The 63,817-nt window shown below is 41.8% G+C and overlaps 1 protein-coding gene across 1 annotated transcript; it reads right to left on the bottom strand.

Annotated features, from left to right (window-relative positions):
• Positions 1 to 17,758: 17,758 nt before the first annotated feature.
• Positions 17,759 to 57,554, bottom strand: LOC120062916 (dual specificity testis-specific protein kinase 1-like). Its single transcript, XM_039012976.1, has 10 exons — positions 57,501 to 57,554; positions 48,508 to 48,535; positions 48,190 to 48,398; positions 45,936 to 46,057; positions 40,801 to 40,849; positions 39,752 to 39,901; positions 23,809 to 23,982; positions 23,427 to 23,510; positions 23,128 to 23,214; positions 17,759 to 18,430 (listed from the first exon to the last, which is right to left on the bottom strand). Exons 1-10 carry the CDS (start codon positions 57,552 to 57,554, stop codon positions 18,314 to 18,316), a joined length of 1,074 nt encoding a protein of 357 aa, XP_038868904.1. The 3' UTR covers positions 17,759 to 18,313.
• Positions 57,555 to 63,817: the final 6,263 nt, after the last annotated feature.

Below are 63,817 nucleotides of genomic sequence, written 5' to 3'. Positions count from 1 at the left end.
ATGCAACATAAATAGAACTGTTTGGCCATAATGACCATCGTTATGTTTGGAGGAAAAAGGGGATGCAAGCCGAAGAACAGCATCCCAACCGTGAAGCACGGGGGTGGCAGCACATGTTGTGGGGGTGCTTTGCTGCAAGAGGGACTGGTGCACTTCACAAAATAGATGGCATCATGAGGGAGGAAAAGTATGTGGATATATTGAAGCAACATCTCAAGACATCAGTCAGGAAGTTAAAGCTTGGTCGCAAATGGGTCTTTCAAATGGACAATGACCCCAAGCATACTTCCAAAGATGTGGCAAAATGGCTTAAGGACAACAAAGTCAAGGTATTGGAGTGGCCATCACAAAGCCCTGACCTCAATCCTATAGAACATTTGTGGGCAGAACTGAAAAAGCGTGCGCGAGCAAGGAGGCCTACAAACCTGACTCAGTTACATCAGCTCTGTCAGGAGGAATGGGCCAAAATTCACCCAACTTATTGTGGGAAGCTTGTGGAAGGCTACCCGGAACGTTTGACCCAAGTTAAACAATTTAAAGGCAATGCTACCAAATACAAATTGAGTGTATGTAAACTTCTGACCCACTGGGAATGTGATGAAAGAAATAAAAGCTGAAATAAATCATTCTCTCATTCGCTATTATTCTGACATTTCACATTCTTAAAATAAAGTGGTGATCCTAATTGACCTAAGACAGGGAATTTTTACTAGGATTAAATGTCAGGAATTATGAAAAACTGAGTTAAATTGAATTTGGATAATGTGTATGCAATCTTCCAACTTCAACTGTACATAGTGCTTTAATTTCTAAACGGTAACACAGATATGTATGAAAATACACTAAAGTAAAAGCTGACATGCTGTACTGCCTGTCACCGAAAATGAAACATTCTATCGCAAATCTAAAATTTTGGGGTATAGAGACAAATCAAAAAATGTAAGCTTCACTGTCCAAGTACATATGGAGGGAGTGTATATGGGATAAGTGTATACATCTGCAAGATATAGGCTGGAAGGAGGACTTTTGCATTACCGAAGCAGTTCCTCCACATTACAGGAAGTGCTGCCTTAGGAGTCAATCCAAGTGTGATATGATTAACTTTTCCATTAAAGAACCACAGAGCTCCTTCTCTCTCAATCTGTTCCAATAAAAAAACAAGGACACGTAAAACACGCTCACTGATGTGTTATTTTTTACTCTGTCTTTCTTTACAATACACAAACACAATAATAGCTTTCTGTCTGACCTACCTACCAACACACAACCTTTCCTACTATTCATTTCAGTCCCTTTCCATCAGCACCACCTATACTATGTCACTCCCCCAGCAGAGTAGAAAACATATGGCCCCTTAGACAATATTGTTCTCGTTCCCTCCTTCCGTCACTCCCACTTCCATTCTTCTTTTCTCTCATTTCACTTCCATCTCCCCAGTTTCGTTTCACTCTTTTTTCCCTCCTGACTGAATGTTCAATGCCATCATCGAAACACCGGTCAGAGTTTTAGAACTAGGCCAATGGTTAGGGTCAGGGTCAGGGTTAGGGCTAGGGTCCAGCCTGTGAGTAGTGATAAACACCCCATCTTAACCCTAACCCTTCAATGGGAGCAGTTCGGTAATTACAGTTAATGGGAGAAGTTTGGTCATTGCGGTAAACAAAAGCAGTTCTGTAATTCCTCCCTCCATTCCCTCCTCCCTCCTCCTTCCAAGTGCATCCCAAATGGCACTCAGTGGCTTGCAAAAGTATTCACACCCCTTGGCATTTTTACAACCTGGAATTAAAATAAATGTTTTGGGGGTTTGTGTCATTAGATTTAACTTCTACTTCCACACAATCCCGGATCCGGGAGCACCCCCATCAGTAAAAAAGCTGACTAGCATAGCCTAGCATAGCGTCACAAGTAAATACTAGCATCTAAATATCATTAAATCACAAGTCCAAGACACCAGATGAAAGATACACATCTTGTGAATCCAGCCATCATTTCTGATTTTTAAAATGTTTTACAGGGAAGACACAATATGTAAATCTATTAGCTAACCACGTTAGCAAAAGACACAACTTTTTTTACTCCACCATTTTTTTCCTGCATAGGTAGCTATCACAAATTCGACCAAATAAAGATATAAATAGCCACTAACCAAGAAACAACTTCATCAGATGACAGTCTGATAACATATTTATTGTATAGCATATGTTTTGTTAGAAAAATGTGCATATTTCAGGTATAAATCATAGTTTACCATTGCAGCCACCATCACAACTCTCACCAAAGCGACTAGAATAACTACAGAGAGCAACGTGAATTACCTAAATACTCATCATAAAACATTTCTGAAAAATACACAGCGTACAGCAAATGAAAGACAAAGATCTTGTGAATCCAGCCAATATTTCAGATTTTTTAAGTGTTTTACAGCGAAAACACAATATAGCATTATATTAGCTTACCACAATAGCCAGAAACACAAGCCATTTACCAGCAGCAAAGGTTAGCGATCGTAACAAACAAGCAAAAGATATATAATTTTTGACTAACCTTCATAAACTTCTTCAGATGACAGTCCTGTAACATCATATTACACAATGCATATATGGTTTGTTCGAAAATGTGCATATGTAGCGGCACAAATCGTGGTTATACAATGTGATTAGTAGCCAAACTTCAAGCAATCTGTCCGGCGCCATCTTGGAGAGGCACCTAATCTAATCGATAACTAATCATAAACTTGACTAAAAAATACAGGTTGGACAGCAAATGAAAGATACATTAGTTCTTAATGCAACCGCTGTGTTAGATTTTTAAAATTAACGTTACTACGACATACAGCGTGCGCTAAAGCGATACCGCACCGAAATTCATGGCGGAATTATTGTTTAACGTTCTTCAACATAAATACGAATTAACAGCATAAAGACTTCTTACTATTTGATGAGCTTCCATCAGAATCTTGGCCAAGGTGTCCTTTGTCCAGAACAATCGTCTTTTGGTTGAAAGATGTCCTCTTCTCCTGTAGAATCAGCCGCTAACGCTAGCCATGTGCCGGAGAGGTGTCCAACTCGCGATAGCGTGTGACAAAGAAATTCCAGAAAATCGCAATAAACTGATATAAACTGCTATAAGTCGGTTTAAATTAACTACCTTATGAAGTTTTTAAAAATTAAGACAAAAATCAAATTAAATCAGAGCCGGAGATATAGAACTGCTAAAACGAAAGCTTTTCAGGACACCATGGTGATGTCCCTCCTGCGTCAGGCCCCCCGTTGAAAAGGTCGGACCTTCCGTTCCAAGAGCTTTTATAGTGCCCCAGATGGTGCAATCCACTCCATTCAAATTCTCACCGCTTACTGACACCTAGGGGAAGGCGTATGCAGTGCATGTAGCCCCATAGCTTACATGGGAATTTATAAACTGACCCTAGAACAGAGACCTCGATTTCAGAAATCTCACTTCCTGACAGGAAGTGTGCTGCAGAATGAGTTCTGTTTCACTCAGAGAAATAATTCAAACGGTTTTAGAAACTAGAGAGTGTTTTCTATCCAATAGTAATAATAATATGCATATTGTACGAGCAAGAATTGAGTACGAGGCAGTTTAATTTGGGAACGAAATTTTTACAAAGTGCAAACAGCACCCCCTATTGAGAAATGCCTACCACTTTGAAGATGCAAAATATTTTTGGTTAAAACAAACAAGAAATAAGACAAAAAAACAGAAAACTTGAGCGTGCATAACTATCCCCCCCAAAAAAAATTCAATACTTTGTAGAGCCACCTTTTGCAGCATTTACAGCTGCAAGTCTCTTGGGGTATGTCTCTATAAGCTTGGCACATCTAGCCAGTGGGATTTTTGCCCATTCTTCAAGGCAAACTGCTCCAGCTCCTTCAATTTGGATGGGTTCTGCTGGTGTACAACAATCTTTAAGTCATACCACAGATTCTCAATTGGACTGAGGTCTGGCCTTTGACTAGGCCATTCCAAGACATTTAAATGTTTCCCCCTTAAACCACTCGAGTGTTGCTTTAGCATTGTGATTAAGGTCATTATCCTGCTGGAAGGTGAACCTCCATCCCAGTCTCAAATCTCTGGAAGACTGAAACATGTTTCCCTACAAGAATTTCCCTGTATTTAGCACCATCCATAATTTCTTAAATTCTGACCAGTTTCCCAGTCCCTGCCGATGAAAAACATCCCCACAGCATTATGCTGCCACCACCATACTTCACTGTGGGGATGCTGTTCTCGGGGTGATGAGAGGTGTTGGGTTTGCACCAGACATAGCGTTTTCCTTGATAGCCAGAAAGCTACATTTTAGTCTCATCTGACCAGAGTACCTTCTTCCATATGTTTGAAAATTCTCCCAATTTCCTTTTGGTGAACACCAAATATGTTTGCTTATTTTAAGCAATGGCTTTTTTTCTGGACACTCTTCTGTTAAGCCCAGCTTTAAGTTGTCCTATGGACAGACACTCCAATCTCTGCTGTGGAGCTTTGCAGCTCCTTCAGGGTTATCACGAAAATCAGTCTTCTGATGAAAACGTCTGTAGAGTCCAAATGGTTTGACCTACACTCTATGGAAAGGAGAGACTCTCACAAACCCGATGAAGATCTCCGTTTTGCTCTGCGACCCCCACAAGTGTCACGGGACTCGTCTGAAGGTAACCGGTACCGGTAAAAAAAAAATGGAAGTATGAAGGTAGTTTTCTGCCTAACCAAAAAAGGGGTTAAATATGTGTAAAAAAAAAATCTAATAATTTCCTAAGCTTTTTATATCTCTTAGATACAGTATAGGACAAACACTTCAAAACCTTGTTCCTTATGATACGTTTTTTTGACAGTATTTTTTGCCATTTATGAATGTGTTATTCATTGCGTTTCTCTGGGCTATAGTAGTAGCCTAAAGGCCAACTTCAATATTTGATCAACTGCTTAGACTTTTTAGAAATAACAAACAACTGTCACTGAGCTCAACACAATCTGCCAGGGCTCTGCCAGCACTGATCTCTCTTCAAACACCTGCTATTGGCAGAACACTAAATCCTCTGTCACCATGGCACTTCACTTACAGAAAATAACAGACATGTACCACCCCATCTACATAAAGTACTGGGTCGGCCGAGAGAGGAGAGCCTTACCGGAATACCAAGAACAGAGCTCCCTCCTCCTCGGCCCATCCATACTATACGCGTCCCAAATGGAAGCCTATTCTCTATATAGTGCACTACTTTTGAACATGGCCCTATGTAATGCACTATAGGGGGGTATATAGGGAATAGGGTGCCATTTGGGACGCACAAACTGTGGCCTCCAGCTGTTGATCCTGCGTACAGACTCACTCCCAGTAGCAGGGTTTATAGATATCTCTCTCCCAGCTATCCATTAGCACTGAAACATCCCGTCAGACCCATTTATTTACTCTGCATTCTGCTCCATCTAGCCCTTTAGGGGGCACATAATGTGGTGGTGCTAATGGGGCAGAATGAATAAGCTGTGGGGGCTGAAGTTCAATTAATTGAATGACAGACTTGCTGAGTGCTTCAATAACACATGTAAACCTCCTCAACACGTTTCTCCCCCGTTTCTTGGAAAGACAGTGCTGGTTTAAAGTATTAACCTTAATTAGACCCAAAGCAGTTAAAATACTTAACTGCCTCATGATATCAGATTTTATGACTGAGAATTAATCCCCTTTCCCTAGGCGAAATATGAGAGGGAAATAATGTACAATAATATCTGGCATTTAGCAGACGCTTTTATCTAAAGCAACTTACAGTCATGCGAGCATACATTTTGCGTATGGGTGGTCCCAGGAATCTAACCCACTGTCCTGGCATTGCAAGCACCATCCTCTACTAAATGAGCCTACATTTTATTTCCAAATGTTGGGTCACCTTGAGTCCAAACCCCCCTCCAGTCTTCCCTTAAAACCTCTACCGCTTCTCTCTCCCGGATCCGGGATCCTCCTCATCAAAAAAGCTGACTAGCATAGCCTAGCCTAACGCGACAGGGATATCATATAGTATAACTTTCATGAAATCACAAGTCCAATACAGCAAATGAAAGATAAACATCTTGTGAATCCAGCCATCATTTCCGATTTTTAAAATGTTTTACAGCGAAAACACAATATGTATTTCTATTAGCTAACCACAATAGCAAAAGACTCAACCGCATATTTTCACCATTTTTCTACCGCATAGGTAGCTATCACAAAACCGACCAAATAGAGATATAATTAGTCACTAACCAAGAAACAACTTCATCAGATGACAGTCTTATAACATGTTATACAATACATTTATGTTTTGTTAAAACATTTGCATATTTGAGGTATAAATCATAGTTTTACATTGCAGCTACCATCAAAAATATCACCAAAGCAGCCAGAATAATTACAGAGAGCAACGTGAAATACCTAAATACTCATCATAAAACATTTATGAAAAATACATGGTGTACAGCAAATGAAAGATAAACATCTTGTGAATCCAGCCAATATTTCCGATTTTTTAAGTGTTTTACAGCGAAAACACAATATAGCATTATATTAGCTTACCACAATAGCCAAACACACAAATGCATTTATTAGCAGCAAAAGGTAGCGATCGCAAAAACCAGCAAAAGATATAAAATGAATCACTAACCTTGACCAACTTCATCAGATGACAGTCTTATAACATCAGGTTATACAATACACTTATGTTTTGTTCGAAAATGTGCATATTTAGAGCTGCAAACCGTGGTTATACATTGTGAATATGTAGCATCGATTCACCAGAATGTCCGGAGCTATTTTGGACACTCACCTAATCTGACCAAAGAACTCATCATAAACTTTACTAAAAAATACATGTTGGACAGCAAATGAAAGATACACTAGTTCTTAATGCAACCGCCGTGTTAGATTTTGAAAAATAACTTTACCATAACAAACAGCTTACGTTATAGCGAGACAGCGCCCGCCAAAACGGCAGATAATAGGACTCAACATTTTCCACAGAAATACGAAATAACATCATAAATTGTTCTTACTTTTTCTAAGCTTCCATCAGAATCTTGTACAAGGAGTCCTTGGTCAAGAATAAATCGTTGTTTGGTTTTAGAATGTCCTTTTCTCCTGTCGAATTAGCAACCTTAGCTAGCCATGTGGCGCGAACATGCCCATCTTCTCTTGATGCATAGAACGGAAAAGTCCAAATAAACGTTGAATAAACTGATAGAACTCGGTTGAAAAAACCTGCTTTACGATGTTATTATCACATGTATCAAATAAAATCATAGCCGGAGATATTAGCCGTGTATACCAAACGCTTATCATAAGACAATATGGAGGTGCTTCCCGCGCCTAGGTAGAGAAAGGAAATTCTGGACACGTCATTCCAAAAGCTCTTGTTCGACCTCAGATCAAGCTAGACACCCCATTCCACCTTCCACTGCCTGTTGACATCTAGTGGAAGGCGTATGCAGTGCATGCATATCCATAAATATAAGGCAATTCAATAGGCAGGCCCTGAAACAGAGCCTCGATTTCAGATTTTTCACTTCCTGTCTGGAAGTTTGCTGCCAAATGAGTTCTGTTTTACTCACAGATATAATTCAAACAGTTTTAGAAACTTGAGAGTGTTTTCTATCCAATAGTAATAATAATATGCATATTGTATGATCTAGAATAGAGTACGAGGCCGTTTAAATTGGGCACGATTTTTTCCCAAAGTGAAAACAGCGCCCCCTATTAAGAAGAAGTTATTAACCTACTTTGGAAACACACACACACACAGACACACACACACAGACAAACACACAGACAAACACACAGACACAGATGCAACCACACAGTTTTTAGCTCAGCACGCAGGCATTCCATCTCACCCACCAATACTTATTCATTCAGAACGACTGAAGCTTCCTCCAACACCACAGTTTTTATGCATCATTTCCCCCTACTCTTATTTGAACTTGGGAGGTCATATTTATATCTGTGGACAGACATGAATATAGATTGACGTCATAAAGATCAACTCATTCCTGCTCTTTATGTTGACGGCGTCTCAAATGGCACACTATTCCCTAAGCACACTCTTAGAAAAAAGGGTTCCAAAAGGGTTCTTTGGCTGTCCCCATAGGACAACCCTTTTTGGTTTCAGGTAGAACCCTTTTGGGTTCCATGCAGAACCCTCTGTGGAAAGAGTTCTACATGGAACCCAAAAGGGTTATTCAAAGGGTTCTCGTATGGGGACAGCCATAGAACCATTTTAGTTTTAGTTTTTAAGAGTGCAGTGCACTACATAGGGCTCTGGTCAAAAGTAGAACACTTTATAGGTAATAGGGTGCCATTTGGGACAAAGCTGTTTTCTTACAGTACATTTCAATGTCTGGGGTTTGACAAGGCTCATCGATCACTGGTTTCATGCGCTAGCTGACATGTGGAACAGCTCAGCTCCATGCTGAAGTCTGGGTGTGCATGTCATCTATCTGGCACAGAGGGGTAGGAAGGACTAGGTAGTGAAGGTTAGGCTAGCTGGGCTGGGTGGATCTAGTCAGGGATGAAATCACCCTCATTCTACACATAACATTAAACCTGTAGGTACTGGCAGCCTGCTGCTGGTTGCTGGCTGCTGGGGAGGAAGATTATTAGTGCTGTTACACAGTCTGGACAGAAATCTAAAACCCTAGGGCAGGGCTTTTTATTACTGGCCCGCTACAATTTTCATTTCTGCCACAGACACTTACATACCGTACATACAGTACATGCAAGCCAACTGTCACGACTTCCGCCGAAGTCGGTTCCTCTCCTTGTTCGGGCGGCGTTTGGCGGTCGACGTCACCGGCTTTCTAGCCATCGCCGATCCACCTTTCATTTTTCCATTTGTCTTGTTTTCCTACACACCTGGTTTCAATTCCCTCAGTATTAGACATGTATATAACCCTCTGTTCCCCCCATGTCTGTGTGTGGAATTGTTTGTTGTTTCGTGTATGTGCACGCTAGACTGGTTTGCGCTGGGTTTTGTCAACACATATTGTGTTTAGTGTTCTTAGTGCCGTGTGTTTTGTTCGCCGAAATAAAAGGCTCCTTTGGCTACCCAACTTCTGCTCCCCTGCGCCTGACTCCCTTATAGCCAGTTACGCATACCTAACACCAACACACATGGACGGTTCAACAGCACACACATGCACAGTAGAGTATAAAAGACCAGTGCAGTCAAACATGTGATTTTCCTGTTTTTTAAATACACGTATATTTTCACACTTTGGAATTATACTGTTAAATTGTCAAAAGGATGATAAATGCACTTTTAGTGTAAGAGCTGTTTTAAAAGACCGCCTGAAATGTCATCCTCTGTTGGTGGGATGGAGTTCTGGCCGGCCTGGTGATATCACAACAGGCCTAATGGAAACAGCACATTTGTCAGTAAACTTTCCAAATGTTGATAAAACAAAAAATGCTAGACAAGGTGGGATCTTTTTGTGTCTGTAAAATGAATAATGCGAGAAATGGCGGTTGAAATGCCTGTATGTGCAAATATTGATATAATAACCATCATATCGAAATAAAGTTGGAGTCACGCCATGATATTGTGTGGTCCCCCCTCTACGACTCGGGAAGGAATGCAGTTTATTAGGCTACAGATGAAATAAGTTCTGATGAACTTCACAGGCTGGTGAAAGTGCACGGTGATGAGGTTGATGCTCCTTTCCAATAAATATTGAGGGTCTTATTCTGATGACATGATGATTAATGCTTGGCTGCCGTTAGACAACTAAAAATAATTGTGTTTATTTTATAATCAATGTAGGCTATACCCGCACTGTATCTGCTAGCTGTAGGCTATACCCGCACTGTATCTGCTAGCTGTAGGCTATACCCGCACTGTATCTGCTAGCTGTAGGCTATACCCGCACTGTATCTGCTAGCTGTAGGCTATACCCGCACTGTATCTGCTAGCTGTAGGCTATACCCGCACTGTATCTGCTAGCTGTAGGCTATACCCGCACTGTATCTGCTAGCTGTAGGCTATACCCGCACTGTATCTGGTAGCTGTAGGCTATACCCACACTGTATCTGGTAGCTGTAGGCTATACCCACACTGTATCTGCTAGCTGTAGGCTATACCCGCACTGTATCTGGTAGCTGTAGGCTATACCCACACTGTATCTGGTAGCTGTAGGCTATACCCACACTGTATCTGCTAGCTGTAGGCTATACCCGCACTGTATCTGGTAGCTGTAGGCTATACCCACACTGTATCTGGTAGCTGTAGGCTATACCCGCACTGTATCTGCTAGCTGTAGGCTATACCCGCACTGTATCTGCTAGCTGTAGGCTATACCCACACTGTATCTGGTAGCTGTAGGCTATACCCGCACTGTATCTGGTAGCTGTGGGCTATACCCACACTGTATCTGCTAGCTGTAGGCTATACCCACACGGTATCTGGTAGCTGTAGGCTATACCCTACTGTATCTGGTAGCTGTAGGGCTATACCCACACTGTATCTGCTAGCTGTAGGCTATACCCTCACTGTATCTGGTAGCTGTAGGCTATACCCACACTGTGTCTGCTAGCTGTAGGCTATACCCACACTGTGTCTGCTAGCTGTAGGCTATACCCACACTGTATCTGGTAGCTGTAGGCTATACCCTCACTGTATCTGGTAGCTGTAGGCTATACCCACACTGTGTCTGCTAGCTGTAGGCTATACCCACACTGTATCTGCTAGCTGTAGGCTATACCCACACTGTATCTGCTAGCTGTAGGCTATACCCACACTGTATCTGCTAGCTGTAGGCTATACCCACACTGTATCTGGTAGCTGTAGGCTATACCCGCACTGTATCTGCTAGCTGTAGGCTATACCCGCACTGTATCTGCTAGCTGTAGGCTATACCCACACTGTATCTGGTAGCTGTAGGCTATACCCTTCTGTATCTGGTAGCTGTGGGCTATACCCACACTATATCTGCTAGCTGTAGGCTATACCCACACGGTATCTGGTAGCTGTAGGCTATACCCTACTGTATCTGGTAGCTGTAGGGCTATACCCACACTGTATCTGCTAGCTGTAGGCTATACCCTCACTGTATCTGGTAGCTGTAGGCTATACCCACACTGTGTCTGCTAGCTGTAGGCTATACCCACACTGTATCTGCTAGCTGTAGGCTATACCCACACTGTATCTGCTAGCTGTTGGCTATACCCACACTGTATCTGCTAGCTGTAGGCTATACCCACACTGTATCTGCTAGCTGTAGGCTATACCCACACTGTATCTGCTAGCTGTAGGCTATACCCTACTGTATCTGGTAGCTGTAGGCTATACCCACACTGTATCTGCTAGCTGTAGGCTATACCCACACTGTATCTGCTAGCTGTAGGCTATACCCACACTGTATCTGCTAGCTGTAGGCTATACCCACACTGTATCTGGTAGCTGTAGACCTACAACCATGGGGTCGTCAGCAAACTTGATGATTGAGTTGGCGTCATGCAAAGCCATATAGTCGTGGGTGAATATGGATTACAGCAGAGGGCTGAGGACACACCATTGGGTAGAAGCTAAAAGGGGGGACAACAGGCATCTTTAGCCAAACAATGTCATGAGGATTTGACTCAGACAGGACAGTAGCACCCAAGTAAAACACTTAATCCCAGGAGAAAAGCAAGCAGAAACAGTCCTACATAGCAGTAGTCTTTTAAAACATGTTTTACAAAACACTGCCACATTGTGGGCAGCTTGAGTCAATGCATAATGCAGTACTTGCATGCATTTTTGTGACGCTTTCATTTCAGGGTAAGCTACTAACAACTAAACAACAACATTCACATTCCTGCAACAAAAGTACGAAGTCAAGTATAATATAACAACCTAAATGGAATATAAAGTGATTAGAGTACAGATCATCCTAACTAACCATGCATGTCACCATCCAACTAAACTGTGAGAGAGAAACCCAGCGTTCCCAGTGAATTCTGGTTCCTGTCCGACTATGTTCTTTGCATCACATACTGTAGATGCATAATACACAACAGCTCACATGAGAGGAGAGGGATACAAGCCTTCATCTCAAGGGCCAGAGCGCTGGGAGGTAACAAAGTTTCATCAGACAAGATCACTGGCAAGAAATAGAACAGGCCTTCTACATAATTCATCAGTATAGATCTATTCATTATTGTAATATTGAGAGAGACACGGTGGCAAGTATAGCGCGAGAGAGCTATTGGTTAAACACCAAATGGACCAGCTACATCTTTTATTATCTCTTTATGTGGGTTGTGTTCATTGGGGACAGGCAGGGAAGGGTACAGGTACGTGTTTGTGTGTGTGTGCGTGTGTGCATGTGCACACAGTGATGGAAAAAGTACTCAATTGTCATACTTGAGTAAAAGTAAAGATACAATAATATAAGTAAAAGTGAAAGTCCCCCAGTAAAAATCTATTTAGTAAACATCTAAAAGTACTTGGTTTTGAATATACTTAAGTATCAAAAGTAAATTAAATTGCTCAAATATATTTTAGTATCAAAAGTAAAACTAAAAGTATAAATCATTTCACATTCCTTATATTTAGCAAACCAGACGACATCATTTTCTTGTTTTTTATTTATTTATGGAAAGCCAGGGGCAAACTCCAACACCCAGACATAATTTAGTCCGCCAGATCAGAGGCAGACTAGAGATGTTTTGTGCGTGAGTGGCACACTTTTTCTGTCCTGCTAAGCTTTCAAAATGTAACGAGTACTTTTGGGTATCAGGGAAAATGTATGGAGTAAAAAGTACATTATTTTATTTATTATTTATTATTTATTTAGGAAACCTAAAAGTTGTATAAAAATATAAAAAACTCAGCAAAAAAAGAAACGTCCTCTCACTGTCAACTGCGTTTATTTTCAGCAAACTTAACATGTTTAAATATTGGTATGAACATAACAAGATTCAACAACTGAGACATAAACTGAACAAGTTCCATAGACATGTGACTAACAGAAATGGAATAATGTGTCCCTGAACAAAGGGGGGGGGGGGGGGGGGGGGTTAAAATCAAAAGTAACAGTCAGTGTCTGGTGTGGCCACCAGCTGCATTAAGTACTGCAGTGCATCTCCTCCTCGTGGACTGCACCAGATTGTCCAGTTCTTGCTGTGAGATGTTACCCCACTCTTCCACCAAGGCACCTGCAAATCCCCGGACATTTCTGGGGGGTATGGCCCTAGCCCTCACCCTCCGATCCAACAGGTCCCAGACGTGCTCAATAGGATTGAGATCTGGGCTCTTCGCTGGCCATGGCAGAACACTGACATTCCTGTCTTGCAGGAAATCACGCACAGGATGAGCAGTATGGCTGGTGGCATTGTGCATTCCTGGTGTAACTCAGGCAGTTGTTGTTGCCGTCCTGTACCTGTCCCGCAGGTGTGATGTTCGGATGTACCGATCCTGTGCAAGTGTTATTACAAGTGGTCTGCCACTGCGAGGATGATCAGCTGTCCGTCCTGTCTCCCTGTAGCGCTGTCTTAGGCGTCTCACAGTACGGACATGGCAATTTATTGCCCTGGCCACATCTGCAGTCCTCATGCCTCCTTGCAGCATACCTAAGGCACGTTCATGCAGATGAGCAGGGACCCTGGGCATCTTTCTTTTGGTGTTTTCAGAGTCAGTAGAAAGGCTTCTTTAGTGTCCTAAGTTTTCATAACTGTGATCTTAATTGCATACCGTCTGTAGGCTGTTAGTATCTTAACGACCGTTCCACAGGTGCATGTTCATTAATTGTTTATGGTTCATTGAACAAGCATGGGAAACAGTGTTTAAACCCTTTACAATGAAGAACTGTGAAGTTATTTGGATTTTTACAAATTATCTTTGAAAGACAGGGTCCTGAAAAAAGGACGTTTCTTTTTGTTGCTGAGTTTCCATCACATCTGGATAGATAGTACTTATACTGTACAATATACATTGTGTTTTCAGTCATAACTATTCTAGAACATGAGCTTTTAAATCCACCCCTAAGCTACTCTCAGTCCATCCCACCTATCTCCCTAAACCACCATCTTATGATTTCTATGAGCCATGTAGTTTTAATCTGTGCTGTGATGTTTTACATACATTCTGAACCTGTCTAATCGCATGGTATCTACAGATTGCGATTTAAAGATAAAATTATTATTATATTGTTGATTGCTAGACTATGGCTTTCTAAATCTCCCAACAGTGCTATTTATAGGGTTCATTTTAGATACATGTTGTGAGACATCCTTACAGCTTTCTGTACGTTTGAATTTAAATGCTGCATTCGACACTGTTGACAATGATGTCCTTCTGGACAGATTTATTTTTTTGCTGAGTTTAGTAAAGTAAAGTACAGAGACACCGCAAAAAACGACTTAAGTCATACTTCAAAGTACTTTACACCACTGTGTGCATGTACACATGTGCATGTGTTCAAGAAAGAGTGAAGACCAGGACATCCATCTGAATGATGGGCAGCTCTGACAACACAGCTGCCTCTTCACTATGGTGACACTAACATGACATCTGACATTTTCATCAGCTCACCTGGAGAGAGAAGGAGCCTTGGTTGAGTTTGTATTTGTTCACACATGGCACCCTGTTCCCTTTAGAGTGCTCTACTTTTGACCATGACCCATAGGGCTCTGGTTACAAGTAGTGCTCTATAGAGGAAATAGGGTGCTATTTGGAATGCAGTTTGTGTTTGTTCACACAACAGGAAGTGAACAACTATACCAGATACTATACATGGATCATGATCAGTAAACTGGAGAGGTATAACATTAACTACCATAAGAACGCTAGCTAATTTCAGTTTCAAAACATTTAGAATTTCATTTCCATTGAACATGAGCCTGATCTTTCAGAAAAATATGTTACTTGCACTACATCAGACTTCCCCAAACTCAGTCCTGGGGCTCGGCCTGTTTGCACGTTTTGGTTTTTACCCTAGCACTACACAGCTGATTCAACCCTGCATTACATGATAATCATAATCACTTTGTAAATGAACTATGCCAATGACCAAGCTTCAAAGAGCATAGGGCCAGTCTGAAATCTGATTAGCATGGTCAAGAACACCTGAGGAGGTGGGGAATTGCCCAGGTAAACAGACATGAAAGAAAGCCACTTCTCACCACCAACAAGGTTGTTATAGTTACGATCCTGAACCTAGACAGCCACTGATGATTTAAGATCGGATCCATGGCACACACACACCACAGTCTTACCCTGAACAAGAGAAACTGTTTATTGAAAGAAGCAATTCATCTGTAAAATACGTGTACATGTTTCAAATATAAATTTTTATCTTTAAATGCCTATTTCTATTTCTTACAAATGTACTTAGCTTTACAGAGTAATGCCAAATGTAGCAGACAAAGTTTAAATAATGTAAGAACTGCCTTCATATAGTATCACAAAGATTTTGAAATTCTAAAAAGTGATATGGCAGGAGGAACATTGTTATTTTATTTATTAGAATGGAAATACTTTGAACGCCCAAGCCTAGCTACTTGTCCAAGACTTACTTACATATATGTCTGTAAGCTTCAGTTTAGAATATTTTACGTCATTATTTGATATGCTTCTCGAAACAATAGCTCAATAAGAAGAGACTTAAATAAATCAAATCAAATGTTCCTACAGCAGCGGCCTGTTTTTTTCTACTCTTCAAGTGACACTATAAACATCAGATTAAGATGATGACACATACTTACTGGCAAATACTGGTTACCTGGCAACAGCATGGAAAGTTCTCAGACAGTTGGAATATTTACAGCCACAGGTTCAACACAACATGTCATGAATGACCAGTAATATCAGATTTGGTATTAAATCAAATGTAACAAGTACCCAGTACTGTAGATGCCCGAATATTAATTGTGCATATGTAGATTGCAAAAACAATAAATAAAAATAACAACAAAAAAAAATATATTATTTAAGACGGATGAGAAAATAGGGATGGAAAATATGACATACTGTACTGTACTTTATATAACAACAAGAAAATAGAGATCTACTGAGATAAGATCTCTTGACCAGGTAGACAGAGTTCAGCTGAACTTTACTAACTAGCTAATGACGTAACCCAGTGGGCAAAACTCGTTGAAATGACGTATTTTCAACCAGTTTTGCCCACTGGGTATACCTATCCACTGTGCACCCACCGGTATTAGCCTGCCTGCCGTCTGTATTGTGCAAGCTAGCTGAATTGATGGTGATGTCTTTGAGTTCCTTGTAAAGCTGTGAACAACAGCCCTATTCACAGCTCAGCTAACTGAACTGAAGCAATTTCATGTTTGAAAAGAGGTGACATGGAGTGTTGAGCATGACGTCCCTCTAGCATCTGGTGATTTAGGCAGAGTTGAAAAAAACAATAGAATAGAAATAGAAAGACAATAGAAAATAACGGTTGAAGGAAATAAATCAACAGATGAGTGTCTGTATCATCATCATCCTCACCATCATCACCATCAAGAGAAACCAATACCATCATCATTATCATCACTATCATCATCATCATCATGAGAAACCAATACCATCATCTTCACCATCATCATCATCATCATATTCACTATCATCATCATCATCACCATCATGAGAAACCAATACCATCATCATCACCATCATCATCATCACCATCATCCTCTTCCATCACCATCCTCCCCCCTACTATCATCATCATCATGATCATTACCATCATCCTCCTCCATCACCATCATCACCTTCTTATTCATCATCATGATCACCATCATCATCCTGCATCACCATTCTCCTCCATCACCATCATCCTCCTCCATCACCATCCTCCTCCATCACCATCCTCCTCAATCACTATCACCATCCTCCTCCATCACGATCACCATCCTCCTCATTCACTATCACCATCCTCCTATCACCCTCCTCCTCATTCACTATCACCATCCTCTTCCATCACCACCTTCTTCCATCACCATCATCCTCCATCACTATCACCATCATCCTCATCCATCACCATCCTCCTCCATCACTATCCTCCTACATCACTATCACCATCATCATCCATCACCATCATCTATCACCATCATCCTCCATCACCATCCTCCTCCATCACCATCCTCCTCCATCACCATCCTCCTCCATCACCATCCTCCTCCATCACCATCCTCCTCCATTACCATCCTCCATCATTATCACCATCATCCTCCATCACTATCACCATCATCCTCTATCACTATCATCCTCATCACTATCACCATCCTCTTCCATCACCATCCTTCTCCATCACCATCCTCTTCCATCACCATCATCCTCCATCACCATCATCCTCCATCACTATCACCATCATCCTCCATCACCATCTTCCTCTATCACCATCATCCTCCATCACTATCCTCTTCCATCACCATCACCATCCTCTTCCATCGCCATCATCACCATCCTCCTCCATCACCATCCTCCTCAATCACTATCACCATCCTCCTCCATCACGATCACCATCCTCCTCATTCACTATCACCATCCTCCTCCATCACTATCCATCACCATCCTCTTCCATCACCACCTTCTTCCATCACCATCATCCTCCATCACTATCACCATCATCCTCATCCATCACCATCCTCCTCCATCACTATCATCCTCCATTACCATACTCCATCACTATCACCATCATCCTCTATCACTATCATCCTCCATCACTCTCACCATCCTCCTCCATCACCATCCTCCTCATCATCATGTTTATCCTCATCATCATCAGTTACATCACAAAACACTGTCATAAACATTAACAACAACAACAACAAATTTAAACAAAAAAGCAGCATATGAGATTAAGATTAAGAAAATGTAAGTTAACGAAAGACATGCCGTTAAACAACATTATGCCCAACTTCTATCACCTGTACACAAAGTGTGTGAACTGGTCAAATAAAGCTTCCAAAGAAACCCTCTCTTCAAGATACATATGGTCTATTCCATCCATTAATCCACCAGGGTCTCACTTGAAAACTGTGGAGCTACCCCCCGACACATCTGTAGGTGCAGTGTAGGCAGGCACAAACAGAGAGGTCAGCCCCTGTAGAGAGGTCATCCTGGTGAAGTGTTGTGCCCCTGCCCCTGTGCAACTGTCTATTGTTGCTTCCCAAATGGTACCCTATTCCCTATATAGTGCACTACTTTTGAACAGAGCACAGGGCCCTGGCAAAACATAGTACACTACATAAGGAATAAGGTGCCATTTGGGATTGAGCCCGTATACAAATCCCAAATCCTCCAGTCCTCCTCAGGATAGATGGGTGGGTGGGGCTTCGGCCAACCCAGGCAGCTCACCCAGTGGTCAGCTCTGAGTTAGAGGGCGGGTTAGGGGGCGGTTCCAGAGTCTCAGCGATCTCCCCCAATTCATCCAGCAGCTCTGTGAATGCTGGTCTCCTGAAGGACTCCATCTGAACACACAGAGAAAACATAATGATCAGTACTTGGCTTTGTTTGGGGTTTAAAAGTAACTGTTTACAAAGCGTCTCAGAGTAGGAGTGCGTATTGTCGTGGAAATGTCAGTACTGAGAGAGACTTTGACATTCCTTCAAACAATCATCTTTATTCAATATCGATTAATTATTGCAATAATGAGACTAGTCAGCCGAACACTCTTGACTGTTGGGCCGAGCAGCCTAACCTTTACAAAAAATGCTGTTTCTTATATAGCTGATACCAAGAATGCTTAGTCATGGTTGGTTCCAGCCCTCGCATATAGATTGGGGGGCACAATAAGCCACGTTGGGTTCATCTCCTGTGGTCATCTGCCTCTGGTGTTATTTTCCAATTGCAAGGATGATGAGACAATGAGGGTTTTGTTCTGTTCCTCCAGGCTCTCTCTATCTCTGTTACACCCACCACATCTTATCTATGGAATGCTAGCTGTAGGTTTTTAGGCTCCTCTCAGTTCACACAGACATTTAATTGTCTTACTGTTAAGTTAAGTGTTTAATCATCAAATATCTAACAAATCAGGTAAATATAACATTTTTCTATCACAGTATATTGGATCAGTTTTGTTTTTAATATTATAATAAATATGATTTGGACAGGGAGGACCTGATCCTAGATCAGCATTTTCACCCTAAGACGCTTTGAGCACGATTCCGGTTTAGGAAATGCCTTTCCTACACAAGCCTTTCCTACGCACTTCTCAGTAGTTGGTATGGTCAGTCGTCGTGAACCGTTTAACCTTCTACGTGTGGTCTAAGTTCCATAATGATTCAAATAGGCTACATGTCCCAAATTACTGCACAATTTGAACCGGCTCCGGCAGCGGGAACCGGCTCTGGCTGCTGTCTGTATACAGTATGTATAGTACTGTTGAAAGAACACTGCCGTGTGGGGTTCCAACTGGAGTAGTGCACACCTCAGAGAGTGTGTTGCCAACTCGTAACCTACTGAGAGGATCACCAACTTCAGTTAGGAAGTCCGAGAGTCTCCCTGTGATATTATCTGTTGCACGTTATCCTTGTACTGGAGAGTCTTCCTGTGATATTATCTGTTGCACCTTATCCTTGTACTGGAGAGTCTTCCTGTGATATTATCTGTTGCACCTTATCCTTGTACTGGAGAGTCTTCCTGTGATATTATCTGTTGCACCTTATCCTTGTACTGGAGAGTCTTCCTGTGATATTATCTGTTGCACCTTATCCTTGTACTGGAGAGTCTTCCTGTGATATTATCTGTTGCACCTTATCCTTGTACTGGAGAGTCTTCCTGTGATATTATCTGTTGCACCTTATCCTTGTACTGGAGAGTCTTCCTGTGATATTATCTGTTGCACCTTATCCTTGTACTGGAGAGTCTTCCTGTGATATTATCTGTTGCACCTTATCCTTGTACTGGAGAGTCTTCCTGTGATATTATCTGTTGCACCTTATCCTTGTACTGGAGAGTCTTCCTGTGATATTATCTGTTGCACATTATCCTTGTACTGGAGAGTCTTCCTGTGATATTATCTGTTGCACATTATCCTTGTACTGGAGAGTCTTCCTGTGATATTATCTGTTGCACATTATCCTTGTACTGGAGAGTCTTCCTGTGATATTATCTGTTGCACCTTATCCTTGTACTGGAGAGTCTTCCTGTGATATTATCTGTTGCACATTATCCTTGTACTGGAGAGTCTTCCTGTGATATTATCTGTTGCACCTTATCCTTGTACTGGAGAGTCTTCCTGTGATATTATCTGTTGCACCTTATCCTTGTACTGGAGAGTCTTCCTGTGATATTATCTGTTGCACATTATCCTTGTACTGGCATCTTGCCAGTTTATCCCTTTGTTCACCTCTCTGTACTTCTTTTCTTTTGAGTGGATTCCCGGAGGAAAACACTTGTTTCTTCTTGTTAAGCACCACTTTAAATTATTTGGTCACCCATGTTTTTTGGGGATCACCAAATCAACACCGAATTCAATATAGCCAGATATTAGTCAACTCGTTCAGGTCAGCTGATGATTCTTCAAATCCACTCCAGGTGGTACAATCAAAGCATCAGTGCAATTGATCAATACTGTCATTGTCCCACACCTGTATCTGTTTTTCCACCAACTTCTCCCTTTTGAGTCTATAAGTTGGTCGTAGAAAAACAGTGTTATGATCTGATCCACCCAGTGGAGGTCTGGCCAAGGATACACTTTGGAGACTGAGTCATAACATAAGTCAATTATCTTATTTTTCCTTGTTAGACAAGTCACATACTGGGTGTAAGTACTCAAAGTGAGCTTGAGAGTGCAGCTAAACCCCCATGAAGAATTTGGGTGCATCAGGGGAAATCGCATCAAGCTCTTCAGTGGGTTGAAAATGATGTCTGCATTGACACTGTTTGCTCTTGCATGGATATAAACAACTGTCAGAAAAAGCATGGTGAATTCACGGGGGAGGTAGAAGTGCTGTAGTGACACTGACAGTATTTCTATATCAGGAGTGCAGATTTGATTCCTGACAATCATCATTTTACACCATCTATCATCTATCAGAACACAGACTCCCCCTCCGTGCTCCTTGCCAGTAGCTTCATTGTCTCTGTCCATCTGAGTAATAGTGCATCCGGGGTTGACTTCAGAGTCGGGCACCGCCTCCGACAGCCACGTTTCAGAAAAGGCCATAACACAGGCCTCCATGTACTAATATATATACTGTGATTGTGCCCGCAATTCATCCATTTTCCCCTTAAGCAATTGGATATTGGAGAGCAGGATAGTTGGAAGCGGAATCCTTGTTTTGTTCCTCCTCAACCTCTGGCCACACCTCCTTTCCTTCCCCTTTTCCTCTTCCTTCTTAGTAATACTTTGCCCAGGTTGTTTTGTCTCACCATCTCTGCAGGTATGTCCCCTTTGGTCCATTCTGCCCAACGTGAGTTATTACATTGTAAAATATGGTTTCTGCTGTAGCGGGTGTGTGGTGCTGCAGACTTTCTCAGAAGTTCACATGCTGTTTCAGGTACCAGCAAAAGTAATCCAAGTAGGAGAATAAACCACTATTAACAAAGCAACAAAAACGGCCCAGTTTAAACAATGAACGCTGCAGGGCACCACTGCGATGCGCACCACGATGACCAACCAATCACAAGGCTGGTTTCACATTCGTCCCCAGGGTTCATAAGGAAAAATCATATTTTATTTAACCTTTATTTAACTAGGCAAGTCAGTTAAGAACAAATTCTTATTTACAATGACGGCCTAGAGGGGAACAGTGGGTTAACTGCCTTGTTCAGGGGCAGAACGACCGGTTTTTACCTTGTCAGCTCAGGGATTCGATCCAGCAACCTTTCGGTTACTGGCCCAACGCTACCTGCCATCTAAAACAATTTCTATGTGTATTTACAATCCCTTTCTCCAAACGGATTACTCAGTTACCTAGCTCTTATCAATAGCTCTTATCCATGTATACACTACAGTGCATGGAGAATGCTGTTATTTCTATTGGAAAAAATAAACTAGATGCTTTTTCCACTCGGAACCGGCAGGTTCGCTCGACCAAATTAATGGTTTCCTCACACGTAATGGTGCTGGATTTATGAGGGAATTAAATCAAGGTCAGAATACAGCTTATCTGTAGACACACCTCCACCACACCTTCATTTCTTAGATCTCCACCTAGAATGAAGAGCGGGTTAACCATGAACGTAAGCATGCTATTTGTATGCTTATGTTCAAGGTCAGAGTACACATATAGAGAAAAGTGCATAAAAATGAATAACATTCCATTTATGCACGCTTCACTCGGGTCGGAACTGGGACCTTTGTGAATACTGGCCCTGGACTACTACTTCTGATGGAGGAAGTCTGGCATCAGACCAGAGACCAAGATATTTTGACGTTCAATTTCATGTTGTGTTAAAGTGGCAATTTGCAGTTGCTTCATCCATTCTTGGACTTCTGAATTAATTAAATGTACCCATTGATTCTTGAAGAATATAAATGCCTCATGAGCTTAGTTCAACTGTCGTACCACATCAGAACCAAAATATAAGCTTGTTTCACGCTAATGTTTGTAAACAAAGTAAATGTAAACAAACACCACAAAACATTGTTAAAACTATCATTTGAATATCATGGATGGTCATTCCTTGCATCCATAGCTCTGTCTATGAATTTGAGACTGGTTACATTCCTCCAGCCCTATCCCTCAGCTTTTTATCAAAACAGGGATGGGGAGGCGGCTTTGTTATTGTTTAAACTACTGATTGCCTCTTTAAGTTTACACACAGCTAGGGCTCTCTATTGTTCACCAGGCTGTAAGAAAAAAGTAAACTCACAAACCTTAACATGCTACCAAGTGTATAGAGCAAAAAATATACCTTCATCCGGCTGTGGGCAACCACAACCTGTACTGTAAAGTATACTGTACTGTAGCTACTCACCAGACTGTAAATTATACTGTATGAAAGTATAGTGTATGGACTATACTGTAAATTATACTATATGAATTGTACTGTAAAGTATACTATATGAATTGTACTGTAACATATACTGTATGAACTGTACCGTAAAGTATACTGTACTGTATGCACTTAACAGACTGTAAAGTATACTGTATGAACTATGCTGTAAAGTATTCTGTATGAACTGTACTTTAAAGTATACTGTACTGTATGTACTCACCAGACAGCAGCTGGCTGCCAGCTCCAACACGCGCTGAGGACACCCGCCCACCAGCTCCCTAAACGCACTCACATCCAGGCCATAGTCCTGTCAAACATACACACACACACGGTTAATAGGGCTGAGCTTTCACACATGGTCCATATGCCAGAAATTTCACACATGGTGCATGCGGCAGAACTATCACACATGGTACATGGCAGAGATTTCAGACAAGTTGCATGGCAGAGCATTCACACATGGTAGAAAACCTGGATCTGTGTAGTCGTATATAACGTAAATACAGAGTAGAGCTTTACCTGGGTTCTTGGTAGAATCTCTGGGTCTGCAGGGATCCTTGCCAGTATTTCACAGAGCATAATTCCAAAGGAAAATACATCCACCTGGTGACAACACAGAACCACATGTCTGTCATACAGAGAGCCAACCAACGATGAGCTGTGTTCCAACTACTAGGATACTAAGATATGACAAAGCTCTCTAACTTTCTACCCAAAGTATTTTTGACCACATCTTCTCAAACTCAGCGGCCTTGTGGGCTTCCTGACCTATGGTCAGTTTTGACTCGGGCAAGGCTATTTACGCAAACTCAGCGGCCTTGTGGGCCTCCTGACCTATAGTCAGTTTTGACTCGGGCAAGGCTATTTACTCAAATGAAGGGTCTTGGTGACGTATCCTTACCTTGCGATCGTAGGGTTCCCCACGCAGCATCTCCGGGGCCATCCAGAAGGCAGATCCCACCAGGGAGAGCTTCCTCTCTGGGTCTTTAACCGGCAGTTCCACCACCTCTCTGGCCAGGCCAAAGTCTGTGACCAGGGCCTCCCTGCCCCGCGCCGTCACACGGATCAGACAGTTCTGAAGAGTCAGACATATATAAATCACGTCAGTATATACAGTACCGGTCAAAAGTTTTAACACACCTACTCATTCAAGGGTTTTTATTTATTTGGAAAATGTTCTACATTGTAGAATAATAACACATATGGAATCATGTAGTAACCAAAAAAGTGATAGGAGTGGTAGGTACACGGTAGGGGTGGTATACAGAAGATAGCCCTATTTGGTAAAAGACCGAGTCCATATTATGGCAAGAACAGCTCAAATAAGCAAAGAAAAACAACAGTCCATCATTACGTTAAGACATGAAGGTCAGTCAATCCAGAAAATTTCAAGAACTTTGAAAGTTTCTTCAAATGCAGATGCACAAACCGTCAAGCGCTATGATGAAACTGGCTCTCATGAGGACCGCCACAGGAAAGGAAGACCCAGAGTTACCTCTGCTGCAGAGGATAAGTTTATTAGAGTTACCAGCCTGAGAAATCGGCAATTAACAGCACCTCAGATGGCAGCCCAAATAAATGCTTCACAGAGTTTCAGTAACAGACACATCTGAACATCAACTGTTCAGAGGAGACTGCGTGAATCAGGCCTTCATGGTCGAATTGCTGCAAAGAATCCACTACTAAAGGACACCAATAATAATAAGAGATTTGCGTTGGCCAAGAAACACGAGCAATGGACATTAGACAGGTGGAAATCTGTCATTTGGTCTGATGAGTCCAAATTTGATATTTTTGGTTCAAACCACAGTGTCTTTGTAAGACGCAGATTAGGTGAACAGATGATCTCTGCATGTGTGGTTCCCACCGTGAAGCATGGAGGAGAAAGTGTGATGGTGTGGGGGTGCTGTGCTGGTGACACTGTCAGTGATTTATTTAGAATTCAAGGCACATTTAACCAGCATGGCTACCACAGCATTCTGCAGCGATACGCCATCCCATCAGGACAATGACCCAACACACCTCCAGGCTGTGTAAGGGCTATTTGACCAGGAAGGAGAGTGATGGAGTGCTGCATCAGATGACCTGGCCTCCACAATCACCTGAACTCAACCCAATTGAGATGGTTTGGGATGAGTTGGATCGCAGAGTGAAGGAAAAGCAGCCAACAAGTGCTCAGCATATGTGGGAACTCCTCCAAGACTGTTGGAAAAGCATTCCAGGTGAAGCTGGTTGAGAGAATGCCAAGAGTGTGCAAAGCTGTCATCAAGGCAAAGGGTGGCTACTTTGAAGAATCTAAAATATATAAAATACATTTGTTGAACACTTTTTTGGTTACTACATGATTATACCCACCACTGCGACCTGTATGCTTTCGTTGGCTGGCCCTCGCTTCATATTCGTCGCCAAACCCACTGGCTCCAGGTCATCTATAAGTATTTGCTAGGTAAAGCCCCGCCTTATCTCAGCTCACTGGTCACCATAGCATCACCCACCCGTAGCACGCACTCCAGCTGGTATATTTCACTGGTCACCCCCAAAGCCAATTCCTCATTTGGCCGCCTTTCCTTCCAGTTCTCTGCTGCAAATTGCAAAAATCCTTCCAGTTCTCTGCTACAAATTGCAAAAATCACTGGCTGGAGACTCATATCTCCCTCTCTAACGTTAAGCACCAGCTGGCAGAGCAGCTCACAGATCACTGCACCTGTACATAGCCAATCTGTAAATAGCCCATCCAACTATCTCATCCCCATACTGTTATTTATTTTTTTGCTCCTTTGCACTCCAGTATCTCTACTTACACATTCATCTTCTGCACATCTATCACTCCAGTGTTTAATTGTTAAATTGTAATTATTTCACCACTATGGCCTATTTATTGCCTTACCTCCCTTATCTTACCTCATTTGCACACACTGTATACCGACTTTTTTATTGTGTTATTGACTGTACGTTTGTTTGTTCCATGTGTAACTCTGTGTTGTTTTTTGTGTCGCACTGCTTTGCTTTGTCTTGGCCAGGTCGCAGTTGTAAATGAGAACTTGTTCTCAACTGGCCTACCTGGTTAAATAAAGGTGAAATAAAAAAATAAAAAAAATATCATAGTGTTATATCATAGTTTTGATGTCTTCACTATTATTCTACAATGTAGAAAATAGTAAAAATAAAGAAAAACCCTGGAATGAGTAAGTGTGTCCAAACCTTTGACTGGTAATTTATACATTTTACAATTATTCAGTCAACAGTAGTACTGCCACTCTAAGCATTTGTGTTATGACAACTGCTTACCACCAGAGAGCAGTCTAACATTGTTATAGTGCAATCACATGAATAGTAGGTGGTTTACTGTAGGTGTGGAGAGAGCACAAGTGGGCTGGATGGGCTCAGTAAAAGCGGGTGAGCTATTCTAGAGGACACAAGGTAGTGGAGCGGTTACATAAGTCGAGCAGGCAGAGAGACAGGCAGGCAGGCTGATGGGTAGAAGCTAAAAGACAACAGTGAAGCTATTGTTGAATGAAGGCATATTTATCCAAACAATGTCAGGAGGATATGACTCACACAGGACAGAAGCACCCAAGTAAAACACTTAATCCCAGGAGAAAAGCAAGCAGAAACAGTCCTACATACCAGTAGTCTTTTAAAACATGTTTTACAAAACACTGCCACCTTGTGGGCAGCTTGAGTCAAATGCATATATACTGGCATATATACTGTGCTGTACAGTGTACACTATACTGCAAAAAGTAATTAGTTCTGCTAACTACATTTTTAGTGGAAACCCGTTGACTACAATCTTGAGTAACCCAACTCAAAGTATTGCAGTGTTAAATACTTAAAGTAATGAAGTGACATTGCCACTCATATGTTTCTCTTTTTAAGTTGTAAATACTAAACTGTTTTGTGAACTTTTTGACACTAACGATTGAAGTTACTAGAATATTTGTTGTAATGAACATACATATGTTAGGTCCCTTCTACTCAGAGTATGTGGGCAGAGTTGAGCGGTTGGAGTTGAGCGGTTGTAAATCCTGTTCATTGCTCATGGACTACTTGGGTGCTCCACGTCCTTTCCAACGGCTCCACTAAAAACTCTGCCCTCACAAGGAAAAAAAACTGCTACCCCAAATTCGCTAAATTCATTAAAATCCCAATTTAACCAACACACATCTTCTTTTGTGAGTACCTGAACCTACCATTTGTTTTTGAAGTATTGAAACCAAACCATACGATTTGAATTAAAAGTATTTTAATAAATATGAAAAGGTGAATGTAAGAACCGCACATCATTTCAATTAGGCTACATGTCATATTAAACTGCATATAAACATTCTAAATAGGTCCAGAGCCAGACAGGGTGACAGGGTGACAATTTATGCTATAGCCTACAAAGAAATACATTGTGAAACATCTGTCAGTGCGAAACAACAGGCTGATAGGGAGATAAAGCAATCAGCATTTAAACAACACTTTGTTGTATTAAATCATTATAATGTAGTCTATAAATTGGCCATATAGGCTGTGACTTAAGTGATAATGCCCTCGAAGCCGGTGTTTGGACTTGGAGGATATATTGGCATGGTTGACGGCCGGCAAACCATGCCAATATATTCTCCAAACACCGGCTTCGAGAGCATGATCAGGTTACCAACAAACAGGTTACCAACATATTCAATTAATGATTGACATATTTTCCTTAAAAACGTTATTTTGATAAATGTATTAATAATATGTAATCCTTCCATAAAATATAGTCCCGACACAAATCTAGGGTTGCTACCCAAGCCGGCTGGTCGTTCGTTCTATCGTTTCGGTTGCTAGAGACGCGACCCAGTCGTTCAGTCTTTTTGTTCTGTATCTATGGACGCGACCCAGTCGTTCAGTCTTTTTGTTCTGTATCAATGGACGCGACCCAGTCGTTCAGTCTTTTTGTTCTGTATCAATGGACGCGACCCAGTCGTTCAGTCTTTTTGTTCTGTATCTATGGACGCGACCCAGTCGTTCAGTCTTTTTGTTCTGTATCAATGGACGCGACCCAGTCGTTCAGTCTTTTTGTTCTGTATCTATGGACGCAACCCAGTCGTTCGTTGTAAATGTTCCATTGCCATACTGGCTGGCAAACTTCTTATCCCTTGCTTGCTAGCTAGCCAACTACGGCTAATTTACAGACACGTCAAACCGTGCAGACAGAAGAACAACAGTAGATGCATTTGTTTAAGCTGTTTTCTAGTGACATTTATTTGGATACATACATAATAATATGCTAATGAAGCACGATTTTGCCTGGCATAGAAATGTGCTCTCTCGTTAGGACACGGTTGAGGAGCTAGCAAACAACACAGTTAACACCATAACTTCAATCTGAGGCTGGGAAGACCGCAAACTAGATGCACTTCGTTTAGTTTAACTTTTTTTCAATTGACATTTCTTTGTATATATCCATAAAAATGATGTCAGCTGATTCATGATTTCGACTGGCTGAGAAACGCTTCCTGCCTCTCTCGTCCCGACCCCTACACATTCATTACTATGGGACAGTTGGAGATCGAATTTGAATATTGAAACTATGTTGCAAATGTCGGAGACATACAGTAATTATACAAATCTCCGCTGTTGAAAACTAAATGTTAGTCTAAAATAAATGATAGATAATGTCTAAATGCTTTTTATAGTGGAGATCAAGTTGAAACTTCCCTGCCTGGGCTGATGAGACAGTGGATTGCGCAGTCAGATGGAACAGAGAGTAAATAGGCATTTTAACGTCATAGATTTAGCCAGTGGTAACTTGTGGAATAGACGCCGGCTGTAATGCAGTTTTAACCAATCAGCACTCAGGAATAGAGACACCCGTTGTACAATTAGAATTAAATACAAATGACACGAAACATTACTTATTAATGCCTTTGAATAAAGTTTTAGAATGAATGAAGCCAGTGTGTAGCTTCAGGCTCATGCGATGGTGCCCGGAGAGCAGGCCGGCAGCGGATAAATAATTTTCAGTGGTCGTGTCTTAATGTTTTAATAAAAAGCATGAGCTGGCACACACCTAGAGAAAATTATTTTGTGTAGAGGTGCTGTCTAACGGCGAATAAAATGTAACCTATAAAAAATCTATAAAGAGAGTCGAACACTCTATATATAAACTCCCAGTAATGTATTGTGTAAAACACCAACGTTTCGGGCATTATTGTGCCTTAATGTTAAACATTGTCTTATGTATATGACAATTTGTCATTTTAACCCATCTTTGCATGCATTGTTGAGCACAGTGCTCATCCGTATAGCAGATACTGGAGATGTAACTGTACACATTATGTTGCATTAGCCTCTGTCATTGAGAGTAGTGCACATTACTTTGATGATTGTGGGATTGGCTTATCTCATTATTGAACATCAATTTCCCTGAACAGTTTTGATATCCGTTCATCATAATCAATTACACCTCATAGCACAACAAACTGCTTAATACTATTTTAGAAATATACTTTTCTTCCTTCAAACATGCATACAATGTTATGTAAAATTATCATGAAGTCTAAACATTTTCATTTGACCCACAATTCTTTAAAAATAGAGCCACGTGGTATTATTAAGTATTCATAACTTAAACGTAATAATTATTTATCAGCACAACACAAATAAATCAAGTGTTTAATATGAAAATATAAATGTGTCTGACTACTACTTTATTATTTTAAGTAAAGACATAAAACATAATAGAATCAAGTAAAATCAACTTAATTAATAAATGTTAGAGTGACTCAAATAAATATAACTTGTAAAAACTCAATAACTTTAACAGTACTCAAAAACATTAAGTGATACTAACTCATATGTCAATGAGATGTATTAACACTTTTATGATTTGAGTTCTGACTGTTGGAGATGTTTGAGTTGCCACTATTCGATTTCTTTAATGAGTTGGGCAGTTACTTTTTACAGTGTATATTGAATATGATTTTCCACAGTATACCGCAGTATGCCAAGCCATTTCACCATGATATTACAGTGTATATTGAATATGATTTTCCACAGTATACCGCAGTATGCCAAGCCATTTCACCATGATATTACAGTGTATATTGAATATGATTTTCCACAGTATACCGCAGTATGCCAAGCCATTTCACCATGACATTACAGTGCAAATCGAATATGATTTTCAACATAACATCCAGCCAAATGAACAACATATAATAATTACAATAAGGAGATTTAATTGAGTCCCTTTTTTTGGCACTAGAGTAGTACTGCCATTTGTGTTATGACACCTGCTTACCACCAGAGAGCAATCTAACACTGTTATAGTACAATCACACCAATAATTTGTTTATTTAACTAGGCAAGTCAGTTTAGAACAAATTCTTATTTACAATGACGGCCTACCCCAGACAACAGTGGACCACCATATCGTACAATCACAGCAAGATGTGATGCAGCCTGGATTCAAACCAGGTACTGCAGTGACACCTTGGCACTGCGATGCAGAGTCTTTGACCACTGCACCACTTGGGAGCCCAATAGTCAAGCTTGGTCTGAATAAACAGAAAACTCAACTGAACATTCTCTGCCTTCGAATCTCACACATTATACCTGCCTGTGGGTCTACTTAATGCTGTTTTAGCTACCTCAGCAAATCAAATCAGGCCTATAGGGAAAGCTGAGTAAACGTGTTGATAAACATCTCATGGCACATCTCTTGATTCTATCCATAATGTAAGCAGATATAACAGCGTGTGTGTCCCAAATGGCACCCTATTCCCTATAATCCACTACTTTTGAACAGGGCCCATATAGGGCTCAGGTCAAAGTAGTGCAATTTGTATGGGAATAGGGTGCCATTTGGAAGGAAGCCAGCCAGTATGAAGGGGAGACCCTACATACAGACAGCCAGACCAGACACTCTTAAAAAGCCTGACTCAATGGGGTCTGCACTAATCACTTCCCCACCAGGCTACATTTTTTCAGTCCTTACCTGATGATCCACCTGATTTGGCATCTATGCCTACTGAGAACAAAGCCCAACTGTAGATATGTGTGTTGGTTATTGATTACCATATTAGGTGGTTTACTGTAGGTGTGGAGAGAGCACAAGTGGGCTGGATGGGCTCAGTAAGAGTGGGTGAGCTATTCTAGAAGACACAAGGTAGTGGAGCGGTTACATAAGTCGAGCAGGCAGAGAGACAGGCAGGCAGAGATAGAGAGAGAGTCAGGAAAAGAGACAAGCAGGGTAGGCAGAGAGACTTAAATATAGGCAGGCAGGCAGGCAGAGAGATGGTAAGACAGGTTGGGATGTAGAGAGGCAGACAGCTAGGCAGAGACAGACAAGCAGATAGACAGGCACAGAAAGCGAGAGAGTCAGGAAGAGAGGCAAGCCGGCAAAAAGAAGCGATGTAGACAGGCAAGCAGATGGGCAAAAAAATAGACAGATAGGCAGGCTGACAGGGGTGTGGAGCAGAGCAGGAGGAGGGGAAGGAGGGAGGGAGGGCCCTGGCTGACTGGCTGGATGTCCGACTAGCTGGCTGGCTGACGTCTCCTCAGCATCTAGAGGTCATTACAAAGGGAACCACACAACAGGCCCTCTCTCTCCAGTGTTTTCATTCAGCAGCCTGTGATTATTGGGCAATCTGGGTAACACTCCAAGCACCAAACCTGACCGCTAAATTCAGCATGGGCCCTCACCTCAGAGCCAAAAAAAAGCAACAGTTCCAGGAAGACCAGATCTAAAATGGAGAGTTTCAGGGGGAATTAAAACCTTTTCTCAATAGGGGGTGCTGTTTTCACTTTGTAAAAATTTTGTTCCCAAATTAAACTGCCTTGTACTCAATTCTTGCTCGTACAATATGCATATTATTATTACTATTGGATAGAAAACACTCTCTAGTTTCTAAAACCGTTTGAATTATATCTGTGAGTAAAACAGAACTCAAGTTGGAGCAAACTTCCTGTGAGGAAGTGAGAAATCTGAAATCAGGCAGGCTGTTCTGGGGTCAGTTTATTAATTTGCATGTCTTCTATTGGTCGACATGCACTGCATACGCCTTCCCCTAGATGTCAGCAAATAGTGAGAATTGGAATGGAGTTGCTAGGCAGATCTGAGGCCATATAAGGGCTCTTGGAACCGGGGGTGCACTCTTTTCAACATTCGCCATGACGCAAGACAGACCTCAGGATGGCGTTCTGGAAAGCTCCCGTTATAGGCCTTAGATATATCCGGCTCTGATTTTATTCGATATAGGTGTTAAGAACGTCATAATGTAGTTATTTTAAACCGAGTTATATCATTTTATATCAGTATATTGCGATTTTCGGAATTTTCTTTGTGCTGCGTTATAGTGAGTTGGGCACGTCTTCGCCACATGGCTAATGTTTACTGCTAATTCCAAAGTTGAAGGCGACAATCTACAACCGAGCAACGATTCTTCTGGACAAAGGACAACTTGCCCAAGATTCTGATGAAAGCTCATCAAAAAGTAAGAACTATTTATGATGTTAATTCGTTGTTCTGTTGAAAAATGTAAAACTCCTATTCCGCCATTAATTTCGGTGCGGTCTCGCTTTAACGCACGCTGTATGTCGTAGTAACGTTAATTTTAAAAATCTAACATAGCGGTTGCATTAAGAACTAATGTATCTTTCATTTGCTGTCCAACCTGTATTTTTTAGTCAAGTTTATGATTAGTTAATGATTAGATTAGGTGCCTCTCCCAAGATTTCTCCCGACATTTTGTTGGCAGCTTGGCTACTATTCTCATTGTATAACCACGATTTGTGCCGCTAAATATGCACATTTTCGAACAAACTCTATATGTATTGTGTAATATGATGTTATAGGACTGTCATCTGAAGAAGTTTGAGAAGATTAGTGAAAAAATTAATATCTTTTTCTGGTTTATTCGTTATCGCTTTTGTTGGCTTGAATCAATGCTGTTGTGTGGTTGGCTATTGTAGTAAGCTAATATAATGCTATATTGTGTTTTCTCTGTAAAACACTTAAAAAATCTGAAATATTGGCTGGATTCACAAGATCTTTGTCTTTCATTTGCTGTATGCTGTGTATTTTTCATAAATGTTTTATGATGAGTATTAAGTAATTCACGTTGGTCTCTGTAGTTATTCTAGTTGCTTTGGTGAGAGTTGTGATGGTGGCTGCAATGTAAAACTATGATTTATACCTGAAATATGCACATTTTTCTAACAAAACATATGCTATACAATAAATATGTTATCAGACTGTCATCTGATGAAGTTGTTTCTTGGTTAGTGACTATTTATATCTTTATTTGGTCGAAATTGTGATAGCTACCTATGCAGGAAAAAAATGGTGGAGAAAAAAAAGTTGAGTCTTTTGCTATCGTGGTTAGCTAATAGAAATACATATTGTGTCTTCCCTGTAAAACATTTAAAAAATCAGAAATGATGGCTGGATTCACAAGATGTGTATCTTTCATCTGGTGTCTTGGACTTGTGATTTAATGATATTTAGATGCTAGTATTTACTTGTGACGCTATGCTAGGCTATGCTAGTCAGCTTTTTTACTGATGGGGGTGCTCCCGGATCCGGGATTGTGTGCAAGTAGAAGTTTTAAAAGGGCTGTTCCAATGGAACTCTGAGGACTTGGTCTAAACTGTAACCAGGACTTTGGGTGTCCCAAATGTCACCATATTCCCTATATAGTGCACTACTTTTGACCAGGGCCCTATGAAAGTAGTGCACTAAATACATAATAGGGTGCCATTTGGGACACATAGCAAGTTCACTAAAATTATCTATGTTTGCAATTACATCCACCATACTTTTCCTAATTCTTGTCATTTTTAACTCTAATGATTGCTTCTACAGGAGATCTCAGAAGAGCTGTGCAGCCTAATATTGTGATTATAACTGAAACAGTAATTGGTTTAACCTAACATGACCTTTTCAGAAAATACACTGCACATAATTACAGTTTTTCTCAATTGCTAAAACACTAAAACCCATTGGCTGAACAAAGTTCTCAGTTGCCTGGACTCATTTAGCTAATTATGCAGTCTGTTGTCAATACCTTAAACCATTTCACATGGTAAAACACAATTTACAGATCTCACTTAGACTTTTCAGCAAAACTCTAAACACATTCTCATTCTCAAAACACATTCTGCACTCTAATGCACATTTCATCCATACTGGTAAACACAAGTGGCAACAATCAAATACAAAGAGAGAACACATGTCATTGATTGAACACAACCACTCAAAATTGATTTAACCTGTTTCAAATGATGCGACACAACCAATATAAGCCAGTTCAGAGAGCAAACAGGTTGTTGAAGGTGGGAAGGAGAAAGTCTGAGAATGGATAGAAAAAAAATGTGAGAGGACGAGGACGAGTGCGTATGCGAGGTGGGCGACGAGGAGGAAGAGGAGGAGGAGGAGGAGGAGGGCAAGAAAGAGGAAGAGGAGGACGAAGAGGAAGAGGAAGACAAAGAGTGGAAATATCTGATGAAATTCGAGCAACAGTTATAGACCATGTTCTTGTCCATGGACTGACAATGAGGGAAGCATGATTTAGAGTGCAACCCAATTTGAGCCGATTTTCTGTGTCCACCATAGTAAGGACATTCAGAGAAGAGAACAGGTACAGTATACTACTGTATTTTTATAATTGCAAATTTACTGTACTACACTATATGCAGCTGTTTTATAGACATTTGTAAAGTTAATCACTGTATGTATTGTACTGCATGAATATGTTTTGTAACTGCACAACTACTTTTTGTAGAATTGCAAGGCTGCCACATGCAGGTGGAAGGACAGCTATATTCACTCGGGAGCAAGAGGCCGTTATAGTTGGCATAGTCCTTCAAGATAATGCAATACGACTCAGAGAAATCCAGGAACGAGTGATACAAGACAACACACACTTCCAGGGAATCGACAGTGTGAGCATTTCCACAATTGACCGTGTCCTCCATCGTAACAGGATGCGAATGAAACAAGTATACAGAGTACCTTTTGAACGCAACTCACCAAGAGTGAAAGAACTGCGAGCTCAGTATGTGCAAGTAAGTGTACATTCAGAAACATTTACTGTAATCCAGATTGTCTACAGTACTAACACATACTATGTGAATGACATTACTCTTCAGTACATACAATGTATGTGAATCAGAAGCCTAATTGTACTCTACAGTATAGCACTGTCTCTGTACGACTTACAAAATCCTACATACAGTATATTGTATTTCTACACAGACAATATTTGACTTGGAATCCTTGGACAGACCCCATGAGTTCATCTTTGTCGATGACGCAGGCTTCAATCTAACAAAGAGGAGAAGGAGAAGCTGAAACATGATTGGACAGCGGGCCATTGTTGAAGTCCCTGGTCAACGAGGTGGCAATGTCACAATCTGTGCTGCTATCAGCAACCATGGTGTTCTACATCACCATGTTACACTCGGGCCATATAACACCCAGCACCTTCTAAGATTTATTGCCAATCTAAGAGATATTTTATTTGAGCAGCAGGTTCAAGAGCTGCAGGGTCAAGAGCTAAATGAGAATCCCATTCCCACCTATGTGATAGTGTGGGACAATGTCAGTTTCCACCGAGCTGCTCAGGTAAGGGAATGGTTTAACATCAATGGGCAGTTTATGAACTTTTACCTCCCTCCATACTCGCCTTTCCTGAATCCGATTGAGGAGTTTTTCTCCTCTTGGAGATGGAAAGTGTATGATAGACAACCCTACACCAGAGTAAATCTGCTGCAAGCCATGGATTTAGCCTGTGGTGATATAGGTGAGGAATCATGTCAGGGCTGGATACGGCACACAAGAGGCTTCTTCCCCCGTTGCCTCAGGAGGGACAATATTGCTTGTGATGTCGACGAAGTGCTCTGGCCTGACCCAGCCCAAAGACAAGAAGAAGCACATTGATCACATGTTTACTCCTTTTATTTTTGTCCCTTTTAGTATTGTATACTGTAGTACAGTGCATTGTAGGCTGTATACTGTACAATGGACTCGACCCCGCCCTGTGCAACTGGGTCCTGGACTTCCTGACGGGCCGCCCCCAGGTGGTGAGGGTAGGTAACAACATCTCCACCCCGCTGATCCTCAACACTGGGGCCCCACAAGGGTGCGTTCTGAGCCCTCTCCTGTACTCCCTGTTCACCCACGACTGCGTGGCCATGCACGCCTCCAACTCAATCATCAAGTTTGCGGACGACACTACAGTGGTAGGCTTGATTACCAACAACGACGAGACGGCCTACAGGGAGGAGGTGAGGGCCCTCGGAGTGTGGTGTCAGGAAAATAATCTCACACTCAACGTCAACAAAACAAAGGAGATGATTGTGGACTTCAGGAAACAGCAGAGGGAGCACCCCCCTATCCACATCGACGGGACAGTAGTGGAGAAGGTGGAAAGTTTTAAGTTCCTCGGTGTACACATCACGGACAAACTGAATTGGTCCACCCACACAGACCGCATTGTGAAGAAGGCGCAGCAGCGCCTCTTCAACCTCAGGAGGCTGAAGAAATTCGGCTTGTCACCAAAAGCACTCACAAACTTCTACAGATGCACAATCGAGAGCATCCTGTCAGGCTGTATCACCGCCTGGTACGGCAACTGCTCCGCCCACAACCGTAAGGCTCTCCAGAGGGTAGTGAGGTCTGCACAACGCATCACCGGGGGCAAACTACCTGCCCTCCAGGACACCTACACCACCCGATGTCACAGGAAGGCCATAAAGATCATCAAGGACAACAACCACCCGAGCCACTGCCTGTTCACCCCGCTATCATCCAGAAGGCGAGGTCAGTACAGGTGCATCAAAGCAGGGACAGAGAGACTGAAAAACAGCTTCTATCTCAAGGCCATCAGACTGTTAAACAGCCACCACTAACATTTAGTGGCCGCTGCCAACATACTGACTCAACTCCAGCCACTTTAATGATGGAAATTATGTAAAAATGTATCACTAGCCACTTTAAACAATGCCACTTAATATAATGTTTACATACCCTACATTACTCATCTCATATGTATATGTATATACTGTACTCTATATCATCTACTGCATCTTGCCATCTTTATGTAATACATGTATCACTAGCCACTTTAAACTATGCCACTTTATGTTTATATACCCTACATTACTCATCTCATAAGTATATACTGTACTCTATACCATCTACTGCATCTTGCCTATGCCGTTCTGTACCATCACTCATTCATATATCTTTATGTACATATTCTTTATCCCTTTACACTTGTGTGTATAAGGTAGTAGTTGTGGAATTGTTAGGTTAGATTACTTGTTGGTTATTACTGCATTGTCGGAACTAGAAGCACAAGCATTTGGCTACACTCGCATTAACATCTGCTAACCATGTGTATGTGACAAATACAATTTGATTTGATTTGGACAAATTGTATGGCCCTGAACATTGTGCTTTCCATTTATTAACAGTACTGACTGCTCAATAGATTTTGACTGGTTGCAGGTTCATATCAACAAAGAACAAGAATTACAGTATCACAGAGACAAAGGACACGTTTGTGAGATGCAGGGTACAGTACTGTAAAAATAGGGGTACAAGGAGGAGGTAATTTCTGATCAATTTTGAGCTACTATGATAGAACATGTTTTCGTTCATCAAACGAAATGATGGAAAAATATGAATATTTTTTTAGATTAAAAATGTACTTCTCCCTGAGAATTGTATGTTTTGAACAATGTGTTTTCTATTCTTCGGTGTATTGTTAACTGACTGCTTGAGAGTGTATATCATTTTGATCACTTTGTTTATGATTTGAGAGCAGTGTTTGATTCTGAACACTGGTAAAACTGTTTTGAGGTGAATGTTTCATTTGCGAGAGGAGTCAGAGGTTATGTAAATAGTGCTTGAAGATGAGGTTTTGTGTTGAATGTTTTCAGGAAATGGAGCAAGGTTTCAGAAATTGTGTTTTAGCAATTGAGAAAAACTGTAATTACCTTGCACGTCTGGCTTGGATCCACTGTAATTTATAGAGACTGAAGTCCCTTCTTTAGAGATTGAAACATATTCCACATGAGAAAAGACCTTGTCTTGCCTATAGGCCTCTGCCATCAATCCTAGCAGTGATCTTTTGAAACACTCTCTGTAATTGTGAAGACAGCAATTGTTTGTTTGATGTAAGACAGACGTGTGCATCCTTTTGCCAACTCTAATGATACCAGTGGGGGTCTAGGGGGAAAAACAACAGTACTGCTTTGCAGAAACAGCAATTACTTTCCGGTAAAATGCCATCATTGAGACCAGAGCCAAATGGATTGTCCCTCTGGGTGACGTGCTAAATGTCAGTATGGAACACATCAGTGTCACCACCAGTATTTCCATGGTTAGTAGAGAGTGAGAGAGGTCGCTGTTAAAATGGAACGTGGTGAGGGAGAGAGAGAGAGAGACAGAGAGAGATACAGACAGAGAGAGACAGAGAGAGAGAGAGAGAGAGACAGAGAGAGAGAGAGAGAGAGACAGAGAGAGATACAGAGAGAGAGAGAGAGATACAGAGAGAGAGAGAGATACAGAGAGAGAGAGAGATACAGAGAGAGATACAGAGAGAGACAGAGAGAGAGAGAGAGATACACAGAGAGAGAGAGAGATACACAGAGAGAGAGAGAGAGATACACAGAGAGAGAGAGAGAGAGAGAGAGAGAGAGAGAGAGAGAGCGCAGGATGGTGGCGGCACTCTACTATTGATCCATTGCTCACTGACCCTACTTTCCCAGACAGAGGGACTGGCTGTTTGTGTGTGTGTGTGTGTGTGTGTGTGTGTGTGTGTGTGTGTGTGTGTGTGTGTGTGTGTGTGTGTGTGTGCATGCGTACAATAACAAAGCTCAGAGTGGGAGTACATTAGCATGACAATGGACTGTGCTTGCTGCTCGTCCCTCTACATAACATAACCGACCTGCACTTCTGTGGAACCTGGCAACTGGGAGAGAGAACCGATTTTTCTAGGCTGATATCTTTTCCACATGGTAGAGAGTTATCCTCAGCCTCAGTCTGACTACTGAATGAACCTCAACTCAACCGTTCCCTGCTTTGTCCACAACAGCTAAAACCAATTTATTTAACCATTATTTATCCAGGAAGTCCCATTGAGGTCAGAAGACCTCTTTTACAAGGGAGACCTGACAATGTGATCATTAAATGATGTCACAGCTCCGATGTTGCTAAAGTTTGTCGTAAGAGTAGGGGTTTTCCTAATGTCAAAGAGATCAGTCAGTGGCTGTAGCCAGGCCAAAAGTAGTGCACTATATAGGGAGTAGGATGCCATTTCAGACACAGTCAATGTGTGAGGTAACATCCCTTACAGTTTCCTCTTTCTTTCACTGCAAATGCTGAGTGCGGACCTTCCTTATTTTCCTTTTCACTTTCCGGGTTACTTTGTGGTCTATGCACCGCAAATACAACAATAATCTACAATAGATGTGGGTGGGGTTTTCCCCTGGTCGACTGTACCTTGGAGTTGAGGTCCATGTGGTAGATGTGGGTGGGGTTTTCCCCTGGTCGACTGTACCTTGGAGTTGAGTTCCCTGTGGTAGATGTGTGTGGAGTTGTCCCCTGGTCTACTGTACCTTGGAGTTGAGGTCCATGTGGTAGATGTGGGTGGGGTTGTCCCCTGGTCTACTGTACCTTGGAGTTGAGGTCCCTGTGGTAGATGTGGGTGGGGTTGTCCCCTGGTCTACTGTACCTTGGAGTTTAGGTCCCTGTGGTAATGTAGATGTGGGTGGGATTTTCCCCTGGTCGACTGTACCTTGGAGTTGAGGTCCCTGTGGTAATGTAGATGTGGGTGGGATTTTCTCCTGGTCTACTGTACCTTGGAGTTGAGGTCCCTGTGGTAGATGTTCTTGTAATGCAGGTAGATCATTCCTCTGGTGATGTCACAGGCCAGGTCCACCTTCTCCCTCCAGCACAGAGACACATCCTTCCTGGCCAACAGTTCCTCCAGACATCCTCCACTAACATACTGAAACAGATAGACAGCCTGTCAGCCTCACATACTGAAACAGATAGACACTCCATCCACCCCCACTAACATACTGAAACAGATAGACACCCCATCAACCCCCACTTACATACTGAAACAGATAGACAGCCTGTCAGCCTCACATACTGAAACAGATAGACACTCCATCAACCCCCACTAACATACTGAAACAGATAGACACTCCATCAACCCCCACTAACATACTGAAACAGATAGACACTCCATCAACCCCCACTAACATACTGAAACTGATAGACACTCCATCAACCGCCACTAACATACTGAAACAGATAGACAGCCTGTCAGCCTCAGATAGTGAAACAGATAGACACTCCATCAACCCCCACTAACATACTGAAACAGATAGACACCCCATCAACCCCCACTAACATACTGAAACAGATAGACACCCCATCAACCCCCACTTACATACTGAAACAGATAGACACCCCATCAACCCCCACTAACATACTGAAACATACAGACATCCCATCAACCCCCACTAACACACAAACAGATAGACACCTCATTGGATTAGCCCCACATACTGAAACAGACCTGGAAATAAGAGTTGAGTTGAAAGGATAAGGAACACTGCCACACCTGGCTCTCCAACCAAGGGGCAAGAATTGAGTAGCAAACTGAAGTTAAGAGGAAATTCAGCAACTATGGGAAGTAGATAAAACTGCTTCTTTATTGTAAAACCCAACATGTTTCAGTCGCTACAGGCCATATTTGCCCAGATGGAGCGGCTCACACACAACCCAACCTTCTATACGTACAGGGTACATGTCCTAAAAACAGACAGTGTGTCTCCCCACTCATCTCACTAGAGTGTGAAGTCGTCATCCGTACAAGGTGGAGAAAGTAACACTCACCTCTAAAATAGGGTAGAGTTTATCTTCCTTCACACATATCCCCAGATACCTAGAATAAATCACAACAATATATTATTCATATATTTCTTATTTCCATTCTTTTACTTTTAGATTTGTGTATTATTGTGAATTGTTAGATACTACTGCACTGTTGGAGCTAGCACCACAAGCATTTCGCTACACCTGCAAAAACATCTGCTGAATATGTGTGTGACCAGTAAACTTTGATTTTATATGGACAACAGAATTATGATGTGGAATCATAACATTTAGAATATACTGTACAATCGATGTACTTGAAGATGGTTGAGTGGTTAATAAGACCACCACTCCTGGCCCCACCGGTCTTCACACAATCTGTCTCCCAGGTCATAATATACAATAAGTTACTTAAACTGTTTCACTTTGTAAAAAATCGTGCACAAATTAAACTGCCTCGTACTCTATTCTAGATCGTACAATATGCATATTATTATTACTATTGGATAGAAAACACTCAAGTTTCTAAAACCGTTTGAATTATATCTGTGAGTAAAACAGAACTCATTTTGCAGCAAACTTCCTGACAGGAAGTGAAAAATCTGAAATCGAGGCTCTGTTCCAGGGCCTTCCTATTCATTTGCTTGAAATCTATGGATATACATGCACTTCATACGCCTTCCACTAGATGTCAACAGGCAGTGGGAGGTGGAATGGGGTGTCTAGCTTGATCTGAGGTCGAACAAGAGCTCTTGGAATGACGTGACCACAATTTCATTGTCTTCGAAGGCGCGGGAAGGACATCAGCATTGGCTTCTGAAAAGCGTTCGGTATAGACGGTTAATATCTCCGGCTTTGATTTTATTTGATACATGTGATAATATCAACGTAAAGTATGTTTTTTCAATATAGTTTTATCAGATTATTCAACGTTTATCGGGAGTTTTGGAGTTTTCCGTTCTCTGAGTTAGGTGAAGATGGACATCTTCGCGCCACTTGGCTAGCTAAGGTTGCTAATTCGACAGGAGAAGAGGACATTCTAAAACCAAACAACAATTTATTCTGGACAAAGGACTCCTTGTACAAGATTCTGATGGAAGCTCAGCAAAAGTAAGAACCATTTATGATGTTATTTCGTATTTCTGTGAAAAATGTTTAGTCGTATTTTCCTTCCTTTTTGCGGGCGCTGTCTCGCTATAACGTAAGCTGTTTGTTATGGTAAAGTTATTTTAAAAAATCTAACACGGTGATTGCATTAAGAACTAGTGTATCTTTCATTTGCTGTCCAACATGTATTTTTTAGTAAAGTTTATGATGAGTTATTTGGTCAGATTAGGTGAGTGTCAGAAATATATCCGAAGATTCTGGGAAAAAGTTGCTACATTTTCACAATGTATAACCACGGTTTTCAGCTCAAAATATGCACATTTTCGAACAAAACATAAGTGTATTGTATAACCTGATGTTATAGGACTGTCATCTGATGAAGTTGGTCAAGGTTAGTGATTAATTTTATATCTTTTGCTGTTTTTTTGCGATCGCTACCTTTGCGGTGAATGAATGCGGTTGTGTGTTTGGCTATTGTGGTAAGCTAATATAATGCTATATTGTGTTTTCGCTGTAAAACACTTAAAAAATCTGAAATATTGGCTGGATTCACAAGATGTTTATCTTTCATTTGCTGTACACCATGTATTTTTCATAAATGTTTTATGATGAGTATTTAGGTATTTCACGTTGCTCTCTGTAATTATTCTTGCTGCTTCGGTGCTATTTGTGATTGTAGCTGCAATGTAAAACTATGATTTATACTTCAAATATGCACATTTTCGAACAAAACATAGATTTATTGTATAACATGTTATAAGACTGTCATCTGATGAAGTTGTTTCTTGGTTAGTGACTAATTATATCTCTATTTGGTCGGTTTTGTGATAGCTACCTATGCTGTAAAAAAATTGTGAAAATATGCGGTTGAGTCTTTTGCTATTGTGGTTAGCTAATATAAATACATAGTGTTTTCGCTGTAAAACATTTTAAAAATCGGAAATGATGGCTGGATTCACAAGATGTGTATCTTTCATTTGCTGTATTGGACTTGTGATTTCATGATATTTATATGCTAGTATTTACTTGTGGCGCTATGCTAGGCTATGCTAGTCAGCTTTTTTACTGATGAGGATGCTCCCGGATCAGGGATGGTGATGAAGTAGAGGATAAGATGCTTAGGGCTGAAAACATGTTTTGAGGACCAGCTGAGCCAGACATTCAACAACAACCTAGGCTCTTGTGAACAGAAACAACATCAAGAAACTCGCTGGTGGTCAGTGCTCACCCGAGATTAACAACCTCAAAACGACATCCATTCCAGACACTGGTTTACAGTATACCTTGACTGAAAGGTTATTACCAACGGCTTACATAAAACCACCAAACATATCAGTCTCCTTACAATGCTCTGACGTTGGAGCCTGATAACATTGCCATTCTCACAGTGAGTAAGTTCCAAATTGCACCCTATGGGCCCTGGTTTAAAGTAGTGTACTATATAGGGAATCGGGTTCCATTTGGGTTTGGAGCACTGTGTCTGAGGAAGGCAATGTTCTCAGGCTCCAACATTAGAAATTATTCAGATTTTCACATCATTGTTTGAGTAGGGCCCACTCACAGAGGGCTGGATGCCCTATTTGTGCCAGGTACATATTGTATTGGACTCATATTCACTTTCATCATTGACTCTCTATGCTCTGACCTCAGCAGATAAACTGTGCTGTTAAATAACCACTGATACTGTGGCCTTGAAAGAAAGGCTAAAATAAGATTGCTTGGACAAACACAATGCCTTCACACCTTATGTAACCACTTCATAAGTGTAGAGCTGGCCTATGTGACAAGGTAGTACTATGTCCCTCCTGCTGTGGCCATTACTGCACCTCACAGACTCAGCAGCATGTGTATACATACCCAGTCATCACCATGTCTTGAGACATGTTAAGACATATAAATGAAGATGTCTGGAGATGTCTTGAGACATATAAATGAAGATGTCTGGAGAAGTCTTGAGATGTCTTGAGACATGTTAACTTCTTATGGCTGGGGGCAGTATTGAGTAGCTTGGATGAATAAGGTGCCCAGAGTAAACTGCCTGCTACTCAGTCCCAGAAGCTAAGATATGCATATTATTATTAGTATTGGATAGAAAACACTCTGAAATTTCTAAAACTGTTTGAATGATGTCTGTGAGTATAACAGAACTCATATGGCAGGCAAAAACCTGAGAAAAAATCCAAACAGGAAGTGGGACATCTGAGGTTTGTAGGTTTGCCTATCAATATACAGTGTCTATGGGGTCATATTGCACTTCCTAAGGCTTCCACTAGATGTCAACAGTCTTTAGAACCTTGTTTGATGCTTCTACTGTAAAGGAGGGGGAATGGAAGCTGTTTGAGTCAGGGCTCTGGCAGAGTGCCACGAGCTCACTCAGGCGCGCCCCCCGTGAGAGTTAGCTGCGTTCCATCGCATTTCTACAGACAAAGGAATTCTCCGGTTGAAACATTATTGAAGATTTATGTTAAAAACATCCTAAAGATTGATTCTATACATCGGTTGACATGTTTCTACGAACTGTAATGGAATTCGAACTGCGTCATCAATTTGGACTTTGGAACTAAACGCACAAACAAAAAGGAGATATTTGGACATAAATTATGGACGTTATCGAACAAAACAAATATTTATTGTGGAACTGGGATTCATGGGAGTGCATTCTGATGAAGATCATCAAAGGTAAGTGAATATTTATAATGCTACTTCTGACTTCTGTTGACTCCACAACATGGCGGGTACCTGTATGGCTTGGTTTTGTGTCTGAGCGCCGTACTCAGATTATTGCATGGTGTGCTTTTTCCGTATTTTTTTTTTGAAATGTGACACAGCAGTTGCATTAAGGAGAAGTTTATCTAAAGTTCCATGTATAATACTTGCATCTTTTATCAATGTTTATTATGAGTATTTCTGTAAATTGATGTGGCTCTCTGCAAAATCACCGGATGTTTTGGAGGCAAAACATTACTGAACATAACGCGCCAATGTAAACTAAGATTTTTGGATATAAATATGAACTTTATCGAACAAAACATACATGTATTGTGTAACATGAAGTCCTATGAGTGTCATCTGATGAAGATCATCAAAGGTTAGTTATTAATTTTATCTCTGTTTCTGCTTTTTGTGATTCCTCTCTTTGGCTGGAAAAATGGCTGTGTTTTTCTGTGACTTGGTACTGACCTAACATAATCAGATGGTGTGCTTTCGTCGTAAAGCCTTTTTGAAATCGGACACTGTGGTGGGATTAACAACGAGTTTATCTTTAAAATGGTGTAAAATACTTGTATGTTTGAGGAAGTTTAATTATGAGATTTCTGATGTTTGAATTTGGCGCCCTGCACTTTCACTGGCTGTTGTCAAGTCGATCCCGTTAGCGGGATCTCAGCCATAAGAAGTTTTAAGACATATAAATGAAGATGTCTGGAGATGTCTTGAGACATGTTAAGACATATAATTGAAGATGTCTGGAGATGTATTGAGACATGTCTTGAGATATCTTTAGACATATAAATTAAGCTGTCTGGAGATGTCTTGAGACAAAGGTGATTTCTGGGTAGCTATATTTAGCATAAGTATGACTGGAAGTACAGTATACAGTATAATACCCTATATTTTGGATTGGAATTCAGGAAAGGTATGCCGTGATTCTGTGGTGCATGTCATAACATCCACTTGAAACTATCTCTTCACACCTTATGTAACCACTTCAGATGGGTAGAATAGGCCTTTGTGGCTACTAGATTATTATGTTCTGGAGCCATTGACTGCACGACATAAAGTACACAAAGCTTCCCAGCATTCCCATTCATAGTGTATGCCCTGTACTAACACAGATAATCTTACATAAATCAAACATTATAAGCTTATCAGGCTTAATCTTATCTAAACAATTTTCATTTAATTTATTACATTTATTTGATTGGTACAATGCATCTATTAATATTTATTTTAATTAATAAGCAATGATGCAAAATTCTTACATGGTATCAATAAGGTCATATACCAAATATTATAAGTCGTCATCACAAAAAGGTGTAACTGACTAATACCTGACTATGTTGGGATGGGAGAGTTTTTGCAGTAGGCTGATCTCACGCACAATGCTATCCTGGTCCACGTCGTTCTTATAGATCTTCACCACCATCACCTTATGGCTTGTACTGTGAATCACCTGAGAGAAACAGACAAGAGTCATTTCACAGTACTGTGAATCACCTGAGAGAAACAGACAAGAGTCATTTCACAGTACTGTGAATCACCTGAGAGAAACAGACAAGAGTCATTTCACAGTACTGTGAATCACCTGAGAGAAACACACGAGTCATTTCACAGTACTGTGAATCACCTGAGAGAAACAGACAAGAGTCATTTCACAGTACTGTGAATCACCTGAGAGAAACACACGAGTTATTTCACAGTACTGTGAATCACCTGAGAGAAACAGACAAGAGTTATTTCACAGTACTGTGAATCACCTGAGAGAAACACACGAGTCATTTCACAGTACTGTGAATCACCTGAGAGAAACAGACAAGAGTCATTTCACAGTACTGTGAATCACCTGAGAGAAACAAACAAAGAGTTATTTCACAGTACTGTGAATCACCTGAGAGAAACAAACAAAGAGTTATTTCACAGTACTGTGAATCACCTGAGAGAAACAGACAAGAGTTATTTCACAGTACTGTGAATCACCTGAGAGAAACAGACAAGAGTCATTTCACAGTACTGTGAATCACCTGAGAGAAACAGACAAGAGTCATTTCACAGTACTGTGAATCACCTGAGAGAAACAGACACGAGTTATTTCACAGTACTGTGAATCACCTGAGAGAAACAGACAAGAGTCATTTCACAGTACTGTGAATCACCTGAGAGAAACAAACAAAGAGTTATTTCACAGTACTGTGAATCACCTGAGAGAAACAAACAAAGAGTTATTTCACAGTACTGTGAATCACCTGAGAGAAACAAACAGAGTTATTTCACAGTACTGTGAATCACCTGAGAGAAACGGAGAATAGTTATTTCACAGTACTGTGAATCACATGAGAGAAACAAACAAAGAGTTATTTCACAGTACTGTGAATCACCTGAGAGAAACAGACAAGAGTTATTTCAAAGTACTGTGAATCACCTGAGAGAAACAAACAAAGAGTTATTTCACAGTACTGTGAATCACCTGAGAGAAACACACAAGAGTTATTTCACAGTACTGTGAATCACCTGAGAGAAACAAACAGAGTTATTTCACAGTACTGTGAATCACCTGAGAGAAACAGACAAGAGTTATTTCACAGTACTGTGAATCACCTGAGAGAAACAAACAAAGTTATTTCACAGTACTGTGAATCACCTGAGAGAAACAGAGAAGAGTTATTTCACAGTACTGTGAATCACCTGAGAGAAACAAACAAAGAGTTATTTCACAGTACTGTGAATCACCTGAGAGAAACAAACAAAGAGTTATTTCACAGTACTGTGAATCACCTGAGAGAAACAAACAAAGAGTTATTTCACAGTACTGTGAATCACCTGAGAGAAACAAACAAAGAGTTATTTCACAGTACTGTGAATCACCTGAGAGAAACAAACAAAGAGTTATTTCACAGTACTGTGAATCACCTGAGAGAAACAGACACGAGTTATTTCACAGTACTGTGAATCACCTGAGAGAAACAGACAAGAGTTATTTCACAGTACTGTGAATCACCTGAGAGAAACAGACAAGAGTTATTTCACAGTACTGTGAATCACCTGAGAGAAACAGAGAAGAGTTATTTCACAGTACTGTGAATCACCTGAGAGAAACAGAGAAGAGTTATTTCACAGTACTGTGAATCACCTGAGAGAAACAGATAAGAGTTATTTCACAGTACTGTGAATCACCTGAGAGAAACAGAGACGTTTGTACAGTTTAACCACTAAAAAACCTGCTCAAGACCTAGTAATGTAACCTGTACAAAAAAGCATTTTAAGTGACTGTCTGAAAGGAGCTGTTTTTGCAGGTAAATTAATTAACGACTCCATTATTTCATTGTGATTAAATCATCAAACAAAATGAACCAGATTGATGGCCAGTATGCTCAGGCATTCCTGGCCCCTATGTTCCAATTAGATCCAACACAAAACATGCTTTGTCTTAAATATGTAGCGCAAATGGAACCCTATTGTGTATATAGTACGCTATTTTTACCAGGGCCCATAGGGCTCTGGTCAAAAGGAGTGCACTATATAGGTAGTAGGGTGCCATTTGGGATGCATGCTAGGTTCACTACAGATGGCTAGGGAGGAACCAGGTACCTTGTAGACTTTGGAGAAGAAGCCACTCCCGATGAGCTCGGCGGTGAAGTTCTCCCAGAACTCCAGCTTGCGGACGGCGGTGCGGAGCTTCTGCCAGCGGTCCACATGGTAGTATTTGTCAGAGGACTCACCATAGAGCCTGGGGCTGGTGGGCTCTGAGGACACATCCACGTCACAGTCACACATCCTGGAGTGGGGAGTGATGTCTGCTATAAGGTAGACACACACACACACACACACACACACACACACACACACACACACACACACACACACACACACACACACACACACACACACACACACACACACACAAACATGCACACTTGTTAGTCACACCCCTCACCTATGTGACAGATTACATTGAGAGAATGCCTGTCCTTACAAAGAGTCTGCAATAACCCCAAATAACGCTATGTCGAATCAAAGTAGAGTGGATGAAAGAGAGAGCGGACAATAATTAAATCTACGCTCATTAGCTCAATGGGATAGAACGTGCATCCCCTTTATGGAGTGAAACAAAGAGACATGAATAATGGTTCCTTAAAATAGTGTAGCAGGCCTGGGCAACACAGGTGAGAGACTGTCCAGTGTAGCTGACTAATCAAGTGACTTGTTTTCCCTACAGGCTAATAATAACAAGAAAGATCGAGAGGGGTTCTATTCATTTTAATGAGAGCATCTGATGAGAGGGACATGTCCGCCTACTACAGGATGAGGGGGAGATATTTGAAAGTAAAATGTGCTCTTCTGATGTTCATCTGGAGAAGGTGATCCTCTTCCATTAATTAATTTGTAACCAGATAGAGGTGAATGGAGCTTTTTCTCATAAGATTATGTTCCTTAATTGCTTTATGTATAATTATCAGTGTGCGCTTCTATCGTTAAGGAGTCCTTTTTAGGCTTTGAGGCATTCTAAGCCCTTATCAGACATCAAAAACAAATTATTGGAATCGTCTGTCACAGGAAAATGTAGCTGAGAAGACCAACTCTAACAGGAAGTGTGTGCAGCTAACAAAACCACACTGTCATTGTTTTCATAGCAGCAGGATAGGCACCTTTCCAGGTTTGTTATTGCTCCCTCTGCCCTTTAACCATGCTGTCCTGACACCGGAAGTCAAGTAAAACAACTAAGATATAGTAAGATATAGTGATGTGCGTAGCCGTAGAGGCTAGTGATTTTTCAGTGGGTGAACGTGTAAAATAAACTTGATAAAATAGAATAATATACGAGACTGTCTGTGTGTTTTAAGGGAAGGACAGTTCTGTATGTTTGAAACCATATAGTGTCTGTACCACACTGGAAAGGTGCCTATCCTGCTGCTATGAAAACAATATCTTACTTAAAATAAGTTGTTTTACTTGACTTCCGGTGTCGGGACAGCATGGTTAAAGGGCAGAGGGAGCAACAACAAACCTGGTCCTGACAATGACGCCAGTGAACAGCACAGACTGACACGCTGACACAATTGGCAGGGCTTTGTCAATCAAGTGGGAATCAACCCCACCATTGTTTTAACCATGAGAGGCTAGCTCTCACACACGCTGCCATTGTTTTAACCATGAGATGCTAGCTCTCACACACGCTGCCATTGTTTTAACCATGAGAGGCTAGCTCTCACACACGCTGCCATTGTTTTAACCATGAGAGGCTAGCTCTCACACACGCTGCCATTGTTTTAACCATGAGAGGCTAGCTCTCACACACGCTGCCATTGTTTTAACCATGAGAGGCTAGCTCTCACACACGCTGCCATTGTTTTAACCATGAGAGGCTAGCTCTCACACACGCTGCCATTGTTTTAACCATGAGAGGCTAGCTCTCACACACGCTGCCATTGTTTTAACCATGAGAGGCTAGCTCTCACACACGCTGCCATTGTTTTAACCATGAGAGGCTAGCTCTCACACACGCTGCCATTGTTTTAACCATGAGAGGCTAGCTCTCACACACGCTGCCATTGTTTTAACCATGAGAGGCTAGCTCTCACACACGCTGCCATTGTTTTAACCATGAGAGGCTAGCTCTCACACACGCTGCCATTGTTTTAACCATGAGAGGCTAGCTCTCACACACGCTGCCATTGTTTTAACCATGAGAGGCTAGCTCTCACACACGCTGCCATTGTTTTAACCATGAGAGGCTAGCTCTCACACACGCTGCCATTGTTTTAACCATGAGAGGCTAGCTCTCACACACGCTGCCATTGTTTTAACCATGAGAGGCTAGCTCTCACACACGCTGCCATTGTTTTAACCATGAGAGGCTAGCTCTCACAAACGCTGCCATTGTTTTAACCATGAGAGGCTAGCTCTCACACACGCTGCCATTGTTTTAACCATGAGAGGCTAGCTCTCACACACGCTGCCATTGTTTTAACCATGAGAGGCTAGCTCTCACACACGCTGCCATTGTTTTAACCATGAGAGGCTAGCTCTCACACACGCTGCCATTGTTTTAACCATGAGAGGCTAGCTCTCACACACGCTGCCATTGTTTTAACCATGAGAGGCTAGCTCTCATAAAAGCTGCAGTTGTTTTAACCATGAGAGGCTAGCTCTCACACACGCTGCAATTGTTTTAACCATGAGAGGCTAGCTCTCACACACGCTGCCATTGTTTTAACCATGAGAGGCTAGCTCTCACACACGCTGCCATTGTTTTAACCATGAGAGGCTAGCTCTCACACACGCTGCCATTGTTTTAACCATGAGAGGCTAGCTCTCACACACGCTGCCATTGTTTTAACCATGAGAGGCTAGCTCTCACACACGCTGCCATTGTTTTAACCATGAGAGGCTAGCTCTCACACACGCTGCCATTGTTTTAACCATGAGAGGCTAGCTCTCACACACGCTGCCATTGTTTTAACCATGAGAGGCTAGCTCTCACACACGCTGCCATTGTTTTAACAGCCACAGCCGTGTACAAACAATCACAGTGTTTTCATCTCAACTGCAGCCCCCACCACCACGACACCAACCCGACTGGCTGTCAGAGAAAACGCTCACAGTGCAGCCTTATCATGTCTCTCACTGATGAGGATCTACAGTATATCATATAGACACACTGTCTTTCACACAGTTACCAGAGCTATTATGTAGCATGCTACAACCCACCTCAATCAAAATGTTACTTTCACAGAAATGCCAAGACAAAGCATCCTATATGGCATCCTGTATGGTGCACAGAAACGCACGCTCACACTTCATCCCAGAGCCACACTTGTCACACAGTCACCAGAGCTGTAGCCTGCTGCAACCCTCCTCAATCAAACAGTCACTTCCATAGAAGTCAGAACATTGTGTGACAGAACCATAGAATGTACATCCTATATGGCACTCAAAAAAATATGGATGTGGATTACAGTCTGGTTTGTTTGAATACACAATGGTAGATAAATCAGGTAATGATGTCAGCTTCCCTTAGCATCAATCTGATGGCACTTCACTTGAATTTGGAGTGAATCTCAGCGTACAAACAACAAATCTGTCTCTAGATTGAATTTCATATTGTTTGGATTCAATTTGTGTTTACAAATCAGATTTTTCGGTCCGTCTATTTCAGCTTTGTCTTACAGAGGGGTTTTGTTACTGAGCCAAGAGCCGCAAAAAAAGTAAGAAATCGAGTTAGAAATGCATCCCAAATGGCACCCTATTCCCTATAGTGCACTACTTTTGACCAGGGGGCGAATAGGTAGTGCACTATGGAATAGGGTGCCATTTGGGCCGCAGCCTTAGTAAAGTGATTTCCTGTGGAAAAGCCTGTTATCACACTAAACAGTGAGTTTGACCTTTGTCTGACCACAGAGACCTTCAGGAGAAACACTACCAGTGGGACTGCCCTACTGACGTCCCACCCACAGATAAGAAATGTGAGTTATGAGACCTTCACACCAGTTCACACCAAGGTGAGACTATTCCTCAGGGGAACGACTCTCTTTCTGAGGAAGTCCCACATATCTGACTGCTATCTCAGTTCAGGGCAGAGAGAGAGAGAGTCAGAGGCATCTGAACCAAATACTTGTGTACTTCAGCAAGGCCATTTCCTGACTGATGTGGAATCACGTCAACAGGTGACGTCACAAAGGATGACACAGCCTTCACACAGACACGCAAGCGACAAAAGTTTTACTCCAGAGTCTGACAGGATCCCTGTCATGCAGCAGCACTCTCCCACTTGCAAAAAAAAGTCTCTGCGTCCAAAATGGCAACCTATTCCATATAGATTGCAGCGATCTACTTTTGACCAGAGCCAATTGGGTGCCAATTTGGACATACCCAGTGCTAATGTTCATTTTTATTTTTTTTAATAAAAATTTTAAACATACAATCTACATTTACATTATATTCAGTCATCTAGCAGACACTCCGATCCAGAGTGATCCACAGGAACAACCAGGGTCAAGCGCACCAACCATCCAAGATCCTCCCACAGTTCCCCGAGAGCTGCCCCTCAACCATCTGAGACCCCCCCACTGTCCCCCCCTAAAAAACCTCCCCATCCACCCCTCCACCGCCACCCCCCCAAGCCAATGCCCCCCTCCAACCCAACCAAAACAACCACCCACCCAATATGCCAACAACCAACAGAAAGAACAAAAGACAAAAAAAGACAAAAACTAAGGAAAACAACAATACAAAAACAAAAGACATCAAGGCTAACTATATGCGTTTGAGTGCATGTGTGGCACTATTTTTGAGTGCATGTGTGGAACTATGTGTGTATGTGTGTGTGTATCTGTGTGCACATGTGTGCGTTTGAATGCGAGTATGTCTGTATGCATGTGTACGCGCGTACAGTACTAATGAACTTTGTGTAACAGCAACATTCCATCCACACATAGGCTTCAGTCAATATGGCAGGCTAGCCTACTCTAGTCAGAATCAGAATCTGTAAATAGTCTCCACTGCTCTGTCTGCTGATCTCAGACACAGACCATTATGGTACAGATTGGAAGCTGGGTCATTCATCCTACATAGTGATTTACTCAGGGCATGTGGCTCCAGCCGAGTGCATTAGGGTGAACACAACACTTTGTGTGTCTCAAATGGCACCACATTCACTACTTTGACCAGGGCATATATGGGCTCTGATAGGGAATAAAGTGCCATTTAGGATGCAAAACACTTAGGGTGGATCCAATGAGGACACTTGAAGTGTTAATTGCCTTGTGGATCTTCAGACAGCCATCCAGGGGAGACACAGGAACCCTGATGCTGCCTGCTTATGTCTGCAGTTCTGTGAGCAACACAGGAAGAGCATGGAGAGATCCTGTTGTGTGGCTCTACAGCTGATCAATAGGTCTGAAACATACGGCACACGGCCAGACCACACATATCTGTGGTGCTGAATGTGCTGAGTCTCAACTATAGGTCACCTTACACAGGTGGAATATGACGAAGCCACTTGAATTGTTTATTTAAAATGTACAGTATGTACAGTTTTAACTTCAACTGTATGTACAACTTTGGAAGTATGCTTGGGGTAATTGTCCATTTGGAAGACCCATTTAACTTCCTGACTGATGTCTTGAGATGTTGCTTCAACATATCCACATAATTTTCCAGCCTCATGATGCCATCTATTTTGTGAAGTGCACCATTCCCTCTTGCAGCAAAGCACCCCCACAACATGATGCTGCCACCCCCGTGCTTCACGGTTGGGATGCTGTTCTTCGGCTTGCAAGCCTCCCCCTTTTTCCTCCAAACATAACAATGGTCATTATGGCCAAACAATTCTATTGTTGTTTCATCAGACCAGAGGACATTTCTCCAAAAAGTACGATCTTTGTCCCCATGTGCAGTTGCAAACCGTAGTCTGGCTTTTTTATGACGGTTTTGCAGCAGTTGCTTCTTCCTTGCTGAGCGGCCTTTCAGGTTATGTCGATATAGGACTCGTTTTACTGTGGATATAGATACTTTTGTACCTGTTTCCTCCAGCATCTTCACAAGGTTCTTTGCTGTTGTTCTGGGATCAATTTGCACTTTTCACACCAAAGTACGTTCATCTCTAGGAGACAGAACGCGTCTCCTTCCTGAGCGGTATGATGGCTGCGTGGTCCCATGGTGTTTACTACTATTGTTTGTACAGATGAATGTGGTACCTTCAGGCATTTGGAAATTGCTCCCAAGAATGAACCAGACTTGTGGAGGTCTACAATTTTTTTTCTGAGGTCTTGGCTGATTTCTTTTGATTTTCCCATGATGTCAAGCAAAGAGACACCGAGTTTGAAGGTAGGCCTTGAAATACATCCACAGGTCCACCTCCAATTGACTCAAATGGTGTCAATTAGCCTATCAGAAGCTTCTAAAGCCATGACATAATTTTCTGTAATTTTCCAAGCTGTTTAAAGGCACAGTCAACTTAGTGTATGTAAACTTCTGACCCGCTGGAATTGTGATACAGTGAATTATAAGTGAAATAATGTAAGCAATTGTTGGAAAAATGACTTGTGTCATGCGCAAAGTAGATGTCCAAACCGACTTGCCAAAACTATAGTTTGTTAACAAGAAATTTGTGGAGTGGTTGAAAAACGAGTTTTAATGACTCAAATCAAATTTTATTATGCGCCAAATACAACAGGTGTTGACCTTACAGTGAAATGCTTACTTACAGGCTCTAACCAATAGTGTAAAACAGGTATTAAGTGAACAATAGGTAAGTAAAGAAATAAAACAACAGTAAAAAGACAGGCTATATACAGTAGGGAAGCTATAAAAGTAGCGAGGCTACATACAGACACCGGTTAGTCAGGATGATTGAGGTAGTATGTACATGTAGATATGGTTAAAGTGACTATGCATATATGATGAACAGAGAGTAGCAGTAGCAGTAGACTCCAACCTAAGTGTATGTAAACTTCTGACTTCAACTGTGTGTGCCATGTACTGTGTGGCGGTCTGTCTGAGATTGTATGGGTTCTTGCTCAGCCTGACCTGAGAGTCCAAATCAAGGCATAACTCAATTATGCATGAACAACTGAAATGTTTTCTAGAGAAAGAGATAGAGAGAGTGAGAGAGAAATAAAGAACGGAAGGAAAGAAGGAAAGAAGGAAAGAATACAAAGGGAGAGACTTTCAATGAACTGAGTTTCTGCCAGGAATATGGAAGGTAATTGCATAATAACATTTAAAGGTTCAAAATAGATGGTATAGCAAAGAGGTAAAATATGCAGCAGTTAACATCAGTGTTACAGTCAGGGAGAAACTCTAATTTTGCAGTGAGACTGTGACAGCTTGTTGGTTCCAGTTCCTCTGTATCTTACACATATTGTGTTATTCAGAAAAAGCCATCATCTTTTTGTTGTTGTGCGTAATGTGTGTGGGACCTCTAGAAATAGGTTCTCCCATTAACCCACTATTGGACTAGATCTGAGTACCAGCAACCTGAGACAAATACCAGTGCTTCAACACGAGTGACCAGCAACCTGAGACAAATACCAGTGCTTCAACACGAGTGACCAGCAACCTGAGACAAATACCAGTGCTTCAACACGAGTGACCAGCAACCTGAGACAAATACCAGTGCTTCAACACGAGTGACCAGCAACTGAAACCTAACTAACTCAATCAGTCAATAAAATGTATTTTAGAAAGCACATAGAAAGCACACATCAGTAGTTGTCACAAACTGACATAGGCCTTTGACCATTCATTGACATCCATTTCCATTTTTTAAATTAAAAATAAACTGTTGGGAGGAGGGACACATTGAATAACACATTCATAAATCAAAAAATAAGGTTTTGAAAAAGGTTTTGAAGTATCTGTCCTAGTCCTATACAGTATCTAGGAGACATAAGACAGCTCACAAAATATATATATATATTTTTTATACATATGTAACCCCTTATTTAACCAACATGATACAAAAATTGCCAGCAAAATCATTTTAAATTAGAGATATTTTGCATAAGCTGCTTCTTAATCCACTACATCCGTCTATGTCGGCCTTCCACATCTGCGGTGTAAGGTGACCTACAGCGATGTTTGCCAGACCATGAGAAATCAGTCTTCTGATGAAAACGTCTAAAGCAAAAACTTCTTAGCCTACTAACTAGTATGACCACTCTATGGAAGGATTTTTTTACTGTCTTTGCTACCATTTATGATTGCAATGTGTTTTCTATGGGGTATCGTGGTAAAGGACTAATTTTATATTTTATCAAATAATTGAAACTTTCTGTGACACCCAGCATCATAACAGGTTATAACACGGTCATAACCAAGTCATAATATTTCATAACAGCTGATATAACTTGTCATAACCTGTTATCACTGTCATGACACATATATTTACACCTGTTGTGACATATATTGCGTGTTTTTATGGCTGGTTATGACACCTACATAAGAGTATAAAAACCCACAAAACCACACAAGGCAAAACATTCCATTACACCATACCCTACGTGTCAACAGTATGTTTATGTTATATATATTTTTTTTTTTATTGACCATAAAGTATTATTGTAATTTCACATACACCAATGCTCTGTTGCTGATGACTGGGATGAATGCAGGAGCAGATTTCAGGAGCAGGACAAGACACCCTCTTTCTGACTGATATAAGGGATTGTACGTGATAGGCCTATCTGGCTTATATGGTTGTGATGGTCATAATGCTTCTTGACAGTGTCATAAAGTGTATTTTCTACAAGTTATTTAAAATATGATGACAGAAACATGACTCTAAAGAATGAATTACAACAGCAACAAAGGATTTATGAAACTAACTTTAAACGCGAGGGGACTGTCCATAGGAGAAGTAGCAGTTGGAGGGGGGAGCAGGTAGCTGACTAGTGGTGGCTATTCAGCAGCCTGATGGTAGGGTAGAAACTATTGGCCAGTCTTTCAGTTTTTGCCATGATGCTTCTGTACTGCCATGTCTGAGTGATTGAAGCGGGGAGAACAGGTCATGGTTTGGTGTCTGGGGTCCCTGATGATCTTCTTGACTTCCTGTGACACCTGGTGTTGTAGGTGTCCTGTAGGGCAGTGTGCACCCCATGGTGCCTTTGGCTGCATGTACACCCTCTGAAGAGCCTTGGTGCTCCTGTAGAACACTGTGAGGGCCCTCGAGGACAGGTCAAATTTGGGGTTGAAGAGTCACCGTCGTGCCTTCTTCACTACGTTGTCCGTGTGGTTAGACCATTTTAGCTTCACTGAGATGTGTACGTTGATGCGGCCCCGTTGATGAGGATGGGGGCGTGTCCAGCCTGGTTCCTCCTGAAGTCCACAATCAGCTTCTTTGTTTCGCTAACGTCGAGGGAGGGGTTGTTTACTTGGCACCATGCCGTCAGAGTGCCTACCTCCTCCCTGTAGGCTGTCTCGTCGTTGTTGTTGTTCAGGCCTACTTCGGTCATGTCGTCAGTAAACTTGATGATGGAGTTGTAACTGTCTGAGGCCACGCAGTCGTGGGTATACAGGGAATACAGGAGGGGACTGAGGACGCACCCTTGTGGGGCACCCCGTGTTGAGGATCAGTGTCGAGGAGATAATGTTGCCTACCTTCACCACCTGGGGGTGGCCAGTCAGGAAGTCCAGGACCCAGTTGCATAGGGAGGAGTTCAGACCCAGAGCTGTGAGTCTTGTAATGAGCTTATAGGGCACTATGGTATTGAAGGCCGAGCTGTAGTCGATGAACAGCATCCTCACATATGCATTTGTTGGCTGGATGCAGTGTATGGAAGGTTACACAGAATGTCAACAGCACACAATGTAACTCTGTCCCTCTCTAACTTGTGTTTGTCCAAAATGGCACTCTATTTCCTATATAGTGCACTACTTTTGACCAGGGCATGCATAGGATTCTGGTCAAAAGTAGTGCACTATATAGGGAATAGGGTGCCATTTCAGACACAGCCTTCTCCTGTAGATTCCATGGAACTCCTCCCGAGCATTGGTCAAACAACCCACTGGAACTAAGGATTATTTCGGCATGTTCAGGGTAGTCAACCACTGTAAGAGTAGGCCATATCAAACACTAGACTCAAAGACTACTATCATCAGCACTCAAAAAAACAAACATGTTAAGTTATCCTGAAATAAAAGCATTGCAACCTCCATTAAAACCTGGGAAGTATTTGATTATGTAAGTTGCGACATTATTCCATTAAAATGTGGAATTGACATTTAGTGAGGGAGGACAGATTAGGTACATTAAAGAACAGTCTGTTTCTTGAACAGTCTTGGACGGGCGTCACTAATACTGTAGGAAGGAACAACATAGTTTGCAAGTAGGGTTGCAAAGCTACCGGTAATTTACCAAAATTAACGGAATCTTTAGTAATTTTGGTAACTAACAGAAAATCTATGGCAATCAATCGCAACTTTGGTAATTTATACCAACATTTTCTGTGTTTTCTGTGCTGTTAAACATAGTGGAGGATCATTTTTACCCTTAAAAACTTCTTATGGCTGCAGGGGCATTATTTAGTAGCTTGGATGAAAGGTGCACATAGGTGCCCATAGTAAACTGCCTGCTCCTCAGTCCCGGTTGCTAATATATGCATATTATTATTAGTATTGGATAGAAAACACTCTGAAGTTTCTAAAACTATTTGAATGATGTCTGTGAGTATAACAGAACTCATATGGCAGGCAAAAACCTGAGAAAAAATCCAAACAGGAAGTGGGAATTCTGAGGTTGGTCGATTTTCAACCAAGACCCTATTGAATACACAGTGGGATATGGATGAGTTTGCACTTCCTACGGCTTCCACTAGATGCCAACAGTCTGTATAACTTTGTCTGATGCCTCTACTGTGAAGTGGGGCCAAAGGAGACAGGAATTAGTCAGGTCTATCATGACCTGACCATGCTCTGACCATGCGCGTTCACATGAGAGGGAGCTCTGTTCCATCGCACATCTGAAGTCAATGTAATTCTCCGGTTGGAACGTTACTGAAGATTTATGTTAAAAACATTCTAAATATTGATTCAATACATCGTTTGACATGTTTCTACTGACTGTTACGGAACTTTTTGACATTTCGTCTGCTTTTAGTGAACGCGCTTCCTGACTTTGGATTTGTTTACCAAACACGCTAACAAAAATAGCTATTTGGACATAAATGATGGACATTACCGAACAAAACTAACATTTCTTGTGGAAGTGGGAGTCCTGGGAGTGCATTCCGACGAAGATCAGCAAAGGTAAGTGAAGATTTAGAATGCTTTTTATGAGTTTTCTTGACTTCACAATTTGGCGGGTAACTGTATGGCTTCCTTTTGTGGCTGAACCCGGTTCTCAGATTATTGAATATTGTGCTTTTGCCGTAAAGCTTTTTGAAATCTGACACAGCGGTTGCATTAAGAACAAATGTATCTTTAATTCTTTAATTCTATTCTATTCTACATGTATCTTTCATCAAAGTTTATGATGAGTATTTATGTTATTTGACGTGGCTCTCTGCAATTTCTCCGGATATTTTGGAGGCATTTCTGAACATGGCGCCAATGTAAACTGAGGTTATTGGATATAAATATGAACTTAATCGAACAAAACATATATGTATTGTGTAACATGAAGTCCTATGAGTGTCATCTGATGAAGATAATCAAAGGTTAGTGATTCATTTTATCTCTATTTCTGCTTTTTGTGACTCCTGTCTTTGGCTGAAAAAATGACTGTGTTTGTCTGTGATTTTGCGGTGACCTAACATAATCGTTTGTGGTGCTTTCGCTGTAAAGCCTATTTGAAATCGGACACTTTGGTGGGACTAACAACAAGATTACCTTTAAAATGGTTTAAGATACATGTATGTTTGAGGAATTTTAATTCTGAGATTTCTGTTGTTTGAATTTGGCGCCCTGCACTTTCACTGGCTGTTGTCATATCATCCCATTAACGGGATTGCAGCCCTAATTAATACAACACAAGGGTTAACTACCCAAAAGGGCCACTAGATGACTTGTGGTAGACTACATAAAATCCTTGAAAGATACCAAAATTCTGGTAGTTTACTGGTGAAATTCGAAAGTTTCCAGTAATATACCCTCCCTTTCCAACCCCATTTGCAAGTCATCGGTCAGATGAGGGAAGAGTGGAGTGTCAGTGTCAAATCTAAAATAGTTTTGGGTGTTTAACTTCAACACCCCATATATTTTTGAAAATGCACCATAAATCAGTTAATCAGTTAAAGTAGTGCACTATAAAGGGAATATGGAGCCATTTGGACAGAGCCAACAGACTTAGGGCTCAGACACACCAACAGCGTTTGCTGGCAGAGAGTACTTAGCACCTCTAAACGTAATTTGCGAACCGAGTGTGCATCGATTTACCATGTGGAATCCCATGAAAAATGTTGCCAGTCAAACGTCTACAACGGGTGGTCCCTAAAACACAGCTCACTGATCCACATTTGGTGCGATGTGTGCAAGCCTTTACAGAAACCAGAGGTTATCCCCATGCATGCATCACTATAACATACAGCACACAGTGACATCTATGTGAGCTAAGAGGCTAAGGCTATGAAGTCAACAGGACAGAACACCTGCATCACTATAACATACAGCACACAGTGACATCTATGTGAGCTAAGAGGCTAAGGCTATGAAGTCAACAGGACAGAACACCTGCATCACTATAACATACAGCACACAGTGACATCTATGTGAGCTAAGAGGCTAAGGCTATGAAGTCAACAGGACAGAACACCTGCATCGCAAATAGCATCCTATTCCTTTTACAGTACACAACTTTTGACCAGTGACCACATGACTCTGCTAGAAAGTAGTGCACTATAAAATGAATATGGTACAGTTTGGATGCAACCACCAACATATGCATGTTGTAAGTCACTCTATTTTCACAGTACTTTTGGAACCCTGATTCTGAGGAGGACAGGCAGAAAGACTCAGAAAGACTCAACCCCTCTGATACATCATCATAAACAACAATAAACCCAGAGAAAGAAGTGCGATTCAAAGGTCCCTTCATGCCAGCCTCTCCCTCCTCTGAGTCCCCTCTCCTGACTGCCCTCTCCTGACTGCCCTCTCCTGACCCCTCTCCTGACTGCCCTCTCCTGACTGCCCTCTCCTGACTGCCCTCTCCTGACTGCCCTCTCCTGAGTCCCCTCTCCTGTCTCCCCTCTCCTGAGTCCCCTCTCCTGACTGCCCTCTCCTGACTGCCCTCTCCTGACTGCCCTCTCCTGACTGCCCTCTCCTGACTGCCCTCTCCTGAGTCCCCTCTCCTGACTGCCCTCTCCTGACTGCCCTCTCCTGACTGCCCTCTCCTGAGTCCCCTCTCCTGACTGCCCTCTCCTGACTGCCCTCTCCTGACTGCCCTCTCCTGACTGCCCTCTCCTGACTGCCCTCTCCTGAGTCCCCTCTCCTGACTGCCCTCTCCTGACTGCCCTCTCCTGACTGCCCTCTCCTGAGTCCCCTCTCCTGACTGCCCTCTCCTGACTGCCCTCTCCTGAGTCCCCTCTCCTGACTGCCCTCTCCTGAGTCCCCTCTCCTGTCTCCCCTCTCCTGAGTCCCCTCTCCTGACTGCCCTCTCCTGACTGCCCTCTCCTGACTCCCCTCTCCTGTCTCCCCTCTCCTGTCTCCCCTCTCCTGAGTCCCCTCTCCTGAGTCCCCTCTCCTGAATATGGCCTTATTTCTATTGCAGCATATTGGATGGCTGTCATTCATATTCCATTCACCCAGTTCAATGTAACAAAGACAGGTTTATGCTACTACGTATATGATAATAAAATGTTCCCTGTACCCATCATGAAGTTGCTACAACCTAGCTTACGAATGAAAGTTTACAACGTACGTGCACAGGTTGAGAGAATTTAGAGTAATCAAGGTAACAGACAGTCACCGCTTTGCACACTCTTGCCTGCATCTAGCTGATCTAGGGTGTAATCATTAGTCCCACAGTTGCAAACAAGAGTTTCTATTGGACAAATTCAGGTATGTTTATCACCGTTTTGTTCGGTTTGCTTCCGTTTAAGATTTTTTTCAACAGAATCAGCTCAATGAAAAAAAAAAACACACGCAAACACAGTCCACTTTCATAGCAGCCACATACAAACAGCTAGTTGTATATACAACTCCTTCTCGCATCTACACTATATATACAAAAGTATGTGGACACACCCGTTGCTGACAGGTGTATAAAATAGAGCTCACAGCCATGCAATCTCCATAGACAAACATTGGCAGTAGAATGGCCTTAATGAAGAGCTCAGTGACTTTCAACGTGGCACCGTCATAGGATGCCACCTTTCCAACAAGTCAGTTCGTCAAATTTCTGCCCTGCTAGAGCTGCCCCGGTCAACTCTAAGTGCTGTTATTGTCACGTCTGCTCCCGCTCATCCCTCCCCTGGCGTTTGAGGGTGCCAGGCTGCCCTGCATCACGCACTCCTGCCATCAATTACGCACACCTGCCTTCCCTCGTCACGCGCTTCAGCGATATTGGACTCACCTGGACTCACTTATCATCTGTTTATTACCTCCCCTATATTTGTCAGTTTCCCTGCTCTGTTCCTTGCTGATGCATTGATTGTTATTTGTCTTTGTTTTTTTGTATGCTGACAATGTTCCTGTCTCGTTCCATGTCCGTTCCTCATTAAATGTTTGACTCCCCGTGCCTGCTTCGTCTCTCCAGCATCAACTCATGTGACAGTTATTGTGAAGTGGAAATGTCCAGGAGCAACAATGGCAAAGTGGTAGGCCACCCAAACTCACAGAATGGGACTGCCGAGTGCTGAAGCGCGTAGTGTGTAAAAAACACTCACTACCGAGTTCCAAACTGCTTCTGGAAGCAACAGAGTTTCATGAAATGGGTTTCCATGGCCGAGCATCCACACAAAAGCCTAAGATCACCACACGTAATGTCAAGCGTCGGCTGGAGTGGTGTAAAGCTCGCCGCCATTGGACTCTGAAGCAGTACTAAATGCGTTCTCTGGAGTGATGAATCACGCTTCACCATCTTGAAGTCCGACGGACGAATCTGGGTTTGGAGGATGTCTGGAGAACGCCACCTTCCGGAATGCATAGTGCCAACTGTAAAGTTTGATGGAGGAGGAATAATGATCTGAGGCTGTTTTTCATGGTTCGAGGTCCATACAGAAATAGTTTGTTGAGATCGGTGTGTAAGAACTTGACTGGCCTGCACTGAGCCCTGACCTCAACCCCATCGAACACCTTTGGAATGAATTGGAACGCAGACTGCGAGCCAGGCCTATCGCCCAACATCAGCGCCCGACCTCACTAATGCTCTTGTGGCTGAATGGAAGCAAGTCCCTGCAACAATGTTCCAATATCTTGTGGAAAGCCTTCCCAGAAGAGTGGCTGTTATAGCAGTAAAGGTGGGATCAACTCTATAAGAATCCACATGATTTTAGAATGAGATTTTTGACGAGCAGATGTCCAGCAACTCTTGGCCATGGTATCTATGTGCTCTCCTCCTCTCACCTTTTTCCTTCACGTGTGGACTTCAGTGCACAACACATCAGCTGTCTGTGACCAGGCGAAAAAACTTTTCCAAGCCAAACCTTTATATCATGACTGCTAACTGCTACACACAGCCTACATTATTGTGACGTCATAGTCAACATAGCTACTAGAACTAACGTGTTAGTAAACCCCCTACAATCATGCAGTACAGTGTACACGCACAGTCAGCAGCAAG

This window comes from Salvelinus namaycush, chromosome 18 (genome assembly GCF_016432855.1).
Source record: "Salvelinus namaycush isolate Seneca chromosome 18, SaNama_1.0, whole genome shotgun sequence".
In the NCBI taxonomy this organism is placed as follows: domain Eukaryota; kingdom Metazoa; phylum Chordata; class Actinopteri; order Salmoniformes; family Salmonidae; genus Salvelinus; species Salvelinus namaycush.
The sequence above is the reverse complement of the archived record's forward strand: the minus strand, read 5'-3'. Positions and strand labels throughout refer to the sequence as shown.

Coding starts and splice junctions, on each gene's coding strand:
- LOC120062916 (XM_039012976.1), bottom strand. CDS start 57,554: ATGACCGAAGTAGGCCTGAACAACAACAACGACGAGACAGCCTACAGG. Junction 48,399..48,507: donor TGTGACTAACAAGTGTGCAT/GTTTGTGTGTGT, acceptor TCTACCTTATAG/CAGACATCACTCCCCACTCC. Junction 23,511..23,808: donor GGGAACCCTACGATCGCAAG/GTAAGGATACGT, acceptor TGTTGTCACCAG/GTGGATGTATTTTCCTTTGG.